General features: G+C 39.8%; 1 protein-coding gene and 1 pseudogene across 1 annotated transcript; both read right to left on the bottom strand.

Moving 5' to 3' along the window:
* Nucleotides 1–17,275: 17,275 nt before the first annotated feature.
* Nucleotides 17,276–35,853, bottom strand: Fundc1 (FUN14 domain containing 1). The gene is made up of 5 exons (XM_006976871.4): nt 35,648–35,853; nt 34,823–34,979; nt 30,846–30,921; nt 19,295–19,423; nt 17,276–18,685 (listed from the first exon to the last, which is right to left on the bottom strand). The coding sequence occupies exons 1-5, from the start codon at nt 35,673–35,675 to the stop codon at nt 18,608–18,610; spliced, it is 468 nt and encodes a 155-aa protein (XP_006976933.1). The 5' UTR covers nt 35,676–35,853; the 3' UTR covers nt 17,276–18,607.
* A 28,951-nt stretch (nt 35,854–64,804) lies between these two features.
* LOC102904932 (peptidyl-prolyl cis-trans isomerase A pseudogene) lies at nt 64,805–65,564 on the bottom strand (annotated as a pseudogene).
* Nucleotides 65,565–72,089: the final 6,525 nt, after the last annotated feature.

Below are 72,089 nucleotides of genomic sequence, written 5' to 3'. Positions count from 1 at the left end.
GTGTGTTCAAGGACACAGCCAGCATGGAGACGCATGCCTTTAGTCTCAATACCAACCATAAAAGATCTGGAGGTCTGTATAGACAGACAGTGACGAGGTCATGTGGTTGGGTTTAGAACCAATGAGAAGGCAGAACAGAAAGTCAATAAAAATACAGACACACAGGAAGTAGGTCTCTTTCTCAGGGGAAGGACGGCAGTGGCTGGTAAACTAAAGGGTATTCGCTAGTGCTCTGACCTCCTGGGCTTTTAACTCTGCATTTGGCTCTGTGTTTCTTATTTAATAAGACCATTCAGAACTTCATCTACACTAAACAGCACAGAAAGCACCATATGGGAAAAGAATGAAGGAAACTTTTTTACAGATCTCTTGAACAGAGTTTTACAATGGAAATAGTTACTTTACTGACCCCAACTGATCAGAACAGTACATATAGATGTAATGAGCGTATATCTACAAGTTGCTTCCAACATTTATGGTAGATATTTATTTTCTTTAAGGTTGTTTTCAACCTGTTGGCTGTTTTGCAAAACTGATTACCACAACACACACATATATTATTCTGGGTCAGGGGCTTGGAAGTGTACATAATTTAACATTAAGGCTATGCATTCATCTTAGGTTGTAAAAGCATGGGAAATCCAAGGCATAGTAAGGTTGTTTATGTTGTTCTTTTAAAGACAGGTTAAATTTAAATGGGCTGGATACACAGTAGGACAGCAAGGTAAGGACCTCAAGGCACATGATTAACTTGGCTGCAAGGTCCAGCAAAGTTCAGTCTCTTCAGAGTCAGAAGATATTTTAAGAACAACACACACACACACAAACACACATTAGTGGTTGCTGTTAAGTTTGATAATTTTTTTCCAAATAAAGGAAATTTGTTGGAACCATTTTCTTTCTTAGTTTCCCTTAGAATTTATTTGTTGAAGAAATCATATAATGTAGAAATTCCTATATTTTGGAGGTTGGTGATTTTATCTTTGTCACCATTAACACAATAAAAATGTTTTAAAAGAACCATAAGACTAGACTGGGAATGTGGCTCAGTCATAGAGCACTTAGTATCATGAGTGAGGCCCTAGCTTTGATCTCCAGCACCATTAGCAAAATAACAACAGCAATAAATCCTAAGTGCTGGAAAACAAAGATGCCATTAACAGACCAAAATGTTTTGGAATTTGGGACATTTGAAAGTAGGTGGGATAAGTTGGAAGAGAAACCTTAGGCTAGATTCAAAACTGCAGTCCAGAGGAACAGACTGAAGATATACATTCAACACCAACACATTGGGTAGACTTAATAACAATATACTGTATACTTGAAATTTGCAAATAGAGTAGATTCCAAGTGTTCTTATCACGAAAAATGTATGTGAGATAATGCATGTTAATTAGCTCAATTTAGCTATTCCACAACGTGTAACATAGCATGAAGCAGCATCATATTATACATTTTAAATATATGTGTACATATAATCAATTTTGAAACAAAAGGGAAAAAGTAAAAAGATCCATCTGTGAGGAAAACACATCAGAGCTGCTACAAAGGAAATCTACTGTGGCTGACTATACTAGCCACAACAGTCCTTCTACAAGGATAAACAAAACCATGAACTGCTACACCTTTGCCTGCCATGCATAGAGCTTTAGTTTGGAGTCTCCATACTAAAAGAAAGTAAAGGAAATATGAAGATTCACTGAAAAAGAAACATCCCAGAGACACAGAGGGATCTTTAGAACAATAAATGAACAATTCTTGACTTAAATATAATGAGCAAGCCAAACAAGCAAGCAAAAAACAACAACAGACAAAAAACTCATAATATTTTTAATTTATGGTGGAAAAAAGACTAGGTGTTTCTATGCAGAAGATAGCCACTATCCTGGGGGAAGGAGGTGGTAATCAAAAACTGAAATGTGATTTGCTAAACACAGTGATAGGGATGTGTCAAAGGGCCCCAGGAACCAAAGAAAGAGCTCCCAGATAAAACTGAAACAATTTGAACATCAAAAGAGAGTGCTATTAGATTATAACTCAAGACACAAAGCAAGTATCTATGAGTTTGGGGCCAGCCTGGGCTACATAGTAAGTTCCAGGATAGCATGAGCTATCAGAACAGAACTCTGTCTTAGGAAAGAGAGAGAGAGAGAGAGAGAGAGAGAGAGAGAGAGAGAGAGAGAGAGAGAGAGAGAGAGAGAGAGAGAGAGAAACCAATCCCCCAAACTCTGAATACTTACTAAGAGAAATAATAAATCAGTTAATTTGGTAGAAACATCTCTCTCATACAGAATTCTGTATCATGAAGGTCTTATTTTATGCAACCTTATTGTAAGTTTATACAGATCATCCACACTAAGGTAGAGCATAATTCTACACTCCTTAAGTATGAATCATTCATACTAACTTCCTTTGGTAACTGAAAAATAGGGGTGTGCTGATTTGCTTTTGTCAACCTGACACAACTAGAGTCATATGGGAAAAGAGAACCTTAACAGAGGGATTGTCACCAACAGACTGGTCTGTAGGCAAGTTTGTGGGACATTTTTTTGATTGTTGATTGACATTGAAGGGCCCAGATCATTATGGTGGTATCATCCCTGGGCAGGTGGTCCAGATTCGATAAGAAAGCAGGCTGAGCAAGCCATAAGGAACAAGCCAGTAAACAATGGCCCTTCATGGTTCCTGCCTTAGCTTCCCTCAGTGATGAACTGTGAAGGGACCTGTAACCAAATAAACCCGTTCCTCCCCAAGTCGCTTCCTGACAGTGTCTTATCACAGCAACAGAGAACACTAGAACAAGAGTGAAGGAGTAGCCTTATGGTAGGAGCCTGACAAACTTGCCCTCAATCAGGTGATGAAGGAAAGCTAACAACCAAACATATTAAGGTGCACTTTTCATGTGATGTGAGAGAAAGGACACCTTCCTTACTTCTGGGGTTCTCTTCTCTCCAACTACAGTCTAGTTGAGGGGGCTACAAAGAGAAATTCCAGTAGAAGGGCATTCTATAATATCTAATGTCTAATCAGTACTTTCTTAATGGTCAAGGATATACATGTATGTGTGTGCATGTGTGCGTCTGAGCACTAAAATAAAATAAATAGGCATCAATATGTGGGTGGAGAACATGTCATTGAATGACAAGGCTTTTTAAACTATAATTTGATGAAGTTTGATAAACATTTCCTTTTCTATGGTGTCAAACCTAACCAAGTAGTAACTAGATTATACATAGAATGATGTTTATATGAAATCACAGACTACAGTTTGTTCCTGTAGTCTTTTGACACTATTACTGATTTCCTTTTGCTATCTTTTAAAAATATGACTTTTTATAATGTATGTGCATGAGTCTGTACACACTAATGTAGACACCTGTGGAGACCAGAAGAGAGTAGTGGCTCTCCTGGAACCAAAGTTAGACTGTAGCTGGAGTTTCCTCCAGTCCTGCCTGGCCCACAGTCAGGACAAATCTCTCTTACCCACAGCTGCTTAGACCCAACCAAGTAAACACACAGAGACTTATATTGCTTACAAACTATATGGCTGTGGCAGGCTTCTTGTTATCTAGTTCTTATATCTTAAATTAACCCATATCTACTAGTCTATAAGTTGCCACATGGCTCGTGGCTTACCAGTATCTTAACATCTTCTCATGGCGGTGGCTGGCAGCAACTCTCTGCCTCAGCCTTCCACTTCCCAGAATTCTCCTCTCTCCTTGTCCCACCTATACTTCCTGTCTGGCTACTGGCCAATCAGTGTTTTTATTTATTAACAAATCAGAGCAACACATTTAACATACAGAACATCCCACAGCACTTCCCCTTTTCTTTTTTTCAAAAAGGAAGGTTTTAACTTTCATATAGTAAAATTACAGATAACAAAACAATTATCAAGCAAGACTTACAGTTAAAATATCTAGTCTATTTATAATAACTAGTCTATTTGTATTTGGCAAAATTAAAGAAGATATCCCATTTATCTTATATTTGTGAGTCTAAGGTTTCATATCTAACTTATCTTTTATCATAACTAAAGAAAATTATAACTATCTCGTCTTCAACTACATCAAAGACCTCAGAAGGATATACTATTACCTGAGAAGTGGGAGAAAGACACAAGTAACTTTTGGGAGTCTTGCAAGAGTAGACAGAGACAGCTGGCAGCCTAGACAGTCACCTACTATTCCTTTGTAAAGTTGGGGCATCTGTCTTCAGCCCACAGGCCTAGAGTCTCTCAGTCACTTCTCTCTGTGTCTTGTAGAATGTCTGGTAGTTTCCTCTGTGAAGCAGGACTGAAGGACCATTTTGCCAAGCAAAGTTCAGTGGTCACTTTCCTATGGGTCCTGTATATCCAGTCAATGAAGCAGTCCAGGCAAGAACAGTTTCTTGCCCAAATGGCTATTTTTTGCCAAGGTGAAGATAAACTCCTCTCTGAAGTAAATCGCTACTGCCAGGAGCAGACATGTCTCATTGTACAGAAAGTCTAAATTTTTTAAAACATTTTAAATGCCATATTCTGTAGGTCTTTGAAGTATTTGAAGATTACCTATCTATCTGAAATATATCTATGTATACCTAGAAAACTTAACATGACTGTAAGTTTGACTATCATAGAAGACTAATTGTTCCATTACAATTTAAATGAGTTATATAAACATAATACCTTAAACAAGAGTAAAAATACACATACAGTATAACAAAATTAACTTTAAATTTGTATCAATAAACTAAAATCCATAGCAATGTAAAACATTTTTAAACAAGTTGTTGCTCTTTAAAAGTAGGTCCATCAATCCACCCTTTCATCCTATCACATCTATATCATATCCCCTTTTCTTCTCTAGAAAAAAACTGCACCTACAATCAACCTGTTTTAAATAAAAATATTGGTTTTTCTCTGTCCCACACCAGAGGGCTCTTCTGATATGGTGATATGAGACACAAGAATCTCTTAACCTTTTTTTTTTTTGGCAATATACTTGGGTTTAGAGAAGGAGTGAGCCAATTCCATCTCCAAGCCAGCTTGGTATATTTGGGAATTTGGGTGTAGCTTCTCATACTACTTCCTGCTGGATGGGGGTGCTGTATCTTATGGGGACACAAAGAAAAGTTTAGGATTATGGAGTAGTCCATGAGGTTGTATTGTCTAAGCCAGTGGCCTTGAAACTATTCTGGATGTTGGATCATTTGGGCCATGGTGTCATTGGAGACCTTTCAGGGGGCCTTGGCTGGTCAAACCTGATGTATCTTAATCTGGAACAAATCCATAGCCTCTGGCTTTCTGTGGAAACAAAAGCAGAGCCTCCTTTTCAAGGCAACATATCCTTACATCCAAATTTTGAAGTCAAGGTACCTTTAAAATATACGTATTGGCTCAACTCAACAGCTTTTACAATCAAATGTCTTTCTGCAGTTAAGAATATCAAAGACTACATAATCCAGATTCTCTGTGTAATATCCATCTTTACATGGCTTATTTTTTATACTACCTTTACTGTCTCTTTAAAGACTTTATTTTTAAAAACTATCTCTTTATATAACTGTATATATTTCTTTTTCTCTTTCTTCTAAGCCTACTTACATTTTTACACACATTGTAAAGCATTTAAAGTCTTGTTCCATCTGAGTCTGTCTTGTTGGGAATCTATTGTTTTAAACTGCAGCATTACCAGGGCTAAAATAGCAGCTTTGGCTGGTGGCTCCGCCCACCTCAGCTTCCCAACATGGTGATGGTACCTTTACCACCAGCTCTGGGAGCCATCAACTCTTAGAAACAGTGGTTCTATGCTTCTATCAAAGCAGCATGTAGCCCAGAAGCCTTTTTTTTTTTTTTTTTTGGTACTAGCAAAGACTAAATCCACCATAGAGGTAGCGTAATGTGCTGCTTGTAGACACCTCATTCCTGTCATACTGCCGGTCAAACATGCACACCAGGAACCTGCCATAGACAGACAACTAGGAAGCTGCTTTTAGCTCCGTTTTAGAATCTTCTTTCTCAGGTGGAAACTCTTGCCAACCCATTGGGTGCCATTTGTAGCTGGAGAGCTTCTCTCCAGGTCCCGCCAAGCCCCCATAGTCCTGCAGCCCACTTATAAAATAAACACAGAGACGCTTATATTATTTAAACTGTTTGGCCTAACGGCTCAGGCTTCTAGCTAGCTGTTCTGATATCTTTTTTTTTTTTTGAAACAGGGTTTCTCTGTGTAGCTTTGCGCCTTTCCTGGAACTTGCTTTGGAGACCAGGCTGGCCTCGAACTCACAGAGATCCACCTGCCTCTGCCTCCAGAGTGCTGGGATTAAAGGTGTGTGCCACCACCGCCAGGCCTTATATCTCAAATTAACCCATTTCTATAAATCTATACCTTGCCACATGGCTCAAGGCTTACCAGTATCTTACATGTTGGTACTCATGGTGGCTGGCAGTGTCTCCTGACTAAGCCTTCCTGTTCCCAGAATTCTCCTCTCTCCTTGTCCCATCTATACTTCCTGCCTGGCTACTGGCCAATCAGTGTTTTATTTATTAAGCAATCAGAGCAACACATTTAACATACAGAACATCCCACAGCATTAGACAATTGTGAACTACTAGATATTGGTGATGGGAACTGGACTTGGGTCCTCTGGAAGAGCAACAAGTACTTGTGACCACTGAACCCTTTCTCCAACCCCTACTGATTTTTTTAATGCTTTCTACTTACCCTGCTTTCTCTATTTTTCCATTTCTGCCTTTACTTAGGTTAGACTGTGTCATGGTTTGAATAAGAATGACCCCCACAGGCACATATATTTGAATGCTTAGTCATCAGGGAGTGTTACTATTTGAAAGGATTAGGAGGTGTGGCCTTGGAGGAAGTGTTTCAAAAGCCCATACCAGACCTAATCTCTGTCTGTCTACAGATCAGGATGTAGCTGCTCATGTTGCTGCCTCCTTCCCACAATGATAAGGAACTAAACCTCTGAAACTGTAAGCAGGGTTTCTACTGCTGTGAAGAGACACCATCACCATAGCAACCCTTAAAAAAACATTTAATTGAGGTGGCTTGTTTACAGTTTCAGAGGTTCAGTTCATTATCATCATGGTGGGAAGCATGGTGCTTTCACACTGAGTGAAGCTTAGCAGATTTCAAAACCTGCCCCCACAGTTACATACCTACTCCAACAAGGCCACACCTCTTAATAGCGCCACTCCCTTTGGGGGCCATTTTCTTTCAAACAACTACAAGGTCCCAATTAAATGCTTTCTTTTATAAGTGTTTTCTTGGTCATAGCAATATAACAGTACCTGAGACAGAAGTTGATACCAGGGACTAGGGTATTGCTGTCACAGGTCTGACAATGGTATTTATTGGAGGAATATGGAAGACTTTGGGACTTTGGACTAGAAAACCAACTGGGCACTTAAGTGGGGCTTGATGGGCTATCCTACTAGGGGCATGGAAGACAGTGGACCTGAGGGTGATCTGAACTCTGGGGGCCCAGCTCAAGAAGTTTCAGAGAGGAAATATATTAGTATATGGCCTAGAGACCATTCTTGTGATATTTCAGAAAAATTGTGGCTGTTTCTTGTTCTTGTTCTAAAAATCTGCCTGAGGCTAAATTGAAAATTTTTAGATTAATGGCCTTGCCAGAAAAGATTTCAAGACAGCCTAGTATTGACTGTGTCCTGTTGTTGGGCTCCATAAGGCCCGGGAGTGAGGCCCAGTGTAACTTCCCGAGCCTAGCTCGAGTTTGGTGACCTGTCCTGGGACATGACTTCTGCATACGAGTGACTAAGCACTACCCGACCTAGAATTGCCTCTGCCTAGTACCTGCTGAGATGGCATCATCTCATTGGCCACTATCCTCACCCCATCCCCCCCCCATCAGCCCAACCTATATAAGTTCACTCCTGGTGCAATAAAGTGAGTTCCTGCCTCGACAAGACTCCCAGCCCAGTGTGCTTCTCTCCAGTGGAATGGGGGGTCTGGGCTGTCTGATACTCACCATTCTGCTCAGCTCCAGGGAGAGACTGGACCTGTCCTGCCTCCACCCTACCTGTCGGTCTGACTGACATCCTGTGATTATTAGTGGTCACTCTTATGCTGGTCTATAATAGAAAGGAACAAGCAGAGCAAGGAAAAATACAAAATGTACAGATTGAGGAAAAGAGGGGCACCAGGAAGTGTAATGGAGCTAAGTCACATGCTCAAGGAGATAATAGACTAAGAAAAGCCTGATGCTAAATGGAATCAAGAGAGTGGTGGCCTCAGGGCAAGGCCTCTCCCAACTAAGCTTCAACTTGTGGAAAGGAATTAAAGAACAGCTTAAGTAGTAAAGGAACCCATGAAAAACAGAAAACTAATGAAACTGTATTTGAATGGAAGAACCAAGTTGCAGCCCCTACAAGCAGAAAACCTTGGCAGCTTTGGCCACGTGATTCTGGCTTTGGAGTCAAGGATACAAGAAAGGTATTGTGAGATCTTTCTAAGTGACTAAGGAAAGCCATTGAGGCCAGATGTGTATCAGGAGTGTCCCTGAATGGAAAGCCCAGAGAGGCCATTGTGTGAAGCTGAGAAAGTGAAACCTGGATTGCCTTGGAGACCCCAAGATGTTGGAGATGCCAGAGCCATGGGATACCTGCCAAGGAGAGCTGCTAACAGGGAGTGGAACCAGCCCAAGAGAAAGAAGTGCGTTGCACTCAACAAAGCTGAAAGGAGTTGGAGATCTGAAGAGTGCTTTGACATCAGACATGAAGATTCAGAGTTTGGAGTTTGCCCAGCCAGTTTTCAGTCTTGCTTTGGTCCAGTATTTCCTCATTATCCTCCCTTTCCTCCATTTTGGAATGGTAATTTATACCCTGTGCTATTATTATATTTGTGAAGTATATGATCTCCTTTTTTATTCTGATTTTATAGAAAATTACAGTTAAGAGATGCATGAATCTCAGAAGAGACTTTAAATCTTGGACTTTTAAACAAGGTTGAGACTGTGATAAACTATGGGGACTTTTAAAGTTGGACTGAATACATTTTTGCATTATGATATGGCTACCAGGGAGTATAAAATGGTGGTTTGCATAAGAATGCCCTCTACAGGCTCATAGATTTGAATACTTAGTTATAAGGGAGTAGAACTATTTGAAAAAGTTTAGGAGGTGTGGCCACATTGGGGGAAGTGTGTCACTAAGGGTGGGCTTTGGGGATTCAAAAGCCCACACCATGCCGGGCAGTGGTGGTGCAAAACTTTAATCCCAGCACTTGGGAGGCAGAGCCAGGCGGATCTCTGTGAGTTCAAGGCCAAGCCAGGCTACAGAGTGAATTCCAGAAAAGGCACCAAAGCTACACAGAGAAACTCTGTCTTGAAAAACAACAAAAACAAACAAACAAACAAACAAACAACCCAAAACTTAAAGCATGTTTACACTGAAACTCTTCAAAGTATATAAGACCTTCTTCCATAAAGGTGGGTTCTATTACCTTGGAAACAATGATCAAGATAAAGGTCTAAGGAGAATGACTGAGATCAACATGAAAGTCTGAGGGAGTCAGGCGTGGCCTAGTCCTAGACACCACAGAGGTCACCTAGACTCTGCTCCATTTTTAAAGTACATGTTACATCTCCCATATGGATGGGTTCTATTGACTGAGAAATAATGCTCAAGATAGCACAGGTCACCAGGCTATTAATTATGTCCATTCCCAGCATTCTGGGTGGAAAACAGATTCTACATCTCTTCCCCTGAACAGACAACGCTGCATGTTTAACATTCCTGGTTTCCCTAGTGCTTATCTGTGAGCACAAGGACCTCACGCCCTCTACACAGTCCTATTTGACTTCTTGAACTATCTTCAATGTCTTGGTAAAAACAATTTAAAAACTAAATTCAGAGCCGGGCAGTGGTGGTGCACGCCTTTAATGCCAGCACTTGAGAGGCAGAGGCAGGCAGATCTTTGTGAGTTCGAGGCCAGCCTGGTCTACAGAGTGAGATCCAGGAAAGGCACAAAGCTACACAGAGAAACCCTGTCTCGAAAAACCAAAAAAAAAAAAAAGAAAGAAAGAAATCCTGTGCCTCAACCTCTCAGTAACAACCAAAATGAACATGAGTATCTGTGTGTTCACTCAGGAGGGCATTTAAAAGATCAGATCACATTGTAACTTAGTTTTATAACTAACATGAGAGTATCGTTCTAGGTCAATTGCTATAACTCTATATTGTTCTTAATAATCATGTATAATTTTGTCATCTGAAAATATCATTAGCTCTAATAATAATTTTAACAAATATCAGGAGGGAAAAGATTCTATTGTATTCATCTTTCATTATAAGGAATCAAGTGATATTACCTGAAGTCAGTAAAAATGAAATATTAAAGTATAATATTTAAATAAATAAAAGTTTATCCTGATTTAGTCTTCTATAAAGAATACATTTCATTCAAATTGTATCTGAAATAAAAAAACATATTAAAAGTCAGCTATTCTTGAAGAACTATATATACATTTTTAAAAAATTAGTCAAAATATCTCTATATATCTTTCAAAGCCTAAGCCACAAAACAGCAATATTCTATATAGTCATGTTATATTAAACCTTCTAAACAGCTTCTCTGCCTTAAAAATATAAAAATTCCCATTTCAGACAAAACAGGCTATTTAGGCTTTTCATTGCAAACAAGCTCTGCCAAGTAATTATTTCTGATGGTGCCTTTATTTTACCGGATTGCTACAAAGAACAGTTTCCTATAGGTTGATGCTAAATCTAACATAAGTAATAGCTTTTTGTATACTCACTCACTCATTCTCAATTATTATCTGAATACCTACTGTGATAGCTAAGGAAACTCCATTCTGTACCAGGCACCCTCCTTAGTAGTCACTGGCCTCTGCCATAAATTCCTGAAAGATGAGCTTCTAAAAAACCCCACCCTCCCCAGAATGATGTAACTGCTGTAAGATAATTAACCGCTTGCTCTGGCTTCTGTAACTCTTTTAACATGTTAATCCCAAAGATGTGAGGAGAAAGACCACTGAGCCAAATCAGCATGGTCAAACTAATTAAAGCAAGTAATTAATTAAAGCAAGCTATTTTTATTCATGTACACAGGCTGCCTCCCCCTGAAGGCAGATTGGAAAGGTCATCCTTGGATATGAGGAAGTCAATGCTTTTATAGCTCAAGGGTAGGGGGTTTCCAAATGGGAGATTTTGAAGGCAAAATAGGGGGTGTCTTAGGGTTTCTGTTGCTTCGACAAAACACCATGACCCAAAAGCAAGTTGGGGAGGAAAGGGTTTACTTGGCTTACACTTCTACATTGCTGTTCATCACTTAAGGAAATGAGGACAGGAACTCAAACAGGGCAGGATCCCAGAGGCAGGAGCTGATGCAGAGGCCATGGAGGGTACTGTTTACTGAATTGCTTCGCTTGGCTTGCTCAGTCTGCTTGCTTACAGAACCAAACCACCAGCCCTGGATTGGCACCCACCATGGGCTAGACCCTCCCCCATTGATCACTGAGAAAATGCCTTACAGTTGGATCTCAAGGAGGCATTCCCTCAACTGAGGCTCCTTACTCTGATGACTCTAGCTTGTGTCAAGTTGATAGACAATATACTAGCCATGCTATCTTATCTATCCTTAACTCCCCCTGGAAGCTGCTTGCTGTCTCTGCCCCCATTGTTGGCTCTCTGGAGCCAGCTGTTTAAGTCCTTGCAAAATCTTTTACCTCTGAGCTTTCTGTGCTCTCTGCTTATTCTGATCCCTTCCTCTGGACACTGGATTCAGTTTTCTAGGATATGTAGGTGGCTTTTGTGTAGATAATATTGAAATCTCATTTCAGGTTGGCTCTGGAGTTGGTTTATGCTCTCCCCTCTTCTGACCAAAGGATACTTGTTTAAATTTTTTCTCCATATCTCTGTTCTAAGTCCAAAGACACCTGACTCTATAATAGGGATATGGAGATCAAAACAAAACAGCCCAGGAAAAGACACTATTTGTTGGAATTCCTGGCCACTCCCCCAGCTACATGACCACACATGCATTGGCAAAATGATTAGTCATTCCAGGGCTTTACATCCTGCGTAATCCCTGTGCTGCATGATCCTGTAATTTGCATGCAGCGTGATCATGCAATCTATGTGCATGCATGGTGTAGCTCCATAAGCCCATATGCACATGTGCAGGGGAATCCATAAGAAGCAGGTCACAGACTCCTCCCCACTTCTTCTTCCTCTTCTTCTCCCCCTCCCTGCACATGTCTTCCACAGGCCTAAGCACATTCTCTTCTGTACCTCCTTCCCTAATAAATAGTGGGTTTTGTCATGCCTCGTGGCTTTTCTCACATGGTAACAGCACTGCTTAACACCACCGCATAAAACCAACACTATGTGCTTTAAAACAGCTAAAAAGTAGAGTATTTCTCATAGGGATTATTGCTACACATTTCAACCGCTTTTTGGTTTTATTTAACTCTCTAAAAAGTATAAACTTTATCTCAAGATTTGCAAGACTACTGTGTAAACTTCCCGTAACTCAAGATTTTTAAGTTTGTTGAGAAAGTTTTTAAAAATCTGTAAAATCTGTAACAAAAAGTTACCTTAAAACCTGTAACCAAAGTGTTAAAAGTTAAAAATCTATACATAGGTAATCTTAAAGGGATATGTGCCTAATGGGCACACCTTGGAGTAAAGAGCAACCATGTGGCTTGCTGCAATTTTGGCTGATGACCCCATCAGGATGGAAGCAATCATGTGGCTGGCAACCATCTTTACTAAGGTTAAAGTGAGGACATGCCTTGTGACTTCACCATCTTAATTAAGATGACCATCTAGTATAAACTAATTAAGGCAGTGCCCATAAAATTTCTTAGTCCTATTGAGCCCTCTGCTTATCATTGAATCTCCTTTTTAAAATAAGGAGGAAACAATATGTCTCCAAGATATTTTGGATTAGGATGGATTTCTGTATGATAATTTTTGTCCTGGGAGTAAAAATTTTAAATTAAAAAAATATGTTTAATAAGGTATACTTACTTAAGGTTTATAAATTCTTAAGGTTATAAAGGTCTACTCAGGTTAACATAAATTGACTTAGAGATGAACTTTACCCTCTGTACCTAGTCTATATCTGTCCCTCATTTCCAACCAACTGAAGACTGCAAACTGCTTCAACCATGCCAACCTCAGGTGGTCCTTGAGAACCAGGGAGCCCTAGACTTGCTGAAAGCTGATGTAAACCAGCACTCCAGACTGCTCCAAAGCTGCCTGCACTTCTCTAGCCTTAGGTGGCCCAGCAAAACCTGAGCAGTGAAACTGAAGAACCAAAGCTCCTCCATTTTTAAAATAAGGCCTAAATGTTCTTCATCTTAGGTATATGGTCTTGAGTTACTGGAACCAGTTGACCCAGATTCCAGGAATTAGAAAGTGCAATGTACAGAGTATCCCAACCCTAGTCTCCATGGTGATTGCTTAACCACAGAAATGTCCCCACCTGAGGGCAGCCAATGAGGAATGGTGACAGGCACCCCCCCCCAGATGTAAGATAAAGATAAGGTTTCTGGAAAGTCCCTAGAAGCGAGCCAATCAGAATTGCACTCATACTAGCATCCCTAACTGATGTAACCTTGTGGTTTTTGCCTTTAAAAAGTGAGCTTGCAGAGGGGCGGGCACCTCCTCCAGCCTCCACTGTGTTAGAAGGCTTGATGGGGTCCATGCCTAGACTTGAATTGCTCCCCAATAAAAACTTGCTTTTGCATTCTGGTAAGCTCATCTTTGGTGGTCTCTCTGGAGGTCGTGATCTAGGCACAACAAAACAGATGTATCCTGCTCCTTTTGAATGGCAGTCCCACCTTCCTGGGTCCTGACAATGACTTTCTAGTTGAGAAGCAGGTATAGAAGAGAGTACATTGCCCCTTTGTCAAAAAAGCCTGGCATGTCTAAAGTTTAAAGTTCCTTGTAGTAGTACTTTTTTGTAGGACTGCCAGTCTACAAATAATGACACAGAGACTTATCAATTATGAAAGTTTGACCTTTAGCTTAGGCTTCTCTCGACTAGCTCTTATAAGTTAAATTAGCCCGTTTATATTATTCTACGTTCTGCCATGTGGTGCTACCTCTCTTCCATCTTGCACCTGTTTCCTCTCTTTGTCTCACTGGTGACTCTCTCTTCTTCTTCCCAGAGTTCTCTCCCCAGAAGTCCCACCTTTTACCTCCTGCCTAGCTATTGATGGTTCAGCTTATGACACCAATCACAGCAATACATCTTCACATAGTGTACAAATAGCCCACACAGTTCCCCTCTACCAAAATGAGTTGCTTCCCTTCTCCCAGGCAAAAGGGACAAATGGTTACCTCTGGTGCCTATTGACATACCAGGGCCCATGCTGGTTTCCAAACTCCCTCAGTATCTCAAATAACTGTTTAAAAAAAAAAGCAAAAGGGATACTCAAGATGTGGGGCTGGGATCTGATTGAATTGCTTACTCCATGGTTATCAAATTTTACCTGGATAAAGCTGATATTTATTTCCCCTGTCTTGCTGCTTTCTTTATATATCCTAATGCTAATTTGTGAATATCAGTGTCAAACACTATAAATATCAGGGATCTTAAAACTATATTCCTCAGATACAATGTATTCTCCAAGAGTAGTGGTTCTCAACACCTTGGTCGCAACCCCTTTGGGGGATGAATGATCCTTTCACAAGGATTACCTAAAACCACCAGAAAACACACATATTTACATTACAACTCATAACAGTAGCAAATTACAGTAATGAAGTAGCAATAAAAACAATTTTATGGTTGGGGGTCACCACAACATGAGGAACTGTATTAAAGGGTTGGAGTATTAGGAAGGTTGCGAACCACTGTCCTAGAGCTGGTGGGGAATGTAATGGACTACTAACCCATAATTATGCCATCTTATAAAAAAAATCAATTGTTAAAACATTAGCCCTATAGGCTTGGTATCAACCTGAACCATATGAATCAATGATTCATGTGATCTAGAGCCAGTGGGGAATGTGATGACTAAGGAAACTACATTCTGTACCAGGTACCCTCTATAGTAGCCACTAGCCTCTCCCCAAAATTCCTGAAAGATGAGCTTCTAATACCCCCCACCCTCCCCAGAATGGTATAACTACTGTGAGATAATTAATCACTTGCTCTGCCTTCTGTAAAACCTACTCAACACTGTATATAGGGGAGAAAGTTTCTCAGGTAGCTGAGGGGAGTGAAGCCATTTCTCACGGAGCTACAAATTCCATAGTAAAGATAACTGTGGTGTCCACCTTTAAAAACCCTTTCCTTAGACCCTTCTGGGCAGCACATATTCGATTTGGTTTTATGGTTGACTCTCACTCTACTACTAGGTTTTTTGTTTTTTGTTTTGGTTTTTCGAGACAGGGTTTCTGCGTGTAGCTTTGCACCTTTCCTGGAACTCACTCTGTAGGCCAGGCTGTCCTGGAACTCACAGAGATCCACCTGGCTCTGCTTCCCAAGTGCTGGGACTAAAGGCGTGCGCCACCACCGCCCGGCTACTACCAGTTTTTAATAAATTCAAATAATTATAATTTGAATAGAGTCTGTGCCCCTCCCCCCAGTGGTCTTGAACTCCATAACACCCACCACATGCAAAGCACTATACAGTTTTTATATAACCAAAATGAAATCCAAAATCCCAAACATTCACCAAATAGGTAATTTGTCGGTGTCCACATGATACATCGAAATAACTTAGCTCATGGGATAGGTCACAATCAAAATGCAGGCACAAAAGTTTATGAAGCAACCCCAAGAGAAACTCCCCAGCCTCCTAACTGCAGTATTAAAAGGTATTATATAAAATTACCATTTCTGTTAGGCTACATGTAGACAATGTAAGTGAAAGATAAGTGAATTTTGTGTTTAGACTTTCTGTCTTAGACTGCACAAAGGAGGAAGCTAGCTGATCGGAGCATTCATCTTTCTTCCTGACTACAGATGTGATGTAACCAGTAGCTTCATGCTCCTGCAGCCTTGACTTTCCCACTATGATGGATTATAGTATAATGATTCTCAACCTTCCTAATGCTGCAACTCTTTAATACAGTTCCTCATGTTGTGGTGACCCCCAACCATAAAATCATTTTAGTTATTACTTCATAACTGTAATTTTGCTACTGTTATGAATCACAATATAAATATCTGATATACAGGATTACATTGCAAAGGGGTTGTGACCCACAGGTTGAGAACCACTGGATATTCTTGACCTCTGAGCCAAAATAACCTTTCCATCCTTAAGTTGCTTTTATCTGGTTATTTTGTCACAGGAACAGGAAAAATAAAAACAAAACAAAACAAAAAACCTAAGACAGGAAATATTCCAAAACACAAAATACGAAATACTTCAGACCCCAATGGTTCAGATAAGAAAAACTTAGCCAGTACCATATGTCACACAAGCTAAGCAACTGATTAACACAGTTGCTTCAGGTAACGGTCAACCTAGAGGGAGAAACAGCATAGCCTGAAGGAGAGAGAGAACAGTATGACAGAGTACAAGTTAATAACATATTTCCATACAAATATTTTCAAACATGTCTCAAGAGATTTAGAAATGTACAACAGAAGTGTTACCTTCTGTTGGCTGGCTTTATTTTGTTGTTTTGTTAGGTTTTTAGACACAGGGTCTCTCTATTATATATCCCTGGCTATCCCAGAATTCAACGTGTAGACTAAGCTAACTCACAGAGACCTGCCTGCCTCTGTCTACCAAGTGCTGAGATTAAAGGTCAACACCACCACACACACCTGCTGTTGTTTCTTGAGACAGAAGCTTACTATGTAGCCTAGGCTGGCCTCCAGACCCTGTGATCCTCTTGCACCAGCCTCCTGTAGGCCGGAATTATTGCAGTGTACCACCATTTCTAACTCTTGTTTTCATTTGTATATTTGGACTCTCTACTCACTGTCCTATTCAAACAGTCCCCATATTAGTATACAACTCTTCATACTGAAATATGTTAATGCCTCTAACTGAAAGCTTGAGAGCAGACAGATTGTGTTTCCCCTACTCTCCTAACATATCACCCCCAAAACAGACTATAAACATCTTCAAAATGAAAACTGAGACTGGAGTTCCCTGAAGTAGACTGCCTTGCTGCACAGGACCACCCAGGTGTGGTGCTCAGAAGCAGGGCCATGGTTCCCATGGTTCTACCAACATGACTTGACCACAATCAAGATATTAGCTTAGTCAGTTAAAAATGGAGAAAAATTCAAAACAAAGAACAAGTACTTATAAGCACAATCACTTCATATTAAGAAACTGAGTTTTATTTAGCATTCTATGAGACACTAATGAGAATAAAAGGAATTAAAAATCAATCCCACATTCAATTTTAAAGAACTTCAAGACAGTAAAAGCACACAGCTTGTAACCAATACCAGAAATATGAAACGACACATTTACAGTACAAAGAATATACTATGGGTGCTTCCTATCACAAGGAGATAGTCTGAATAGCTGCAATCTTTCCAATCTGAAGACTCCAACCTATACTCTTCTGCCGTTTTCCCCAACGCCAGCATAGAACTCTTGGCAAGACAACAATACTGAAAGTTGTTCTTGGACAAGGGGGGCTCTGAACAAGTGTGATGCTGGCCCTGAGAAACAAGTGAACTGGCCTAGTATTCAAGCAACATAATGCTGCCAATGCGTGAGAGCCACACAATCAAGGAAGCAATTATATTTAAGCTATAAGTTTATGACTACACAGAAAATCACAGTTCTTCAGACAATAAATTCATATTACACCATTAAGCATTTTAAAGCAATCTGTACCTTTTGGTAAAGAGGCCAAAATTATAATTAGGATTTTTAGAAATAAAAAATGAGATGCATTTGAAGTTCATAAAATGTATCAATGACCCAAGTAATAACATACTCCCAAATTAGTTCTGTCTACACTATCAGGGATAAATAAATCAAACAAACTGCCAAACTAGAACATACAATGAAACATTTTAAAAACTGCAGACATTACAGAAGAAAAAATGTTTTAGGCATGTAGTATTTCCTTACAAAAGCCTTTAATGAAAAGATACTACATAAGCAAAGTAAGAAACAGGAGGGGAAAAAAGATTGATACACCAGAAGAGTTTAATATCATAATTATTCTATTGTTTCTAAATCATTCTACAAAGGGGTAATACAATTCTTTTGTTTACTGCAAACACATTTTTTTAAAAAGTCAGCCATAAGACAGTTTTTAATCATTGGCATTATACAGTAAAACACAAAAAACTTTTAAAATGCAACAGGGTAATATTTCATTGGACAGTACACATAACAGCTTTTTTCTGTCTCCATATATCCAATGATTATATTCATAGGCAAGTTTCTAAATAAATGTAAATTGAAAAAAACTGACAAAAGCCAAGAATACTATTGTTTACATAGCACATAGGTTGTCTTACAGCAGATTCTAGCTTGTCAAGCTTCAGGTGGCAAAAGGCTAAGCTGTTGCATTCGCAATTGTCCAGCTCATTCTGGAGATTCTGGGGCATGTGCTGTTCAGAGATCGCCCGGCTGCCACCAGTTCTCTTCTCACTGGGGGATCCACTAAGATAGAGCCTTCGAGTCCTTAAGATGCAAGGCCTAGTAAAAAGCCTCCCACAAAGCCACTGGATATCACAATGTTCTGCTTGATAAATTCTGTTGCCTAAAAATCAAAGGGTCAATAAAAATACTCTTAATTATGTTACAAAGTAGATGAACCCTGAAACATTCCTTTGAATGAAATAAGACAGACAACAAAAGGACAAATGCACAATTCTACTTATGTACACTTTAACTGTGAGTCCCAAAGGAGACTGGAGGACTAAGGGGAGGGGAAACTTGGGGAAATAAGACTTACTAAAATCACTTTTTACAATTTGCAAATGGATAGAGGTAATGATTGTAGAGAAGCATAATGCCTCCGAATTGTATACTTAAGCATGGTAAACTTTATGATATATTTAACAACAATAAAAAATGCACAAATTACAAAAAAAACCTATTAATTACTGAACTCAATATAAGTGATATTCTCGACTTTTTTCTTTTGTTGTTTTTCTTTCTTGAAATGGGTTTTTATTCTGTAGCTCAGGCTGGCAGGCTGGTCTACAATTCATGGCAATCCTCCTCACTCAGTCTCTCAAGTGCTGGGATTATAAGTATAAGCAACCACACCTAGCTAAAACATCATTAAAACAATGCAATCCTCAGTCATATTTTCTACTGAAACATATTACCAAACAACAGAAAGCAAAATTGCTCATTGTCTTACTTCTTCAATTATATTGTTGATTTCGGGTGCTGCTTTATTGGCTCGTTTCTTAATCTGTCTTTTTGCTTTGTTTACATCTTTTTCAACTCTCTTCCAGTCGATCTGCACATAGCCACTGTGACTGGCAACCTGTAAATATGCAATAAAAATGACTATCATCCCAGAAGTAGAAGGCCATTTAGATTTCCCGGAATTCACGGAGCTTCGAAGTAAGAAACTGCTATTGACTCACCAGTTTACTCATTCAAGAGGCACTGAACAGAGAAGACCTAAGTCTCCACTCTTCTTAAGAGTGCTCCTTAGATGCATTGAACACTGGGTTAAGAAAAGTATAGTACAGGCTGGGAAAGATTAAAAAAGCTGTATTATACCTATTATAACTGTTTTCATCCTACCTTTTAGAATAGGAAATCAGCTAAAAAGACATATTATCCAAAGTATATGAATAAAAAAGACCTTTTAATTAAATAGATGTGAAATAGTAGGCAGCTGACAGGTCATTAAGGAAATTTAAAATACCCTGATAACGGCTCTTCACTAGTTCTGAATCTACTTAATTTAAGAAGATAATGTGGAGAAAAGGGAACCTCCATTCACTCTTGGTGGGACTGCAAGTTGATGTAGCCTTTCTGGAAATCAGTATGGAGAATTCTTTAAAAAAAAAAACTGAAAATAATTCTACCAAATAACTCAGCTACACCATTCCTTGGCACATGCCCAAAGTACTTGACATCCTACTTACTGTACAGATACTTGCTCAGCCATCCATGTTCATTGCTACTCTGATCACAATAGTAGGAAACAGAAACAACCTAAAAGTCCTACAACTGACAAATGGATAACAAATACTATTCAGCTGTAAAGAAAAATGAAACAGGGCTGGAGAGATGGCTCAATGGTTAAGAGCACTGACTGATCTTCCAGAGGACCCGGGTTCAATTCCCAGCATTCAAATGGCAGCTCACAACTGTCTGCAACTCCTCTTCCAGGGGATCCAATGCTCTCATACAGACATACATGCAGGCAAAGCACCATGTTCTCTCTCATCTGTGGTTCCTAACTCCAAATCTTTAGGTATGAGTATATGCCCTGGAGTCAATACAGAAACCAGAAAAGGTAAAAAGGGACTATAGACATGGGGTATCCTAGATATAGGAATAGTAGGATAGAAATATGAAAGAGGGAAATGGGGGATGAGGCTTAATTGATTGGCAGGGGGTGAGGTGTTATGGAGTAATCTTTTTGTACACTGTGAAGATGTGTCTTTGCCAAGGTGTCTTTTGATTGGTTTAAGAGCTAACTGGCAATAGCTAGGCAGTAAGAGATTAGGTGGGAGAGTCAAACTGAGAGGACACTGGGAAGAAGGGTGGAGTTACAGGAGTCTGATGAGTCAGAGGAGATGCTGTGAGATGCAGAGCTAGCAGGATGGGAAGTAGGTACATGAGGTAAATGAGTGTCAGGGCAGCATATAGATTAATAGAAATGGGTTAATTTAAGTTACAAGAGCTAACTGAAAATAAGTCTAAGCTATTGAGCAAGCATTTATCATTAATATTAAGTCTCTGTGTGGTTATTTGGGAACCAGCTGCCAAGACACAGAAAAACTCTGCCTACAGCAGGGGCGGGGGGGGGGGCGGGGAGGGGGCAATACAGAATGAGGGGCATGAGGAGAGGGGAAAATAGCACTAAAGATGTTTGAAAAAGCCATAAGGAATCATATTAATTTTTCTTCTTACCAAAAATTACATATAAACCAAATTAATGTCTATATATACATATATATACACACATATATGTGTACACACACACACACACACACACACACACACACACACACACACACAGAGTTATGCCACTTGGGCTGACAATACTACCCCAAGAGCCATTGACAGTTAAACAAAAATCTCCAGTACTAGCCATCTTGAGTTGGTCCAGGGAGTCCAATAGATTCCCAAAATAAATAATACACTATTGCTATTGCCTTTGGTTGTCTTCCAGAGATTGAAAGTAAGTATGTATTGCTGAACACACCATGCACTTTAGACAGAGGACTTGGATGATCCAAGCTAGATCTAATCTGAAGTCTCCTCCCTGAGGACTCTAGCTCTCATAGTACCAGAAAAGTACTATACAAAATGCCAAGGGAGGAAAGCAATCAATAGTCCTACCTATCCATTATGCATATGAACCACAACAACAAACAGCATGAGAAGATATCCCCAAAGGCATAATAGTGACACTCATATCTAGGTATTAACCAACAACTATCTATTTGGACTTAAGGCTTCCTCAACAGGAGGGAAAGTATGCCTGGTACTTACTGGAAATCTAGCCAACCACCCAGAATTAGTGAGATCATGGATCTTAGAGGTGAACCTACTATTGCTACTTTCCTTAATCAGCATAATTCTTAACTGCATTCTAAATACTTACCTTGATAATCAGGTAAGTACAGCTTTTAACCCTCATCAAAGCAGCTTTGCTTTGCAGCAGTTGGATATGATTACAAAACAGCCAGACCTGACAGATATATCTCTAACACAACTCCTGCACCTAAGGCTCAGGGGACATCTCAGAATAAAAGGAGAGAGTCTAAGAGCCAGAGAACCAGGAAGTCTGCTGTGAGATCTTGTCTCCTAGAAATAGCAGGGAAGCTACACCCATGAAGTCTCACCAATATGGCTGCTTAAAAAAGGACCACCAACAGTCATGCTACAATGGAGGGGGAACGTCTCACAGAACCCCACCCTAGACATAGAACTACAGGCAACGAATGACCGCTGAAATGGGGAGAATTAGTCAACCCCAGGGAAGAGCCTCTAATTGGTTATCCAGTTCCAAGTTGTCATCCCTGAAACTATATACATACAAGCAACACTAAATGTCTCAGCAGGATGTATTTATATATGTATTCATTTATACATATATGTAATAATAACAGAGAAAAGGAGGCCATGAATTTTGAGAGAGGGGTATACAGAGACAGAGCTGGAGGTAGGAAAGGGAAGGGGAGTAATGATGTAATTATATTTTAATTAAAAAACTTTATAGTAATTGCTTTCCATAATAAATTTCATACTATAAATCCTTTTTATAAAACTATAGCTAAATGCTTATTCATCTTAAGAACCCTAATATGAAATTACTGAGCCACTGCAAAACTAGAACAAGAACAATAACAAGATGTAACTAGTATAATGAAAATATAAATATAAATAAGCAAATAATTGAACTATATATATACTATTATAAACCACTTCTATCAATTTCACGCATTCTTTGTAAATTTTTGTCTATCAATCTCACACATTTTTTGTAGGATTTTAACCACATATAAAATACTTGAAATAACAAAAATATCTGATTTCATATAAAGATTATGACTGGAATCTTAGGTTCTATTTTCTCTGTGACTAACTCCACAACACAATTGGTTTATCTGCAGCTCTTCCTATACTCACTCACCGGCGATCCCATCAGATTCCAGCCTTAAAAAGAGCTGATCAAACTGAGTGGGATATGAAAGCTTTTCCGGTAGAACCTGACACAGTGATGTGGATCCTAGGCATGGCAGTAACAATGAACTTCAGAGAAAGGAGCCTAAGCAATCACACTAGTTGATTACTTTGAAACTTTTGTAGTATTTAACCTTAGGTTGAATTTCAACATATCTTCTTACTGAAATACAAAGATTTCATGCATGTGCATGGATTCTGATGTTGGTTAGAACAGCCAAGATGTTATCCACATTACCACACTCTGACAACGGTCATTTTTCAAGATTCACCATTGTAAGTTACTTTTTTTTTTTTTAAAGTAATAAAACCTTTGTACCATGACTTACGTTGGTGATAAAATAACAAAAAAACAAACAAACAAACCTTAAATTATCTCCTGGAGTTGACTGCTTATCTACTCCAACCCCATAACTGAAAAATGGAGGCCATCTAATCAGACAGATGAAATAAATTCTCACAAATATAATTCTATGTATAAATTTAAAAAACAAAATGTAGGTGCTACCAAAGTCAGTAAATCTAACTAATTTGAGAAAAAAGATTTTGTAGATACTCTGAAAGTAAAGTATCATACAGTTGCAGGGGAAATAAGAAACCTTAAGATACGTAGGACATAAATGTTTCTCTAGGTTTCCCTTCTCCAACACCTCCAAGCAATTCAAGCCTCCTGCACTCTGTCCATACCACAGGTACCCATCCAGTGAGGCCTTGACCACCACAGGTATCCATCCTGCTAGGCCTTGACCACCACAGGTACCCATCCAGCTAGGCCTTAACCACCACAGGTATCCATCCAGCTAGGTCTTGACCACCACAGGTATCCATCCAACTTGGCTTCAAACAGTTGATTTGTTTGCCACTATCTATCTCTCCCAGTGAACTGTGAATCTCTGTGTCCCTAGTCACAAATAGTGTCATGCAAAAAGATGAATGAGAAACACTGAATGAATGATTGTAAAGACAATGAATAAATACTAAATCTCCAAAATTGTATTAATCAACCTGGTTCAAAGAATACTCTAACAAAGAAACTGGGCTAGATTAACCCAAAGGGTCCTATCATGTTTACTAGTGAGAGGATGATTTCCACCTGACATGGATGTGACCTACTACCACTGAAGGAATTTCCTTGAGAAGTTCATCACTCTCTTCTTCCCTTAGAGAGATACCTGTCAAACGGAAGGGGAACAGTCTAAACTGAGCAGCATGCCGCAGTACAATCATCAAGAATGAAGTATCTGTTCCCAGTGAGATTGAAGTACATCTAACCTAATAAGCAAGTGCATCCTCAGAACTGACCATACAGGACCCAGTTTAGTCTTGTTCACATCTAACTTATCCATATAAAGAAATTCAAACCAGCAGACTGGAGAGGAGGTGGAACAATGATGACCACATTTTGAACTACACTCGACTTTCCTACAGCATTTCAATATTTAATGAAATTACATAAAGAAGCTTTATTAGAATAAAAGCTTCCCAGTTAAAAATAAGGAGCTGAGGGTACAGCTCAGTGGTAGACTGCTTGTCTGACGTGTAGGAAGGACATCTTGGATTAGATCCCCAGAACCACAATAATAAAAAATAATTACATGTTAAAAATAGCACCAAGCTTTCATTACAAAGATTCATTGCTACTTGAAAGCTGTAAGGAGGTAGATGGGGCTTCCCACTTGTGAACCTCACCATTAGGGATCCAACTGGCTATTTCATTAGGAAGATTCTCCAACTCCTAATTTCAGGACTTCAGATAATTCTTCTTAGACTGGCTAGATTTCTGGAAATGGACAGTTCCATCAAGGATTTAGAGTTTCATTAAATTTTAGTGCCTAGTTCTTAAATATGAACAATCAAGGATCATCAGGCACGGAGGAAGGAAGGCTTTTAACATGAAAATAGGAGATCAAAATAAACAAGCAAGGAAAGGGGGTACACATTTAGACAAGGGGTTGGGGGTGCAGTTCAGTGTTTGACCACTTGTCTAGTATGTTTTATTCTAACACTGAAAAACAAAACAACAGAAACAGTAACTAAATGCGAAAATTAGGGGAGCAAAAACTGTAGGGAGAGGTTTTAAAACAAGAGCTGAAGCTGTAGTTCAGTGGTAAAGTATGTACAAGGCCCTGGGTTTGACCCCTAATATCATAATATAAAACAAAACCAGTAAGAAGAGAAGGAGGAAGGGAGCGAAGCAAGGAAAGAAGGAAATAAACCAAGAAAGGCAGGCAAGCAGGCTGGGGAAATGGCTCCAGGGGTAAAGGTCTGCTATATAAGCATGAAAATCTGAATTTGATCACTAGTACTAACATGAAAGCTAGATGAGACTACATACATATGCAGTCCTAGTATTAGGGGGAGACAGGTGGGTCCCCAGGACTCAATAGCCAGCCAGTCTAGCAGAAACATCAAGTTCCACATTCAGTGAGAAATTCAATCTCAGAAAAGAAGGTAGCAAGAGCTAGAGGAAGACACCTCACATCAACCTCTAGCTGCACAGACATAGGTAAGTGAACCTACACACATGCATACACCACAGACATACAGATGCACAAATAAATATATGAGTAAATAAATGAATAAAATGAACACTGATGATCAGAGGAAATAATGCACAATTGAAAGAGCTTCCCATGGCTAAATCTAACAATTTGATCAAGAAAATGGTATTTATATTTTTAACCCAAAATATAAAATAAAATATTAAGTCCATACTGATATAATTTAATAAAAATTAATAAATGAAGAAGAAACAAGTCTTCAGAATTTTTTTTCCTCCTTCTGAGACAAGGTTTCACCATGTTGCCTAGGCTAGCCTTGAACCCCTGGGCTCAAGTAATCCTTCTGCCTCAGCTTCCCTAATAGCTGGAACTATGCAGACTATACAAACCACTACCCCTGACTAGAAATTTTTAAAAACAACTTATGTAGACACTTGTCCTCAGGGAGGTCACACCTTTTCTTCAAGTGAGGGCTGCCCTAGTGATTCCCTTCTAAAGAATATAGACTGGAAAGAAGGAAAATTGGTATGTACTTTCATAAAGGGACAGTGGAAATGCAATGGATGTATACTTACTAGAAGCACTTGCTAATCAAAAGGCTTTGTGTGAGAGGAATGTGAAAAATGAAAATGAACGGTTAATTAAAGATCTGGGATGTAGCTCAGTGGTACAGGGCTTGCCTGGCACACATGAGGCCCTGGCTTCAATCTCCAGTACTGCAAATAGACAGCTATCACTACAATGTTATCTGTAACGCTGAAAAAATCAACTGGTAGATAAACATTTTGTGTAGATGCTAAGAACTTCATGCACGACAGACCATTTGAACCAACACTCAAGGCCTATAACGTATAAAGGCAGTTACTTCAAACTACCACCTGGCAATTAAAAAATTTTTCAGACCCTGTCACTTTTAAGAACCTTTTATTTTCAATTCAAATCAGAGATGGGGTGATGGGATCAAATGGGATATAGGAGACTCAATTTCATATAAACACAGTCTACCTCCTTAATTTCTTTTAAAAAATAATCATAAATAGCTTGGAGGAATTAAAATATAAGCACAAGGGCTGGGGCTACATGTAGCTCAGTGCTAGAATGCTTGCCTACTATGCACAAGGATTGAGTTTAATCCTCAATACCAATAAATTAACAAACAAAGCAGAAATGGAAAAACTCAGCTAGGAGATTAAGGTGAAAATATCTCCCAGAAAAATAAACCAAAAAGACAGAACTAAAAATCAGGAAGACGGGCTATGAAAATTAGACAGCCAGTCCAGGAGATGTATATCACAGGAAATATAGGGACGGGACAGCAATGACAATAAACACGAAGTAGGAACTCGTTCACTAATATAAAAAAAATTCCTGAACTGAAAGGGACCACAGTGGGTAAGAATAGACCCACAGTAATAACTATCAATGTGACAAATCAGAACACTGGAGACACACACACACAAAATCTAAGCATTTACTAGGAGGTAGGGAGAGGGAGGTATGCATACAAATGGTCAGGTATTCGAACGGCTTTAGACTTTTAACAGTAACATTGAATTTGGAAGACAACACAGAAATATTTAAACCCAGCTGAACTATTACTCAAATGTGAGAGAAAATGAAATTTTCAGACATGCAAAAATCTCAAAATTGTACCACCCATGCTTATTTTCTCCACAAGTTACTTGATGTGTGGTTTGAATAGGTATGGCCACTGTAGACCCATGTGTTTGAATCCTTGGCCCATAGGGTGTGGCACTATTAGGAAGTATAGCCTTGCTGGAGTAGGTGTGGCCTTGTTGAAGGAAGTGTGTCCCTGTGGAGGCTTTGAGGTCTCATGATCAAGCTAGGCCTAGTGTGGCAGTCTCCTTCGGATCAAGATGTAGGAATTTCAGCTCCTTCTCCAGCACCATGTCTATCTCAATGTCACCATGCTTTCTGCCATAATGATAATGAAGTAAACCTATGAAACTGTAAGCCAGCCCCAATTAAATGTTTTCCTTTATAAGAGTTGTGGTCACAGTGTCTCTTCACAGCAATAGAAACCCTAAGATACTTGAAGATATAATAATGGGAAGATGTGTCCCTTGAAAATAGGAAACAAGATAACATGAGATATAGGAAACAAGCCAAGACAGAGGAAAGGAAATATTCAGAATGGTACTGAAAGGGAAATCCCCTGCTAACGGGCATAGGCTAGGCCTAGAAAACAAGCAGGACAGAGGAGCCTGGGACAGCCTTCTCCAGAAGACTAAACTAGCTGGCTGATGCATATTCCCACAAGAGAAGATTTAGATAATGAGAAAACACCAAAAAAGAAAAATCCCAATCTTCTTACTGGAAACAAGGGTCCAAACCTTCCCAAACAGTGTTTTTTGCGCTTTTTTTGTTTTATAAAGAAAATTCATAATTTTTTTATTCTGGCTTATTTGCTATTTTATTTGCCTGTTTGTTGTCTAGAGAGAAAGAAGGTTTGGAGTTGGATGAGTGTGGAGGTGGGAAGTATCCAGGAGGATATGGGAGAGGGGAAACCATGATCAGAATATATTGTATGAATTTTCAATAAAAAAAAAAAACCAAGAATTCGAGCAGCTCACTTAATCATACATACTTATCTTACACAATTATGAAATAATACTCAAGATGGGGCCAGAGGGCATAGGGGAGGGACAGAAAGTATTCAGGTGTATAACATAGGGGGAGGTGGGGTCAGAACAGAACAACTCAAAAAGGAACAGTGACTATTCCATAATGTGAAGCCAACAGTGAAAATCTGCTGCTGAAAGATCAAAAAACTGGTCAGTCAACTCAGGGAAAAGAAGGCTCTGTGAGAAGTTAAAATGGTTGCTTCAAGGGAGGGGAAAACTGGGGTAAGAGGCAGAGGATTAATCTGTAACAAGCCCTATACAAGCATCTGTCCCTCTTATATAAACATATATCACTTTAAAAAAAGCTGAAATACTCATATGTCATTGTCTACTTTTTTAACTTAAGCAGGGGGAGTGGAAATATCTGTAATTGGTTACGATTCATTAGTTGTAAATAGTCTGTACTCAGACCTGCTCCGATGTCTATTTTAAGAAGGCAATATGATAAATATCTACTGAAAAACATTTAGTAATGTTAGTAGAAAAGCTTTAAGTCTAACCTAAACTAATACTTATCTTTAATTATAAGCAAAGGTTATGAAATATGGAATCAGGCCTAAGAATATGAAGCAATTAGCTTAAAAGCCATTTCTTTATCTAGTTTCTCTTTCAGGTTCCTCCTACTGCGTTTTCAAGGCTAATTATATCTGTGGGTGAAAGTGGTTTGATGCAGACAAGACCTGTGCCCTTCTGCCTTTGACACTTGAAAAAATACCAGGCTTGGAAAAGTAGGAAGTAGCAATGATAAAAATGTGGGTTTGAACAGTGAATACTGAATGGACTGAAATAGACAGAGAGGCTAACATGCAGAAATAGATAAAAACAAACACACAATTCAATTCTGTTAACAGTTTTAGTATACTCTGCTTTAGTCTAGTTCCCTTTGCACTGAACAGAAATGACAACTCAGTTTTCAAAATACCAATAGATTCAAATATGCCCTTGATTCTATACAAATGCAAGTCAAAATCAGCTTAAATAAAATTTTCTTCCATGTAAACACTAGCATACATCCAAAGGACCAATTTTAATTAGAAATTAATCACATTCTTTTACCTCTACCACAAGAAATATTGCTCTTAATATTGTTATTAATATAAAATACATCTTTAAAACAGCTGGCTAGTACACTACTTAAATTAGTGCTCAGTTCATATAAGTACTATCTCTTTGCACTTAAGGTGACTACATTGGTTATTACAGGATCAATGGCTTAGGTACTAAACCCAGATTTTGGTTGCTATGAACAGTAATCATTTCTTAAATCTCATATAACTGACAGTTCTCCCATCTTTAAGACTGTTGCTAACGTTCATTCTCAGAGATTTTCAATTCTGAGATTTACTATATTTGATCTTCTTCAGGAAATACTATTTTGAGGAAAATACATACCAGTCAGACATGAATGGTAGATAATATCCTCATAAACACTCTCTAATAGCAAAGCATTTTTAACCCCTAAAAGAGGATGAACAAAATTAAAATTTTAATCCACCTGTCTTGGAAATAGGATTATGGATAGGATTATGGATATTTTTAAACTTAATTTTCTACTTTCTGCTTCCTTCCTTCCTTCCTTCCTTCCTTCCTTCCTTCCTTCCTTCCTTCCTTCCTTCCTTCCTTCCTTCCTTCCTTCCTTCCTTCCTTCCTTCCTTCCTTCTCTTCTTTCCTTTCTCTTCTTTTCCCCCTAAAGTCTCAGTATATATCTAAGTAGGCCAAGGCTGGCCTGGATCTCTAGATCCTTCTGTCTTAGCCTCTCAGCCTCTTGAGTGCTGGAATTCCAGGCCTATATTGTTAGAAATTGGCACTCCTCCACCCACAGCCTGCCTTCAGCAACTCAGGGCCAGCAGCCACTTCACCACCAGCCATTAAATGCTACCCTTTAAATGTACCCTTTAAAACATCCCCACAATCACAGATAGCTCTCTGGCCATCACAGATCTCTCGCTCTCTATATGTCTCTATTTCTCTCACTGTCTCTGTCTCTGTCTCACTCATCCCCACTCCAAGGCAGCATTTTGCTCCCCCACAAAAAAAATCTCTTGCCTGAGATCTGTTACATGATATGATCTCTGAGGCATTCCATTCTTTGGCCCCAATCGATCCACCAAAGTACTCTTCCACAGAAACCCTACCATATACCACCATACCTGCCTCTAGTTCTTCAGTTTAAAAACAAATATTAGAAAATGTTAATAGTTGCTCAGCTTTTGACATAAGTAGGCATCAGTTTATGGAAAAAATATAATGAATGCACAGTGTGATCTACGAACCAGGTATGGTTGTATACACCCATAATCCCAATTTACCAGTAAAATTCAAAGGTTCAAATACTAAACTACAGTCCCAGCTGTTTGGTTTGATTTGATTTGAGGACTAAGTTTTGCTTTGGACTTGTAGTCCTCCTGTCTCAGCCTCTTGAGTATCTGGGATTATAGATGTATGCAACCATATCTAGTTCAAAGTTATCTTTTTATTATTTATTTATTTATTTCTTTGGTTTTTCAAGACAGGGTTCCTCTGTTGTAGCCCTGGCTGTCCTGGAACTTATTTTGTAGACCAGGCTGGCCTTGAACTCAGAGATCTGCCTGCTTCTGCCTCCCAAGTCCTGGAATTAAAGGTGTGCGCCACCATCGCCCAGCTAAAATTATCTTTTTAATACTTGATACCACATCATGCTGTGCATATATTAGAGAATCTAGAAATATTTAATTTGTTTACTTTTATGACAGATGCAAGCTTTCAAAACTCATTATAGTTTTTCATGAACTAATACCTAAAAGAAAATTCTACCTCCTACTGAAATGAACAGGAATGAAATGAGTTAACATTCTCTGTTTCCACTGGCTACCTGTATAAGTAGAAGCAAGTACATAAAGGCCCAGCATACCTGTAGGAGAAGAAAGCCTCCGCCTACTGCAGTTGCTGCAAGCTTTCCAACCTTCTGGAATAAAAATCCTGCACACCTTTAATGACAGAAATAACAAAAAATGAGAACAATCAGTGATGCACTAAATTTCTTCTACATTTTATTGCATTGCTAATAAAAGCTTAATGTCCTCCCATTTCTCCTGATAATGTCCTTTGCCTGGTCAGAAACCTTCAGTGTTTTCCTTCAGTCATACAGGATGGTTAAAAATGCACACTAAAATGTCTGAGATTTGCTGCAAAATGAGGAAAGAAGGGAAGAGGGAGACTTAAAAGGAAAATAAAAAGAGCAACTACTGAAACCAATTGTGAGTATCTGAGTTCATGATACTCCTTCTCCATTTGTGTAAGCTGAAATTTCCCACAGTAAATCATTTGCTTCTTTTGCTTAATGCAGTCAAGGTGTTCCATACATCTGGCCAACACATACTCCACCCAAAGCAGCTCCAATCCAGTTAGCTTCAAATGCATCATCATCTTTATTTGAGCTATTAATCTTCCCAATTCTATAGATTCCTGCCTAGCTCTGCCTATGAAAAGCCTTCCTGTCCTGTGTGTCATTCCACTTTTACGATTACATTGCCCACATTTCTCAGAGCCCCCTTATCTAGCATTGATTTTCTGTATAAAGCTTGCTTTGTCTCATCTAACTGTAGAGTGTCACCCCATACCTCTTGCATGAACTCACAGTTCCCCCTCACTATTCCAGATCAAAATAGCACAAAGAATCCCAGATTTCTAACCCTAGCCTTATGCACTGAATTGGTGTCTCCCCCAAATTACTGTCCTTCATGAGACTTTACTTGGAAATAAGGTCACTGTTGATGTAATTAGGTAAGATGAGGTCATACTGGAACTGGTAGGTCCTTAATTCAATGAGTCATGTCACAGGGACACAAACACAGCCAAAACAACTGCTGTAGTGGGTAGCCATTCCAGCTTTGTCCTGGAAGTTCCAACCCCCATTGAGGCTTCGGCAACTGTCACGTCTACAAGGTGGGGCTGAGAGAGGACCCTGAGGACCCGAGATCCGGATGCGCTGGCTCTCTTGGTTCCTGGACCCTGGACACTGGAGGTAGACCGAGCAGAGTTCTCCAGAGAACACTGCCTGACTACGCTACACCTTTCCCAGACCCTGTAACCTATCCCTTCACTTGTAAGTTACCCCACAAAATAAACCTCCCTTTTAACTACGTGGAGTGGCCTTAATAATTTCACCAATAAACTGCTACTAAGGTTCCGATTTCTATGTACCATTCTGCATTTGCCACTTAACATTCATTTCAGATTTCCTCATCTTCAACTGAAAGTTGTCTATACCCTGTCTCTAAAACTGCTTTTTCCTTTCTATTCTTTTGTTAATATTGTGTGTGTGTGTGTATGTGTGTGTGTGTGTGTGTGTTTTTTTTTTGTGTGTGTGTGTGTGTGCGCGCGCGCGCGCTGTGCGCGCACGCATTTACACACAGGGATGTCCAAGCACAGCGTACATGAGTTGATTCTCTCTACCATGTGGGTCCTATGGTCCTATGGATAGACTTCAAGTCACCAAGCTTGGCAACAAGCCTACTTGCTGAGCCATCTTGCCAGCCCTCCTTTGCACTCTTAAGGGCATCATTACCTTGGTAATGTTATGTTGGGATTCCAGAACTGTGCTTCTAGACCATGCTCTAACGGCACCAGAATCAGTCTTGAAGGCCTCCAGGTCTCCTAGCAACCACCCATTATCACACTAGTTTTCATTTCTTATGATCAAAAACTCACAGCTAACTACCTACTACAGCTAAATACAATCTCCTCAGGCTATCCTTCATGTCTTGAATAGGTCTGAAATGTTAAGTTAGGTTCATGCCTATTAACTGTTCCTCTTTTTTTTTTTTTTTTTTGGTTTTTCGAGACAGGGTTTCTCTGTGTAGCTTTGCGCCTTTCCTGGAACTCACTTGGTAGCCCAGGCTGGCCTCGAACTCACAAAGATCCGCCTGCCTCTGCCTCCCGAGTGCTGGGATTAAAGGCGTGCGCCACCACCGCCCGGCTAACTGTTCCTCTTTTATGCCACAATATCACACCAATGTTATATCCTAAGAATATTTCAAAACGTTACTACATTGAATCTACACTACAGTCCAAGTCATTACAGCAAATCACCTATGTAGCTGCCGATGTCACTCAGAGGTAGAGTGCTTGCCTGCCATATGCAAGGCCACAGATGTCACTCAGAGGTAGAGTCCTTGCCTGCTATATGCAAGACCCTGAATTTACTCCCACACTAGTTAAAAATAAAAAACAAGCCACCTATGTATTAGTGTTCTATTATACAGTTCAGGCCATAGGATGGCTCAGCAGGTAAAGGCACTTGCCACCAAGCCTGAAGACCTGAGTTTGATCCTCAAAACCCACATGGTAGAGTGATCTGATTCCTATAAGCTGTCCTCTGACCTCCACACATACAAATAGATCAGTGTCAAAACAAAAACAAAAACAAAAAACCACAAACCATTACATAGCTCCTGTTTTGAACACTTGGCAGATACTGATAATCCAAACGTATGCATTACTATTATCAAGAATATGTTCCTCATACAGGAGTCGATAAAGTCTTAGAAAGAGAAAAAAAAGTAGGCAAGTATCTTCAATATCCCAAGTCGGATGTTCCATAAGCTGTATACCACTGCTAGCAAGCATCAGTCACTAAGATGACCCTACTAACTTTTGCTCTGCCTTTAGGCTTTTCAAGAAAACCTGGCAATCATGGGCCTTCTTACCAGGTTTGGTCTACAAGAAGAAAATGTGCAGTAATCTTATAATTCTATTTCTCAATTATTTTTAAAATATCTTTTAACATTGGGCTTTTGGCCATGACTCCATTTAACCAATCACCTCTGGCACCAAATTATGAATTGATTTAAGGGGGACAGAGGTGTAATCATTCTACAGTGAATCATCGAAGTGACCAAGGTCCTCAGCAGAAATTTCTGCTCTAACGGCATGCTTTTTCAATAAAGCAGTATTAATACCATGCCTGTGTGCCATGGAATCTTCACAATAGTTGGTTTTTGACTGTTTTACATTATAAAAGGGCTTTTATAAGCAGGCATAGGAAACCATCACTATTCCAAGGTCCATGTAAAACACACATGAAGAAATGTTATTTACCCATGCCACATGGAAGCATGTATTTTAATTAACACAAGATGAATTTACCTTAGAATGTAAAGGGAAAAAATGCTTACACTTTAAGCACTGTCACTTCAAAAGAGTCATCAACATTTTTCAAAATGTTGAACTGGTTCTGTCCCTTATTATCTGGTTAATCTTTTATTCCAAAAATAACAAAACTAAAATACATGGTAACAACAGTGTAATCATGTGGTCTGAGTTGCTGCCTAGTTAATGGTCATTAAGCACTCCTTATTGTACTCCACATTATTGCAGAATAAGCAATCGGTCCATTAATTTTAACACAGAAGCAATGCTGTCAGATCTTCAAAGCACTATCATAATCTGAACTAGCACCCAAAAAAATCGAATCCGCTGCATCATCATGAATAATTTTTACTGACCATTAATGCTTCTATGTACAGAGCTGAAACTCCTAGAGGCCAGTTCTGCAGTGGGAGTTCTCATGGGTTTTTCCAATTGTTGGCACTGAATAGCAAATAACAATTAACTTGCTGAATTTGGAAATTTGATAACGAATCAAAGGAAGGGTAACGGGGGAAGAGTGGAACTATGGTGGGCCTGTGATAGAGGGAAATCATCAAAATCCAACAAGGAGTGTCTAAACGTTGATCTAACCAATTACATCAGGGAAAAGCCCCCAAGTTGTGCTCTTCTGGAATTAACAGTGGAGAGCCATCGAAGATGTATGGTGACTGACCCATTTACAAAAGGACAATAAATAGCTAGGTTCCCATTGAAATTCAATGAAAAAGATGTTCTCACCAGCCAGTCACACCACCCATTACAATCTGGGTAGCTACGGAGTATTTTTCTACCATAGGTCCCGAACTGTGGCCAAATACTCGATTCCACCAGTGGTGTCTTCTTGCATACTCAGTTAAATCCAACACTTCATAAGACTCATCATCGCTTTCATAGTCTTTAAAAAACACAAAATGAAAACATAAATCAATCTATACTCGGAAACATCTAACAAATTGTTTTCATAAAACCTGTGACTGTCATGTCTGGCCTATAACTAAAAATGGCCAGATGGAAACGAATGAGCAATATTAACTCAATCCCTGAGATTAGGGCCTCAAGAGAAAAGGGCTTAGCAATAGCATCCCCATTTCCTTTTCAAAGACATAGGGACATGCAGCCAGGAGCCAAGTGAGTTACAAAGCAGTGAGTGGTTACCCGCCCAATCAGAATAAGGTCAAGGCAGGGTCCATTTCCATCAGTGGGTAAAGGGGGAGAAGGGATGTTCCTCCCCTGAAAGAACAGGTTAGGAAGCCAGCCAAGGAAATCAGGACAGGCCTGAAACGGAACCAACCAATCAACCCACCAACCCCCCTACTGTAGCAAGATGGAGAAGGGCTAGAGGTGGGGGCAGGGCAGGGTCCGGCACTGGTAAGTGTAGGGGAGCATGGTGAGTTCCGCAAAGAGGGGAAGGTGACGTCTGGTTTGGAGGGGGGTTGCTCAAAGGGGCTGTGTAGCGACCGAGCCCCACAAACACTGGAGGAGGGGAAGGGAGAAGCACCATGGGAGCAAGGTCGAGAGCTGTGGGCCGCGTCCCAGAGACTACTTCGGGTCCTGGCTGCTCACCTTGGGGAGGGGGGTTCCGGGACGCCATGATACCGCCGGCGGCCAGTTCGGGGTGGTCCCCGCCCGCCCTCCTCTCCCCAACACTTTAAAGGACGCTCTAGGCCGAAGTGGAAGTCTATGGTCTCTCTTTTTCCTCAGCCTCCACCTCCTCCTACTCCTCCTCCTCCAGACTCAGTCTTGTCACCGCCCACTCTTCCCAGCACAGCGCCATCAGCACTTTGTGCGCAGCCGCAAGACTAGGGATTGGGGCGGACTGTTTGGGGCCTCGCCCTACGAGGGCTTATGGGAATTGTAGTTCCGTGCTCTTCTTCCCGGGTGACCTGGGCATCTCCCAACCCCCACTAGAGTTTCCAAGAGAAAATTTCGTTATTCTTTTTTTCTTTAAGCTGAAGGGATGGGTGGAGGAACGGCGCTGGGCAATAGAACAGGGCAACCAGTTTGGCTCGACGGACTGTCCTTAGCCAGTCGTCAGTCAGGTGGCTCTTCTGAAGCTGTCTTTCTGATTAGATGTCCTCGTTAGGTCCTATCTTTGGTCTCCAGTTGTTGCAAAAATTCTGTTGACTTTAACAAAAATTCCACCCCTGCTCCTTGCTTGATATCTAATAACTCAGACCTTTCTTCAGTAACCCTATTAAGTTGGCTTAGTAATTAACTCCCCTGCCCTGATGTCTCCTCTTTGTAGGACTCCACAACTTGACCCTCTCCCTCAGATTATGCACTATAAATCACCGGCATTTTTCTGTATTCCAAATTGAAATGGATCCATTGCCCATTTTAACTAGTGTCAAGATAATTTTTAAAGGATGTTTTGTAAAAAACGTGTCTTAAGCACCATACCAGCAAAAGATATGAAACTCCCTGTTTCAAGCCATGTATTTCACAAACTTCCACAGGCTCACCAAGAGACAGAAAATTTTTTTAGTGCCCTATTGCTAAGAAGTATAGGACTGCTTTGATGGAATTGTTTGATAGTCAAGCAGACATAATTCTTTAGCTTGTATTTTTGTTTGGTTAGTTATTTTTATTTTTTATTTTAATTTATTATTATTATTATTATTATTATTATTATTATTATTTTTTTGGTTTTTCAAGACAGGGTTTCTGCGTGTAGTTTTGCACCTTTCCTGGAACTCACTCTGTAGACCAGGCTGGCCTCAAACTCATAGAGATCCGCCTGCCTCTGCCTCCTGAGTGCTGGGAATAAAGGCGTGCGCCACCACTGTCCGGCTTTTTTTTTTTTTTTTTTTTTTTTCCGAGACAGGTTTCTCTGTGTAGCTTTGGAGCCTGGAACTTGCTCTGTAGAGCAGGCTGGCCTCGAACTCTCAGGAGATCCGCCTGCCTCTGCCTCCAGAGTGCTGGAACTAAAGGTGTGAATCACCACTGCCTAGCAAAACCAGCAAATTAAGAACTTTAAGTTCTTTTCTTTCTTTCGTTTTTTTTTTTTTTTTTTTGCTTGTTTTTTTGTTTTTGTTTTTCGAGACAAGGTTTCTCTGTGTAACAGTCCTTGCTATCCTGGAACTCACTGAGATCCATCTGCCTCTACCTCCTAAATGCTGGGATTAAAGGCATGGGCCACCACCTCCCTCATTGGTTATTTTTAGACAACATCTCACAGAACCCAGGATTCACTATAACTCCCTGTGTAGACCAGGCTGGCCCGGGACTTGCACAGATCCATCTCTGTCTCTCCAGTACTGAGATTAAGGCTTGTATCACTAAGCCCTACTTGCTTGTTTGTTTTTACATGTCCTCACTGTGTGAGCTCCAACGCTCGATTCCTCTGTCTCACTCTCTCTGGTGCTGTGATTACAGACATTCACCGCCATGCTGAGATTTTTAGAATCATTGTTATTATTTAAATATGACATAGGGATAAAGTCAAATTTTTTATCATGAAAATCCATGGAATTCTATAGGATGTAAAAACATGTTGTGTACCAAACAGCTAACCCAAGTTCACATAAATTAGCACCAAACTTATTTAAAACATGAATTCTATCTGAATTAGCTGTATAGTTAAAATGAATAGCCTGATTTGTATTAACATTACTGGAAAGTTAAGACATTCTAGTTTAAAGTACATTATTTAAGAATATTAGCTTTGCAGTTGATATTTCAAATCTTGGCAGTTTTTAAACCTCTTGCTTATTAATTTTTTCATTTATATAGCTTGCAAATGTCTTTCAATTATTTGTTGATTGGGATAGAATACTTCTAAGCAGGTAATATCCCTACAAATTGAATTACTTACCTTCATTACCCTTCATATTATAATACTAATTTGTAATAACTATTAAGTAACTTGTGTTTCTTAGTTCTTACCTTATCTATGCAAATAATTATTAGCCTTTAGCTTCAACTCTGCTTTCCTTTAAGGATGTTTAGTAAAGCAAATTTTCTCTGCTATGGTCTAATGGGATTCCCATATCTACAGAACTAGCAAGACATAAAGACATGTAGACAATAATGACAAGCATTCATTTCATGTCCATGAAGGGGTTTGCAGAGCTGGGAATAAAGGAGAAAGAGAATGAAGGTAAAGACTTCAAACATGGGGCAGAAAGAGAATATAAGGCAAAAGTGAGGCACCTCAAGGAAGGAGAGGATATTGGAAATTTTTAACATTGATATAAAATAAGATAGTCTAATCAATGCTGAAATAATGTACCTATTCTAAGGTGACTAAGTTTGTGGTGATATTTTGTGTATGCTCTAACAAATAAAGCTTGCCTGAAGATCAGAGGGCAAAGCCAGCCACTAGTTAGCCATAGAGGCCAGGCAGTGGTGGCGCACACCTTTAATCCTAGCAAGAGGCAGACAGATGTCTGTGAGTTCAAGTCCACCCTGGGCTACATGAGGTTAATCCAGTCTAAAAGAAAAACAGAGCCAGGCAGTGATGGCTTATACCTTTAATACCAGTACTTGGGAGCCACACCTTTAATCCCAACACTAGGGAGGTGGAGACAGGAAGTAATATGGTTGGGCAGAGAGAGGAATATAAGGCAGGAGGAGACAGGAACTGGGCCCCTTTTGGTTGAGGATTTGGAAGATGTAAGAATTAGTGGCTGGCTGCTCTGCTTCGCTGATCTTTCAGCTTTCACTCTGGGTTTTTATTATTAAGATCAATTAGGATTCATACTACATAAGTTCATCACACTGCTGGTTCCCCCACCAAAAGAAAAAAAGCAGGTTTTTTAATCCGCATATAATGACTAGATAAACCTTTATGGCTAGGGCTCTAGCTCAGTTGTAGCCCATTCACCTAGCATCTATAAGGCCATGGTTTGAATCTTCATGCCATAAAAAAATCAGAATAATTTTTTAAATATTTAAGTATTTATTTATGTATGTGTACGTGTGCACGCACACGCATGAATGAGAGAGAGAGAGAGAGAGAGAGAGAGAGAGAGAGAGAGAGAGAGAGAGAGAGAGAGAGAGAGCCAGAAGAGGACATTGAATCCTCTGTAGCTGGAGTTACAGGTAGTTGTAAATTGCCTGATATGGGTTGGGTGCTGGGAACTGAACTCAGGTCCTTTGCCAGAGCTTGCATCACAACTTCAAGATCAGACTAGGCTATACACTGAGTTCAAGACCACCCTGGAAAACATTGAGACTCCGTGATGGTTATTGTTAATTGTCAAATCCACACCTTGGAGGTAGGCCTCTGGGCACACCCATGAGGGATTATCTAATAACCTCTGGGAGTGTCTGTGAGGGATTTTTGCTTTGTACTGACTGATGTAGTAGGACCCATCTTGATTGTGGGCAGGACCATTTACCTTGTCAGTGGGGCCTTGATCATATAAAATGAAGAGGGCAAGCTGAGCACTGGCACAGAAATATGTATTGTTCTCTGTTGTTGACTGTGTTGCTGTTGATGTAATGTGACCAGTTCTCTCAAGCTCCTGCTGCTATGACTTCCCTGCCATGATGGGCTGTAACCTGGAATTGGGAGCCAAACAAACCCTTTCAACCCTTTCTCATTAAGTTAATTTTCTCAGTATATTTTTTTTATCACAACAACAGGAGAAGAAACAATGACAGACCTGGTCTCGAAACAAAGAGTCAAAAAATGTGCTGGGAATATGCCTCAGTGTTATAGTGCAAATGGCCCAAATTCCTATTCTGTCCCCAACCCAGGTACTTCTTAAAAGTCACTATTTTAAAATGTGTCAGACAGACTCAGGCCAGGATGCAGGTAGGCTAACTGCAGACCTTCACCTCTTCCTCTGCTCCTCTAAGTCCAATCACCCAGTCTCATCCCAGTTCTGCAGCTGACTACCTGCTGAAACCTCCCTTCCCTCATTAAAAGTCTCCCAACCCAAAACAGTCCAGGGCTAGATGGTTCAGTACAGAATTCTACCAGACTTTCAAAGAATAGTTACTGCCAATACCCCTCAAATTATTCTACAAAATAGAAACAGAGGAACATTGCCCAATTCATTTTACAAGGCCACAGTTACCCTGATACCAAAACTACATAAAGACCCAACAAAGATGGAGTGGAGGGGAAGGAAAGGAGGAGGGAGGTGAGGGAGAGAGAACTACAAACTAATTTCCCCTTTAAATATAGATGGAAAAATTCTTGATAAAACACTCACAAGCCGAATCCAAGAACACATCAGAAAGATCATCCACCATGATCAATTAGGCTTCATCCCAGAGATACAAGGATGGTTCAACATACAAAAATTTGTCAATGTACTATACCATATATACAAACTGGAAGAAAAAAACCCACATGATCATCTCAATAGATGCAGAAAAGACCTTTGACAAAATCCAACACCCCTTCATGAATAAAAGTATTGGAGAAGTTAGGGATACAAGGGACATACCTAAACATAATAAAGGCAATTTACAGCAAGCTGACAGCCAACATCAAATTAAATGGAGAGAAACTCAAAGCTATTCCACTAAAAACAGGAACAAGACAAGTCTATCCACTCTCTTCATACCTATTCAATACAGTACTTGAAGTTCTAGCTAAAGCAATAAGACAACTATGATGGGAATGTCTTTCTGTATGCTGTGAAAATGTGTTGCTCTGATTGGTTGATAAATAAAGCAATTTGGCCTATTGCAAGGTAGCTTAGATGCAGGCGGAAAATCTAAACAGTGAGGAAGGAGAAAGACAGAACAGATGAGATGCTGCCAGCCCACTGCCATGAGAAGCAAGATGTAAAAGTACTGGTAAGCCACAAGCCACATGGCAAAATACAGATTCATAGAAATGGATTAATTTAAGATATAAGCACTAGCTGGCAAAAAGCCTGCCATGGCCATATTTTAAAAATAATATAAGCCTGTGTGTGTTTATTTGGGTCCGAGAGGCTGCAGGACCAGTGGATAAGAGAGATTTGTCCTGACTGCAGGCCAGGCAGGACACAGGAAAACTTTTAGCAACACAACTGAAGGAGATAAAGGACATAAACTTCTAAAGAAAGAGGTCAAAGTATCGTGTTTGCAGATGGCATGATAGTATACATAAGTGTACCCTAAAAGTTCCTCTGGGAAACTTCTACAGTTGATAAACACTTTCAGCAAAGTAGCTGGGTAACAAAATTAACCCACAAAAATCATAGCCCTCCTATATACAAATGGCAAATGTTCTCAGAAAGAAATCAGGGAAACAATATCTTTCACAATAGCCTCAAATAATATCAAGTATTCTGGGGCATCTGTAACTATGGAACTGAAATATTTGTATGATAAAAAAAAAACTCTTTTGACTATTGTACACCACTCTGAAATGAACACTAATATACAAGTATCCTGAACTGTTCAAGTCCCTGGCCAGTATATCACTCTTGTAATTTAGTCACAACAAATACATATTTGTTTATAGCAAGCATGTATTTGTCTACAGAAATGTTGGAAGAACACACAATACATGAACAAAAGTGGCCAAGAGATGGAAAGTTAAGATAATTCCTTTGGGCCAGGGAGATGACTCAGTGGCTAGATACCTGTTGTATAATCTGGATGACCAGAGTTTGGTGGAAGAAAAGGGCTGACTCCTAAAAGTCCTCTATTGATGAAATTATTAAGGCCACTCTACATAGTTAAAAGGGAGGTTTATTTTGTGGGGTAACTTACAAGTGAAGGGATAGGCTACAGGGTCTGGGAAAGGTGTGGTACAGTCCAGCGGTATTCTCTGGAGAACTCTGCTCAGTCTAGCTCCAGCATCCAGGGTCCAGGAACCAAGAGAGCCCGCATATCCGGATCCTCTCTCAGCCCTGCCTTGTAGGCGTGACCATTACCAAAGCTTCAATGAGGGTTGGAACTTCCAGGTCAAAGCTGGAATGGCTACCCACTACAGTCCTCCTCTGTAGCATGTAGCTAGAGTTTTCCTGCTTTGCTCACAGTCAGGACAAATCTCTGTCACCCGCCAGTCCCACAGCCACTCAGACCCAATGAAGTAAACACAGAGACTTATATTGCTTACAAACTGTATGGCCGTGACAGGCTTCTTGCTATCTGTTCTTATAGCTTAAATTAATCCATTTCCATAAGTCTATACCTTGCCACGTGGCTTGTGGCTTACCGGCGTCTTCACATGTTGCTTATCATGGTGGCGGCTGGCAGTGACTCCTTCCACATTCCTGTTCTTTCTTTTCTCCTCTCTGTTAGTCCCGCCTATACTTCCTGCCTAGCCACTGGCCAATCAGTGTTTTATTTATTGACCAATCAGAGCAATTTGACATACAGACCATCCCACAGCATTTCCCCTTTTCTTTTTTTTTAAAGGAAGGTTTTAACCTTAACGTAGTAAAATTACATATAATTTGGGAATTTGGGTGTAGCTTCTCTTACTACTTTTTGCTGGAGGGGGGTGCTGTGTCTTATGGGGACACAAAGAAAATTTTAGGATCATGGAGTAGTCTGTGAGACTGTATCGTCTGAGCAAGTTGCTTTGAAACGATGCTGGATGTTGGATCATCTGGGCCATGGTGTCATTGGAGACCTTTCAGGGGGTCTTGGTTGGTCAAACCTGATGTATCTTAATCTGGAACAAATCCATAGCCTCTGGCTTTCTGTGGAAACAAAAGCAGAGCCTCCTTTCCAAAGCAACATATCTTTACATCCAACACAGCAGTGGTATATGTGCATTTCACCCACAATAATAATTATAAATATAACCAAGTTTGTTGGAGTCCAGCTCCCACCTGTTGAAGGGTTCTTGGGGGGAGGAGAGAGGAAATGAGGAAGTATTAGATAGAAATATAGACAGAGACGACGAGAAAGACAGAGACACAAGATAGCTTTGAGAGGGCCCTGGGTCAATAAATACCTGGTTGCCTTGAGTTTTATTTTAATGGGCTTTTTGTACAATGCCAAGGGGAGAGGCCAAAGACCTCCCGCTTCAAGATCAAAGCACAATGTACAGCCAAGTGTAGACCCTTCAAAACACCTGGGAACCATGCCTCTGGCCAAATCATCCCATTATGCAGCCTTGCTGGGCAAAGTAAGCTCAAACTTTCTGACCTTGAGTAAAGCGTTACTAGGGAGCATTTGTGGGCTTCCACACAAATTGAAAAACTTCTTAAGTATACCTTTTCATGGTTTTAGTATTCGATATTGTTAAATGTATTGTGTGAGCTAAAATTTAATTTTCCACTCTTGAGTTTCCATCAAAGGATCTATTAATGAAGTTGAGAGCTGAGTATGGGGAAGGGTAGAGAAGCAAAGAAGACATGACTCTCAAGTTATCCACTGTGAGGTTAGTAAAGTATTTACAAGTTCAAAGTGTGGAAAGAATACTTTCAGAGCCAGGTGTGGTGGCACACACCTATAATCCTAGCACTCGGAAGGCTGGGGCAGAAAAATCTCAAGTCCCAGACTAACCTGGTCTATATAGCAAGATCCTCTCTCAAAACACTAGAAAAAAAGTTGCTTAATTAACTCATTGAACAATGTTTACTTTTTTCCTATATGTGAAAATGCCACATTTTATTGCTGATTTTTATCCCTAATAGTTCTGACAGTTCTTGTTCATCTAAATATTGCATAGCTGTGCCAATAATGTTATCTTGTTTTACAGGTTATAATCTCCATAGGAGCGGAATGGTGCTTGTAAAAGTCAGTATCCCAATGACATAAAGGAAAAATTTAAACAGAATTTTCTTAGTTCTGTCAAAAATAAATAATATTGCTGCGGAAATTGAACTTATACTGCCTCATACCTCCAAAAAAAAAAAAACTAGGGTTCTAATGCCCCATGATCTCAGAGAGAGGCAGGGAGGGAAGCAAGGAAGGGAAAGAAGGAGAAAGAGAAGCCACAGTCTCTTATTATGACCCCCACATCCCAGATTGTGAGGGGGGGCAATTCATTTTTCAAAGAAAGGCCCAGGAGTAAGACGAGGTTAGTAATAATGTCATCCAATTATGTAACAAAAGGAAAAAGAAAGCAGTCCCCATCTCAGATCAGTGAACATGCTCTTACTAAAGAGTACACAGAGAGAAAATTGTTCACATTAGTCAGATGGCAGAGTACAGGAAATAAACCCCATCAGATGCAAGCCCTTAAAGTCACATGCAAAATTTGCTGCAGCACCTGGCTTATCAGAGGGTATCCAAAGCTTGTTGGCTGGTCCATGGAAAAATCCTTCTGTGGCTTTCTCTTTTCTGGCTATTTTTTAAAATAACTCAGCACACTTCCTTAGGGGGACCGAAAAGCAAACACGTGGCCAGTGCAGCCAGCCCCGAGGGTGTCAGGAGACTGGAAGGCAGCCAACAGCCCCATTCCCTGATGCAAGCCTTCCTGCTCATAAGCAGATTTCAAAATAACATTTCTCACTCCAAAACATCTAGTGCAGGCTGACAGTTCTTGGATGGATGGAAATGGGCCGGTTCTTTGAGGGTACTTTAACAGCTCATCTTTTGAAAATGTTTTGAGTCCTACATTCAACAGAGAAGCATCCAGAACATCAAGCCCATTAACAACAAGACAGAACAAATAAATGCGAACAATCTCAATGGCTTTTTACTGTTCCTTCAACTTACCTTGTGATAACTTACCTTGTGCTAACTTACCAAGATCCCAGTGGATAACACATTAGTTCATCATTCCTCTGCTCCTCTCACTGTGCCTCTCAGCTGTGCTCTCCTGCTTTGGGCAAATGTTTGATTATGACTTTGGGTTACTGAGGAAAAAATTTAAAATATCCAACACTGCTGATTTTCAATTCAATTCCCAGCCACAGAGTTTCAGTTAAATATTTTGAATTAACTCTTAGAATTGCAAACAGGACCTCGACAGGAAGCTAAGGGGAGGCTCCAGAGGCAGCTCCCCAAAGGCTCTAGCATGGCTACCAGGTTTGGAACTATAGGGAAGGTTGCTCAGAGTTCAACCCTTCCCCAAACTGTCCTGTCTGTTAAGCTTGTCAGTTCCACTAGGAAAAGTAGACGATGCAGAGTTCACCGACTGATTGGTATAACCTAGGGTCTCTGTTTCACTTGGAAAATGGGATCCAAACACTGTACAAATGCGATGTGGCGAGCTGAGTTGGTGGGAAGAAAGAGGTGAGCAATGCAGACTTTATTCTCTCAGCTGGAAGGGTAGCTTCAAGAAAATGTCCACCTCTCAATTCCAGGAGGTACAATGAGTGGAGTCCATGTATATCCTGTTATGCTCAAGGAATTAAAAAAAAAATCACTGCAGGCATTAAAACGAATCCTAGTATCTAATTATCTTTTACTGGCACATAAGAGTATAGTTACCTTATTTTTTAAATCAGATATTCTGCTTTGATAGAAAAAGAAGGAACAGTAATAAAACAAATACTAGTTCTTTTTGCCAGGAAAATATTTCATATATTGATATACAAAGTGTCTATGATGGTTAATCTCAGTCAATTCAATGAGCTCCAGAATCACCTTGGAGATGAGCTTCTGGCTGTGCCTCTTGGGAATTATCTTGATTAGGTTAGTTAAAGTGTGGAGAAGCAATACTGTGGGTGGCACCATTCCCTGGGCTGGATCCCGGACTGAACAAAAAGGAGAAAAGGAAGTGAGTACAAGCATTCCTTGATCTCTGTTTGTTTACTGCAAATGCAATGTGATCAGCTAGCTTAAGCTCCTCTCCATAGTAATAGACCTGGAGCTGTGAGCCAGAATAAATGTGCAAGTTGCTTTGTCAAGGTATTTTATCATAGTAGCAAGAAAAGTAACAAAAACAGTATTTTTTTCCTCTTTTTTTCTTTTTCTTTGAGACAGGCTCTTAGTTAGGTCAGGTTATCCTCAAACTTACTACATAGTCAACAATGCCCTTGATCTTCTGACTTTCCCGACTCTGCCTTTAACTCCACCCCCCGATATTTGGAGTATGGGCATGTACCACCACAATTTGTTTTTATCTACTGGCTTTATATAGCCATTTACTGTTGGTTAGGGCTCTTCTGTGGAGTTTTTCACTGCTTTCCAAATTTCCTATAATGATTTTTTTTAACTTAAAAAAATTATAATGGCATAGTACATAACAGGATTGTTGCAAAAAAATAGTAGTCCCCCAAACCCACAAGTTGATTTCACTATAAGGGACAACTTGCAACACTTTTAATGAGTTATTTAGGTATCCACCACCACTAGACTTCCAAATATTCTTGATTTGTGGTTCCATGTCCTCTGACATGACTTTCCTTTATAGCAGAAGAGGTTAGATACTGTTGCCCATTAAGCAATGGTTCATATGTGTTCCTAATACACAGAAAAAATGATGATGCTGGTTAATCTTATTGGCTTGACTGGAGTGAGAGACACCTAGGAAATTAGGAAAGCACACCTCTGAGTACATCTGTGGGGATTCTTCCAGAGATTACTGAGGGCAAAAGACCCGATCTGAGTGTACATGGTGCCATCCAAGATGATAGGAGCCCAATGGAATAAAAACTGGAAAAGGGAGGAAGCCCCAGCAAGTGTTATAGTTCTATAAAGTTCTGTTGGTTCTGTTTCTCTAGAGAACCCTGACCAATTCAATGATATACTTTGTTTCACAGTTTGGGAGAAAAAAACAGTGACAGATTTTATAGTCACTGCTTTGAGAATATAAGCCACCCATCTGCATACAGTGTTCCTCAAAGACTAAGAATTTAAGAGAGATTTTGTATTGGACATCCATCCAGATCATTCCTGGCACTCAGTAACCCATTGCAGAATGATTAAACATAGTGACAGTTTGAGTTTGAAGTTTAAGTTCTTCATCTGTCAAGTGAAGGGATGGATCTGGGTACTCTGAGGTCTTGCTGTCACTTGTGATTGAGAAATAGAGAGAATGAACTCTGGAAGGCTTCCTTCTGCCAACCACATCTTCCTGTCTCTACATATCTTATAGCCACTTCATATTTGTCTGCCAGTGTCTTCCATTCCTCCAAAGAATCTTTCTGAGTCTCAACCAGGAGAAAGGACAACATGTCTGTCAATGGTGAGGTGGCTTCAGAAGGAAAATGAATGAAACAATTTTATTCATATGGTATTTTTGGTCAAATTTGAAATATGAAACTGTTGTTTTCATAGAGCTCTTATGTATTTTGTCTCTCTCTCTTTTGGGGTGGAACTCAGGGCCTCATACATCCTAGTCAAGTCTGGTGAATGATCTAACATTAATCTACACTCCCAATCTCCTTCCGTGCCCATGATCATGTTAATGAGCATTATTTGATTATTTGCTTCATGTACAGGGTTGGAAAGAGTGAGAGGGAGGATACAAACCTGATTCTTTCAGGAGTTAACTTCTTGGCAATATTTAAGGTACCTTCTTGGCTTGACAGTTGTTGATAATTGTATTAAAAGCAATTAGACACAGCAAAAAGAGAAGCTATAACTCAGCATTGTAGAGCACTTGCTAGCATGCACAAGATCCTATATTCCATTCCTGGTACCACAGCAAGGGTTAGACAGAAGAGAAGTTATTTGGCTCTGCATCCTGGTAATTCAAGAGCATGATGTTATAACCTGTTTGGCCTTTGGTCTTCTAGCTACATTACAACATGGCTATTACCATCATAGTGTGATCATGCACAAGTAGGAACCATCACATGCTCAGACTGGAAGTCAGAGAAATTCAGGAGCCAGGCTTGTTCTTTCTTTTGTCACTTTTTTTTTTTTACTAATTTAATCTTTAGAGGTTATAATTATAAAATTTCCCCTTTCCTTTCCTCCCTTCAAACCCTCCCACATACCCTCCTCTTCAAATTCATTGCCTCTTTTATGGTGATGTACCCTAATAAAATTTGCCTGAAGATCAGAGAACAGAACAAGCCACTAGATTAAACCTAGAGGCCAGGCAGTGGTGGCACACACCTTTAATCCTAGTACTCAGGAGGCAGAGATCCATCTGGATCTCTGTGAGTTCAAAGCCACCCTGGACTACATGAGATTGACTCAGTCTAGAAAAGAAAAGAAGCAGAGCCAGACACTAGTGGCACATGCCTTTAATCCCAGTACTTGGGAAGCACACATGCCTTTAATGGCTGGGTGGAGAAAGGTATATAAGACATGAGGAGATAGGAACTAGAAGCCTTTCAGCTGAGGCTTTTCAGGCTGAGTCGTCCTAGAGGTAAGAGGTGGCTTGTTCCTTTGTCTCTCTGATCTTTCAGCATTTACACCAATCTGGCTCCAGGTTTTTATTAAAAGACCATTTTAAGATTCACATAATGCTCTTTCTCTTTTATTGTTGTTGTTGTTGTGTGTATGTACTCCTAATTATATATAATTACAATGTGCTCAATCTGTACAATGTTACTTGTATCTATATGTTTTCAGGACTCACCATTAGGTATTGGATAAACAGTTGGTGTGCTCTTTGTGTACCCATAAAATCTCACCAACATTGGTGCCTAACCATGACCTGAACAAGAATGATATCAATAAACATGCTAATGTGGAAGAAGGAAATCTCACTGGGCCTCAATCCTAGACAAAGAACTACAGGCAACCGAGGAATGCTGAGAGTGGGAAAAATAGTATTTTGTTATAATTTTTACCAATATTTTATTGGTACACACATGTTTTACATATTTGTGGGATACTATGTGATGTTTATATATATATATAGTGTAGGCTTGCTCTCAACTTGCTTTCATAGGAACTAGAAAAGGTCCCATAAGAACTACACTAATCTCTTCTAAGAGTTTGTTCCTCCATCCTCCAATAATCCTATTACTTCCTACTTTGTCCCACTTCTTGAGTTCCAGGACCTCTCAACATTTCTACACTGAGGACCCAGTTTACAGTACATGAAGTTTGGGGGTCGGTGGTCAAATCACATCCAAACAACAGTTCAGAGAGATTGGTCCAAACTCCTCTCACTTCAGCCATGCTTCCCTTCAAGCTCTGAACTGTATGTCTTTGAATCCCCTTATCCTGTAATTTACCAATTCATCCCTGTTAACATTAAGTTAACAATGTCATTGGGTTCCACTAATATTATCTCACATTGTGTCCAAGCTATTGAGCACACTGGTTTAATTTACCGTTTTCAGTTACTGTTGCATTGTTTTGTTGAATATGTACTTCATGAAAGTGGGCAAATTACTCACAAGTGGTTTATTGAAACATAGTGATGAGAATAGTGACATGCAAGTTCCAATGTAAAATAATATACAATCAACAGGGTCCCAGTCTAATTTTTACTATGAGTCTATAAATATAAGTAGGAGCCAATCTATCTGTGAAGATACCTGAAAAGTCTCTAAAGCAGAAAAGCTTAAACTGGGAATAATATGACTGATATTTGAAAATCAGATTTTTATTAGACCTGTGATTTATTTAAAACTCTCCAGGGTATAGTCTGTTATATAATTTTATTAAATAAGAGAATGAAGGCACTGAGATTTCTGCTATCTAAAGCCAGAATGACCTCTCAGATATCTTTGGTGTGTTTACTGAAAATTATCATAAAATAATACCTTTGATTATGAAAATTATTATCTAAAATTAGAGAACAACCTAAGGAGTGCAACTTTAAACTGTCATTCTTTTGGCAAACACCATATCAGTCTTGTTCCTTCTGGAAGCTTGCGAAAAAACATTCAAAACTAATGATCAATATTGTGCTCAAAGGCAAACACAGTTAGCTACTGGTAAAAAAAATATCATGTGCTGGTTGATGTGTTATTCTCCAGTAAGGTAAAATTACCAAAGTAGCAAGCATGAATCAGCACTTAGCAAATATGCCCCACATATATGAAGAGGAAGGGCTGGGTGACACCCTTTTCTGATTATAACTGAGAAATCATGCTATCGGAGACACGTTTTATTCACTACTGGTTATTTTAGGAGCCATGATATAGCCTGGCCAAGAACGAAATTTTACATGGGACAGCATGTGGATTAGTCTTCAGCTACAACAGCCTTTCCTTATAGAGCAGATTCAGCTTGATGCCAATCCACACCCTATTCAAATCCCAGAAAAGAATCCTCAGGAAATGAACCCCTTGACTTTGATTGATGGTTGCAAGAAAAGTGAAAAGCTTTGCATATAATTAAATTGTGTGCTTTTCAGAGGCACATGTGAAGAAATGAGTAGCAGAGCAGTCTCCTCCGATCCATGGGGAGGCCCCAGCCCAAGTCTGAAACCACCAGTAACACTAAACCCTAAGAAATCTATGCTATCTTTTTTTTTCTTTTTACTACAAATCATACCTATAGTGAAGTTTAATTGATAAATTACAGATAGTAAGGGATTACCAACAATAATAGAGAATTATAACTGTAATCTGTAAGAAAGATATATGCATGTGGTCTTTTTCAAACCATATTGTATTCACACTTCTTGTTTTGTTTTGTTTTGTTTTCCAAGACAGGGTTTCTCTGTGTAGTTTTGGTGCCTGTCCTGGATCTCGCTCTGTAGAGCAGGCTGACCTCAAACTCACAGCAATCCACCTGCCCTCTGCCTCCTGAATGCTGGGATTAAAGGTGTGTGCCACCACTGTCTGTCATATTTACACTTCTTGTGATGCTTTGAGGCAATGAAATGGTGAGACCAGGTAAAGCACATGATGTAGGCATCATGAAGCATCGTCCAGAAGCTATTGAATTTCTGATTGTACATCGTAGGGATGATCATATGCTTTGGGTGATACTGATTGTTAAACTCTATTGAACTGCTCTGAAATTGAGGAGAGTAAAACTTAGGATAGGAGAGACTGCTGTATATAAAAAGATAGAAGTCTGCTTTCCCACACAGGAACAGGAAAAAGAAAAATTGCCTAGTGTTTGGAAAATGAGGAAGGAACAAATAAATTCTTTCACACATTGGCAATGTCAGTTGGGCTATTTGAATGATTTAAGATGGGTTGTTTTTGCTTTTTTAAAATAATTTAACTTTTTGAGGACTTCATACATGAGCCCTACATCGTCATCATTCCCACCCTTTCTTCACTGCCCAACTCCTTCCATGTCCATTCTCTCCAAAATTCTTAATTTCTTCTTTATTATTGTTATATGTATAGAACACATGTTTATGTATAACTTACAGAGTCCATTTAGCATTGTTCATATGTACATGTGTCCTGGGCTTACCCCTTGCTATTTGATAACCTACTGGAGGTTTGTCTCTGGAGAAGACTGATTCTTTCTCTCTCAGCAGTCAGTGATTGCCTGTAGCCTTCATCTAGTGGTGGGGCCTTGTGGTATATTCCCCCATCCCCATTGGCATGTCAGCTGATGTTGTCATTGTGCCGGTCTTACCTGGGCAACCATACTGCTGAGATTTCATGGGTGCCTCTTCCTGTCATATGTAGAAGACATAGCCTCTCAAAAGTGTTGTGGTCCTCTGGCTCTTATAATCTTTGCATACCTGTCTTCCTCAGTGTTGCCTAAGCCTTAAGTATCGAGATTGCATTGTGGGTGTAGCAGTTGAGATTGGGTACCCCACTGTTATTTGCTTTCTGCCTTCTTTACATAGTACATCCTCAGTCAAATAATCACATTTTGTTTGTTTGTTTGTTTGTTTGTTTGTATTTCAAGACAGGGTTTCTCTGTGTAGCTTTGGTGCCTGTCCTGGAACTTGCTCTGTAGACCAGGCTGACCTCGAAATCACAGAGATCCACCTGCCTCTGCCTCCCAAGTGCTGGGATTAAAGGTATGAGCCACCACCTGTGGTAGTATTGTGTTCCCCAAAATATTGTGCACACTAATAAACTTATCTGGGATCAGAGAACAGACAGCCACTAGATACAGAGGCTAGAAAATGGTGGCACTCACGCCTTTAATCCTAGCATTCCAGAGGTAGAAATCCCTCTGGATCTCTGTGAGTTCAAGGCTACATTGGAAACAGCCAGGCATGGTGACACATGCCTTTAATCCCAGGGAGTGGTAGTAGAAGGCAGAACGGTATATAAGGTATGAGGACCAGAAACTAGAAGCATTTGGCTGGTTAAGCTTTTAGGTTTTGAGCAGCACAGTTCAGCTGAGAACCATTCGGATATGAGGATACAGAGGCTTCCAGTCTGAGGAAACAAGATCAGATGAGAAGTTGGCCAGGTGAGGTTAGCTGTGGCTTGTTCTGTCTCTCTGACCTTCCAGCATTCACCCCAATAACTGGCCCCAGGTTCGTTCTTATTAATAAGACTCTTTAAGATTCATGCTACAACCACTACCTGGCCAAATAATCACATTCTTAAGATGACTCAATTTATCACTTGAGGGCCAGTCTGACTGCCACATGTGCAGTATGCCTGAGGAATTGTAAGCCAGAAAGCTTTCTAAAGTTTCCAGTCTTGGTAACACACTTATAAGCTAAGGTTTTTACATTTCCCAAGTACTCAATGCAAATTCTCTTTTTTTCCCAATTGTTAAGCAAAGAATATACTATTTCTTTATATCAAGGAATACATGAATGGCATGGCTTGGGGGCCAACAGGATTTACCAATCATAAATAAGTACTTGATTGATGTCACCACAATGTGGCAGGAACAACCTTAAATGAACAGCTGCCGTGAGGAGGGAGGAGTGTCTCTGTGAAACATCCTCTTGGACACACTCCAAATACCTGAGGACTTTAGCAGCACAAGTGAGGCAGACAATGTCAAGAGAAGGACTGGCCAGCAAACCCACTGACAGGAGAAATCGAAAGTTCTAATCCACTGAGTTTGAGAGTGGTTTGCTTTCCAGTTAATAAATAATCAAAACAGCAAATTAATGCCACAATGAGAAGAAACAGAACCACTTCAGAACTCACAAGCTTTGAATTCTGATGGATCTCACCTCAACTCAATTCATCAACTTACTATCTACATGGTTTGGGATGTATTTTTAAACTTTCCTGAGCCCCAGTTTTCTGCCATAGAAGGAAGATTATTGTGACTACTTCTTGTCATTATTATGTCAGTCAAAAGTTTGCCAGCTTACAAACAGTTGCTACGTGCTACTGGTGATAAACCTAAATAACCTAGCTTCATGTGCACTTAGCTGACTTAAAGTCATGCACTGGGAGGTCACACAGCCGTTCCCCATTAGCTTTGCTGTATCAAGCATCTCTGGCGGGTGGGTCATGGTGCTAACAGTTATGTAGGTTACTCTCCAGAGACTTAAAGCTTACTTTTACTAAAGACACAGACTCATCTCTTGGGCCTGCAGATGTCCATTATGGGCCTGGAACAAGATGACCAGGCTTTACATCTCTGTTTTCATGTCTCCTTCTTTTACCACCTTCTATTTTGGCTCTAATAGCCACCATGACTGGAACCATCACAATGTGAAAGAGGTGAAAGAGGTGGCATCTGAATTCCTGGAAAATGTCTCTCTGTTCCCAGAAAAGACAAACATCCCTTCACTTAATTAGCCTGGAGTTGAGTTTTCCTTTCCTGTTGCTCTATCTCTTGATTTATTGTCTTGATAAAGTAATGTAGTGGCTAGTTTTATGTCAACTTGATATAAGCAAGAGCCATTTGGGAAGAGGGAACCTCAATTGAGAAAATGCTCCTACCAGATTGGCCTATGGGAAAGCCTGTGGTACATTTTCAAAATTAGTGATTGATATGAGAGGGCCCAACACATGGCAGGTGGTGTTGCCCCTCGGCAGGTGGTCCCGGGGTATATAACAAAGCAGGCTGAGCAAGCCTTGAGGAGCAAGCCAGTAAATAGCATCCCTCCATGCCCTCTGCTTCAGTTTTTGCCTCCCAGTTCCTGCCTTGAGTTCCTGCCTTGACCTCTTTTAATGATGGACTACAAATGTAAGATGAAATAAACCCTTTCCTCCTCAAGTCACTTTTGTTATGGTGTTTTATCATAGCAATAGAAACTCTAAGACAGGTGGCATCAGAAGTGAACCTCATTTTAAACTGATTTTTTTTTCAGATTATGTGGATATGTGCACTGAGTACAGGTATCCACAGAGGCCAGATGCATTGGATTCCCCTGGAACTGGAAGTACAAGGAGTTGTGAGCTGCCTGACATGGGTTCTGGGAATTGAACTCTGGTCCACTGAAGGAGCAATATGTGCTGTTATTAGTTGAACCATATCTCAAGCCCCTAGAATTCAACTTTTATGTTCATTTTATAAGCATACTACTCAGCACATAGTAAGGATCTAAATCATATTTTTCTTTCTTTTTTCTGTTGTTTTGTTTTGAAACAGGGTTCCATATAGCCCAAGACACTTTACAGACTGAGCAGCCAGCCCCGAGTGTGTCAGGAGACTGGAAGGCTGCCAACAACTCCATTCCCTGATGCAAGCCTTCCCAAGACAATTTATGTGAGAACTAGTTCAAATTTGGATAGGTGAAAATTATTTCTCTTTTCTCTAAAAAGCATTAAACATACTAATAAAGAAAACTGGGCAACAATAGAATTTTAACTCAGAATTGATATTATATGCCATGCTATTTCACTTTTGCTACAAGTTATTTGTTGTTTTCAGTAAATGCAGATTGCATCATAATAGCAGAAGCAATAAACAAAATACAAAGATCCATTTTGTCACTGGGAGTTTTAAATGGTAAACAAATTAAAAGAATTTGTCTTCAGAGAAGGCAATAGTAACACAATTATTTACTTGGGTAAAGAATTGCATTTACATTAAAAGGAAAAATGAAACTAAAACACAAAAACAAAATTGATTCTACACTTTAGGCCAATATAACATGCACATGTAGATTTATCTATGCTTGGCCCACAAAACAGATGGGGGATTTGGGAGTCAAGAGGCTGGAAAGAATTGTAGAAAGTCATCCAAAATATGGTTGCTTTATGGCTTTGCCTACTGAAAGGTTGCTAGTGGAATAGTATAGCAATGAAGAACATAGAGAGTCCCTAAATCAAAGGGGTTAGAATCTAAAAGCACACATAAAAGATGTCTCACATTAATAAACTACATTAGGAAACTTAGACCTTGAATTGCTACAAGATCTCACTTCCTAAATAGTAGATCCACTCACAGATGCACTCCCTTTCTTTCATTCCTGTGATGTTTGATTATATTTGTACAGTATATGTTGATTTTCCAGTTTTCTTATGTTGGAGATGTTTTAAAGAAAAATATACAGCTCTTTATAGACTAAGTTTAATGTCTTTTGGTTTCTCACTGTAATTATGACAGTCTTAGAGAGACATCCACCCCCTCACCTACTCTCCTTACTTTGTACCTGCTCATCTCCTTGAGAATGCATGGGGCCTCTGATGTCTGTCTAATTAACAGACTATGGTTAAGGTGACAAGAGGTCACTGCTGTGATTATGTTTCATTATATAACTCATTTTGCTAGCAGATTTTTCTTGAGACTAGAATTGCACTCTCTCCTTTTGCTTGCTTTCAAAAAGCAAGTTGCTGTGACTCCTATAATCACCACTCAGAATTGAATGCTGCCAACCAGCACAGAAAGGTAGAAGAAAATGAGTCTCTGGTTAAAAGCCTTGTGAACCTCGTAATTGCCGCTTGTGGGACCCTCGGCAGAACATCTAGGTAAGCAATGCCCAGATTTCCAGCCCACAGAATTGAAGGACAATAAATGTGTGCTGATTTGTTGGACAGCAATAGAAAACTAGTGCTGATTTTTGTGCCTGGAAGTGGGTACAGTTGTCATAGGTACCTGTGAACACTGTGAAAATAGCATTGGAATTAGGTAGTACGGTTGGAAGAATTTTAAGGTTCATGGCAGAGAATGCCTCAATCAGCTTGAACGGATTGTTAGGAATCTGGACTTTGAAGAAACTAACTTATAACAGCTCCAAAGGAAGCAAGACACATGTTATTGGAAATTGGAGGGAGTTATGGCATGGCAGAGATTTAGTAAAAATTTGTCCTGAAGTTATGAGGACAGAACTCACAAATGATAGACTTGGATGTAGTCATGCACTCCATGATCACTCTTTGGTCAGCGATAGACCACCTATATGATGGCAGTTCTCTAGGAATGTAATGAAGCTGAAATTTTCCTGGAGTTTAAGTTGTCATAGCTGTCCTAATGTCTCATGCATTTAAGACACTGCTCATGTACACAAACCTACTATGCTGCCAGATATGCAATTATGCATATATGCAAATATGCAATTATGTATCTTCCATAATTCTCGATAGTAATAGGTAACTGTTTCTGGCTTGTATATTTACTACTTTGGTCATTATTTTAAAGTTACTACTTGTTAACAGTTTAGTATAAATTAGTATACTCTGGCAGCAGGCTTATACTTCATGATTACCATAGTTCTCCATTACAGCATTTTCTCTTGTGCTTAATTTAATCTCATTCTGTTTGATCTGTCATAGCTGCTAAGTATACAAAATCTACTGGGAATATTGCTAGAAAGAGGCCATGTTGAAAGAGAGACCTGAACATAAAATTAAAGGCAATCAAACATTACATGACTCATCCCACCACAAGCTGCTAAAGAATGGCCTTCATTGAAGGCTATGAAACTAAGAAAAATTTAAGAAGGGCCTTTACCAGATAAGGAAAAACTTCTAAGGCTCTTTTCTTTTTAATTAATTAGTTAATTAATTTTATGAGGATTGCACAAGTCTAAGCAAGATGAGGTCCCAGTACTGAGAGGGAAAGTGAACACAAACCATCAGCCCCAACCCAGAAGCTCTCTTCAATTGATAACCACTTGCAAAGGACAATTTACTTTTCTCCAACAGAGTCTCACTGGGTATATAAACCACATGTAAGGGAAGGCCCCATGTTTAAAAATAAATGACCAACACAAAGAAAATTTAAATGGCATTTTTGGAGGATTTTTTTTGTCTCATAATGTCTGGGCAATTTTTAAAATATTATTGGTTATTGCTTAAATATTATGTTTTCTAATTTTATGTTTTTATGAGATTCTTGTGTGTACAAGTCTGTGTGGTTGTTTATGTCTGTGTGTGTTTCTTGTGCTTTTTCTTTGACTCATAATTTTTTCTGCTTGTTTTGTTGTATTCTGCCTTTTTTAATTGTTTTTTAGTTATCTGTTTTCTAATGAGAGAAGGAAAGGGCTTGGATTTGGGTGGGTGGGGAGTTAGGGAGAATCTGGGAGGAGGTAGGGGAGGGAAAACCATGATCAGAATATATTTAATGGGAAAAATCTATTTTCAATAAAAATTAAAATTATAAAGAAAAAGAATTATTTTAATTTTTTCATACAATGTATTCTGATCATGCTTTTCCCTTCCCCCAACTCCTCCTTCCCAATCCTCCCTACCGCCCCATGTACCCAACTCCATGCCATTTCTTTCTCTTTCTTTTTAGAAAACACTGAAGGAGAAACTTCTAATCGTTTTAACTGAAAACTGAAGGATATCCTTCTCAGTTCGATGACTATCATGGCAAAAAAAAAATTGCCATGTTGAAAGAAAAGGCTGTATTCAATGATCATATTGAATTTATCGTTAGGTCTGAGTAGATTTTTGTTTCTTTGTTTGCAATTTTGCTTTGTTTTGTTTACCTACAAGTGCTAGGATTACAGGCACCATACTTTTTTTTTTAATTATTCTATCTACTGCTCTGTTTGTTCACAGAGAAATCCAAACAAACTTTTATTTACAGTCATAGCAATTGAACTCAGGGCCTTGTGTATACTCTGCCACTGAACTGTACATCCAGCACATGAAACTAGCTAGTTGAAATGATTTAAGAATTGCTGTTCAGTACATGTAGGAGTGTGTGGTGACTACAAATGTTGATGTCAAGGCAGCCAAAAAAGTTTTGCAAACCATAGATAACAAATTGTGGAGGAAAATGACTTACCAGAGCAAATCTTCAGTAAGAATAAGACAACTCTACTCTTGATACAAATGTCTGAAAGACATTTTATCCACAAAGAAACCAACTCAGTGCCAGGGTTCAAGGCTTTTGAAGACATCTTGGTTGGGGGCAGTGTTGCAAGGTGCAAATTAAAACCTGTTATGATCTGGCACAGTTGAGGACCCTTGGGTCTTCAAGCATATGGACAAAGAGTGCCCTTCTTGTTCACCACAGGAATATTAAGAAGTCAGGGGTGATTCAACATCTCTTCCAAGATATCCTGCTGAACTGTGCCACTGAGATAGGAAATACTGTTTAGAGAATAGCATGCTTTCAATATGTTGCATATTGTTCATAATGTTCCCATTTGCTCTCCTTTTATTGTGATTTTTCACCTCAATATCAAAGCTACATTTATCTCTCCAAACACCACCAGTGGATGAGGTAGTTGCAGTAGCTTTTAAGGCTGGCTACCTGAGTGGCCCTTACCCAGGCTTGTACAGCCATGGAGGAAGACCCTGAGAAGATATGAATATAGTTCTGGAAGGGTTGCAGCATCTGTGACTTCATAAGCTCCTTGCTTGGGCTTGGACTTGTGTAGCAATTTCCACTTGAGATGAAACATTCCCTCCAGGAAGGAACATGAATGCGCATGAGACTCAGGAAGTAAACAAACATCATATGTCTGGGAAAGCTGGACCTTATAAGACTCAGGAAGGCCCCTCCCCCAAGGATACAGAAACAGTAAACAACTGCCGGGTAGAAGAGAGGAGGCTAATCTGCCTATAAGAGATTGTCCAACCTGTCAAGATGCTTTGTACGTCAAGCAGAGAGCTCTAGGGTTGCAGTTTTAATGAGCCATCACCTTTTGGGGTGGGCTTTTCTGTCATGCATCTGCCTTTGAGTTATCCTTGGTCTTGTTAGTAACCCAAACAAATTCATCCGTTTGCCAAGTTGGACTATGGTGGGATAGTTACTTTGGTTCGACATTAGTGCCCTATTTGGGGTGAACAGACAGAAAAGTCTCACACAACACACTTGCAGTGATGCATTAGAGTGCCTGAGTGCCAAGTAGGAGAGGTTGCAAGAGTCAACAAGGTTGTCTCTGATATTGAGGAGCATGACACAGAGGAACTCCTACATGTGAATTCTAAAGACATGACCAATGAGGAGTTGCAGCTTTTGCAGACCTCAACCAGCTCCTTAAAATGTTTGAGGAAATGGCCCCTGTGATGGTTACTGTTAATTGTACACTTAATAGAATCTAGAATCGCTTGGAAAATGGGTTTCTGGGGGATTTTTCTTTATTTAATGAGTTGAAGTGAGAAGACCCACCCATTGTGGGTGGTGTCATTGCCTGGCTGGGATACTGGACTATAAAAGTGAAGAAAGGGAGTTGGTCAACAGCATGAATTCGTTGCTCTCCGTTCCCCATTGTGGTTGCAATGTAATCACCTCCTCAAGCTCCTGCTGTGTTGACTTGCCTGCTGTGATGAACTGTGTCCTGGGACTGTGAGCCAGATAAAACATTTTTCCCTTAGGTTGCTTTTATCAGAGTATTTTATCACAACAACAGGAAAAGAGACTAAAATCCCACATTTAGAGCTTTTCATCACTATAGAGGAATGTGTATGATTCATTAGCTGCTTTGATGAAAAAACAAGAAAACAAGGAAAGCACCGTACACATAATCCTGAATAGATTACCACCTCTGTAGGAGGAGCCCCATGCAGGCTCGTCAGGAGGGATCTGGAAGAAGACATTGTTTTTTTCAGGAGATAAAGCTTCTCTTGCATGCATGTGTTACTGACTATGAAGATATTCCACTAGGACAAGATGTAGAGGTGGAAGATAGTGGAATTGGTGATTCTGACCCTGGGTGGACTTGGACTATTGTGCTGGGGGTTTTGTTGTTATTGTTGTTTTAAGAAACAACAATAACAACAAAATTCTTTAAAAGTAAAAATAAATAATAGTAATAAAACTTACAGAATAAGGATATTATGTTAGACTTTTTGTTGCTGTGGAAAAAAATGCCTGAGAAAACACAGAATAAAGGTTTATTCTGGTCACAGTTTCAGAGATTTAATTCCATCATGACCAGGGGAACATGACAGAATACTTTACCTCTCAGAGTACCCAGGAAGCAGGGAGGGAGGAAGAGTGGGGGAAAAGGGCAGGCAGCCAAAAGACATTCCCAAGGACCTATCCCCAGTGATCCACATCCTCCAGCTGAGCCCCACCTCCTAGAATTTCCAAAATCTCCCAGATTCCCTAAATCAAATTAGATGCCTCTAGCAAACTTGATGATTCGGTCCTTGCTGTTTGAGCAAGATTTCAAGATGGAGAAGGGAATCCAAATGGTTGAGCCCAGATATGTGTGCCCATAGAGGATGAACTCTGCTTCAGTCACTGTCTCAAAACCTTCTTAAGGAAATGACTTTAGAAACACCAAACACCTGGACTAAAAGGGATGAAGAGGACAGAACACAAAGTTCCTTTTGGATGCCTAACACTCTTCCGGCAGGAAGGGCACTGATAAAGCAACCCAGCTTGGAAATGGTGCTGCCTTTCCTGGAAAAGGAAGGATGACTCTAGAGGCAAATAAAGACCTTCAGGGCACAACCTAAAGGGACAAGGAATTATTCCAAGGCCTTGAAGTAAGTCAATAACTAAGTAACATTTGCTCCGATTCCCAACTGATGGAACCTGTGAGGTAATAAATGTGTGTAGTACTAAGTAATTTGTTGGTGGCTTTTTTTTTGGGGGGGGGGTAGTGGGTGTTCTATAGCAACAAACAGCTAACACACTATCTTCTACCTGCTTTCTCTTATCCAAGTCTACGCACTACCATGTCTTTGGTCATATCGTGCTCCTCTGTTTAAATAGCTTTCCTGAACATATAAGTATATATGTTCAGGAAATATATATAAATACCAATATATTAACATATGTCACTTTTTAGACGAGATCGGGCGCGTTCAGGGTGGTATGGCCGTAGACCATATGTCACTTTTTAAAAGACTTTTTAGATTTACACAAATGATATCACACTGCACATATTATACACCTGGGATTTTTCTCTCAACATTTTGTTTTTGAGATGCATCCATGTGCTCCATTGAACAAATACTACATTGGTTTATCCGTTCCAGTACTGATGGACCTTGACTTGGTATATGTATAGTGGTGTCTCTTTTCCCAGTTTCTTCCCAACACAGGATTAGAGTCACCCTGTTGCCTGGTGCATCTATGTTGTACTCTGTCTGCCTATGAAGGACTAAGCAGCCTTCTCAGTTATAAGATTGGCTGTTGTACTATTGCAGAGCTCATCCTCAAAGAAGCCTTATTTTATTCCATAATGGTCCCCAATTACAAGAGTAGTGATGCTGGAAATTTGGATAGTTCCAAGAAAATCCCCAAACTGCTTCCTTTAACTGAAAAGGTAAATGCTCTTAATATAATAAAGAAAATAAATTATATGCTATGGTTGCTAAGATCTATAATAATAGGTTATTATTATTCTCTTACTATGACTAATTACCATGCCTAACTGACAAGTTTGTGGGAAAATCCATAGTATCTATAGGATTTGGTGTTACCTATGGTTTGGGGCTTCCACTGAGGTTCTCTTCTGCACAGGTAAGGAGGGACTACTGTGTCTCTTCTTAGCTGTACACTTGTTTGTTCATTTTTTAAATTATTTTTCAAGACAGGGTTTCTCTGTGTAGCTTTTGCTGTCCTGAATCTCACTCTGTAGACCAGGTTGGCCACAAACTCACAGAGATCCACCAGCCTCTACCTCCCAGTGCTGGGATTAAAGGCATGTGCCACCACTGCCCAGCTTAGCTCTATGTTTGTTGGTGTCAATAATTAGAGAGGTTAGTCATAGTGGGAATATTTATGACAAAAATATTTTTGTCCAAGGCTTAAAATAGTACCTTTATCTCCCCTGAAAGTTAGTGTTTACATATTTACCAGCATATCATCATAGAGTATGATGCTTGTTTCAATAATTTCTCTGGGTTACAGTCATAGAGGTAAGATTTTTTTTCATATTGTGTTTGCTAACTTTCCATTACTATAACACAATATCTGAGATAACAAACACAGAAGAGAAAAAACTTTATTTGGGGTTATAGTTTTGGAGGTTTGAGTCCATGGTCAGGTAGATGAGTTGCTTTGGGATCTGTGACAAGACATCACATCACAAGACTTCCACATCACTGTGGGACTACATAGTGGAACAAACCTGTCCATCTCGTGGCAGCTGGGACAAAGAGAATGTAGAGGACACCAGGGTCCCATACTTCTCTTTGAGGGCCCTAATGACCCAAGATCTTCCCCTCTCTCCTAACTTTAAAGTTTCTACCACTTCAACAGTGCCATCTTAGAGAACAACTAATACATGGGCCTCAGAGAGACATGCTAACTGTAAAATATAGTAGATATCAACAATTTTTTAAAAATTATTTTATTCTTACTTTATGTATACAGGTGCTTTGCCTTCATGTATTTCTGTACAGCACTTGAGTGCCTAGTACCTGCAGAGGCCAGAAGAAGGCACCAGACACCCTGGGATTATAGTTACTGATGGCCATGTGGGTACTGGCACTCAAAGCCAGGTCCTCTGGAAGAGCAGCCAGTGCCCTTAACTACTGAGCCATCTCTTCAGCCTCTGACACTTTTTTTTTATTTTACTGTATATAACTGTTCTAGAAGTGTTTGTGCTATTTTATATTCCCATCGTCAGTGTGGAAGGTCATTTCACCAATGCCTATTATTTAAATTTGTTACACTAGGGGTTTGAAATGGTAATAGTGTTTGGGTTTTCTTTGTTAGTAACAGACTTATTGGGACATATTTGACATATAATAGATTGTCCACACTTACCATGCACAAACTAGGTAAATTACAGCATACATATTCATAACCATCACCATACTATGACAAGTAACAATGAACACATCTGTCACTCCTGACAGATCCCTTATGTCCCTTAGCATCCCTTTGTCTTAATCTATGGGGATGCTGTAATAAAAATGCTGTAAACTTGGCTAGCAAGATGGCTCAGCAGGATCTCGCTACCAAGCCTTACAGAGTTCAGTGCATAGAACCCACATGTGCAGAAAAGCCAACTTCCACAAGTTCTCTGACCTCTATTTGCACACTGTGGCACATGCCACACACATACATAAATAAACAAATAGAACAAGTGTAAATAGAATTTATGTAAATATGCATATACATACATAATACATAGTAAACTATGTGGCTTATAAACTATATATATATTTATTTCTCACAGTCTGAAAAATGGGATGTCCAAGATGAAGACACTGGAAGAGGCCATGTCTGGTTAGGGGTACATTCCTTATGGAGCCTTCTTATTTTGGTTGTACGAGGCCACAGGGATTCAGTCATTTTTGGTTATATACAAGACAATTGTGTCATGTTAGGTGGAGTTATATTCACTTGAAGATCACATATGGACTAAGGAAATGTATATTGGCACCAAGCTGACAAGAAGTGGACTTGTTGCAGCCAGGTTTTGATTTGAAGCATTTATGTATTTATTTATATATTTGCAGTGATAGGGATCAAACCTAAGGCCTGACACATGCCAAGCAGGCACTCTACTACGGAGGTATATGCCCAGGAGAGAGTAGTTTTTAGTTGACTGGGTTAAGGTATACTGGGAGCTGGTAAAATATTGCATCTTGGTGTGTCTGTGAGGATGATAATCATAGAAAGAGCTGCCATGTGGATCAGTAAATTTAATTAGGAGGAGCCATGTCAACCAGTGTCAACCAACCACTCCAGACCTGAATGAAACATAAAGGCAAATTGACCTCCTCTGGGTCTGGGACATCCAGTTTCTCTTGCCATCAGGTACTAGCACTGGTCTCAGACATTCAGACTTTAGAGCCTTTAACCTGCCACAGATCCTAAAGACTTTAGTCTCCAACTGAAAACCACATTATTGACTCCCCTGGTTCTCAGGCAAAAACTCAGGCTGAGTTAAGTTTCCTGGTTTTCCAGTTTACTGCTCTGGTAGATCATGAGGCTTCTTGGTCTCCATAGTCACGAGTCAATTTTTGTAACATATCTTTTATATATCTATATATGCATCTTGTTGGTTCTGTTTTTCTGGAGAATACTGATTAGTATACTCTCCAACCCTCTACACCCCACCCTTGGCCCCACTATTCTGTCTGCTTTCATACAGAATCATTCGCATTTTCTGAAAAGTTACCAAAATGAAGTTATGCAATACGTACTTTTGTATTTTATTCAGTATAACTATTATGAGGTTCATTTGCACTGCTGTTTCTAGTTCATTTCTTTTTATTGATAACTTGTAATCCATCATATTGATATACTACAATTATTTTATCCATTTACATATTCATGAATAATTGAGATTTTTCTGCCTGTGACTATTAAAAGTAAAGTTGCAATATATAAACCCTTGTATGGATGTCAGTTATCCTCTCTCTTGAGTAGATATTCAAGAATAGTGTTACTGAATCATATGGTGGGCATAAGTTTAACTTGGCAAAACATTGCTGGGACTGGCAAGATCGCTCAGAGAATAAAAGCATTTACCACAAAGCTTCACAACCAGAACCCACAAAGAGGAAGGGAGAACTGACTCCACCAAGTTGTCCTTGGACCTCCCCATTCTCACCATGACACACACACACACACACAAAATAGATAACTTTAACAGATTGCTAAGCTGTTTCCTAATGTGGTTGCATAAATCAGCATTGCTACCAGTTGTGTGTGAGGGTCCCAGTTGCTCCACAACTTGTGAACACTTGGAATGGTCAGATTTATTTTTACAATGTGTACGTTCTAATACGTATACAGGGAAGACTATTAGTTGATTTGTAGTCTCCCAATTACTAATGACTTTGAGACAAGAAGCAAGCACTAAGGACTAATAATTTAAATCTCAAACACTTATTTACCATCCAAGTATCCTTTTTTTTTTTTTAACGTTTCTTACTTAGTTTTTATTCATGATCATAAACTTAACTCTGCAATCCAGCTAGACTTGGAGGGGAATGAGGAGAATATGGAACCCAGAGAACTTCAGTGAGAGCGGAGATTACAGGGTACTGCGAGCAGATGGGGTGGGGGTGCTCTCCTGAGCTACAGAAGGAATGGTCTGGTGGGTGAGAAGCCCGCAAGTCGAAAGAATTAGAGTTGTCCGCAGTCGGAAATGGTGATCTTCTTGCTGGTCTTGCCATTCCTGGACCCAAAGCGCTCCATGGCTTCCACGATGTTCATGCCTTCTTTGACCTTCCCGAAGACCACGTGTTTGCCATCCAGCCACTCAGTCTTGGCGGTGCAGATGAAAAACTGGGAACCATTTGTGTTTGGTCCAGCATTTGCCATGGACAAGATGCCAGGACCTGTATGCTTCAGGACGAAGTTCTCATCCTCAAATTTCTCTCCGTAGATGGATCTGCCGCCAGTGCCATTATGGCGTGTGACGTCACCACCTTGGCACATAAATCCTGGGATAATCCTGTGAAAGGAAGAACCCTTATATCCAAATCCTTTCTCTCCAGTGCTCAGGGCGCGGAAGTTTTCTGCTGTCTTTGGAACTTTGTCTGCAAATAACTCGAAGGAGACGCGGCCCAAGGGCTCGCCATCGGCCGTGATGTCGAAGAACACGGTGGGGTTGACCATGGTGGCTGCAGCAAGCGGCGACAAGGGGACAGCGGCGTCTGCAAAGCACCCAAGTATCCTTTTTGACAAAGTGTATGTTCTAACCTTTTGCCATTTCTTCTTTCCTTTATTTCCAATGCTAGAGGTTGATTAAAACCTAGTGCTTGTACATGCTAGGCAAACACTCCATCAAGTGAGCTACGTCTCAATCCTTTTTCTGTTATTGTTTTTACAGAGCCTGACTATATAGTCCAGGTTGGTCTCAAACTCAATGGTTCCCTAGGCCCTCAGCCTCTGAGGTGCTGGGATTACAGTTAGGCCTAACTTTCTGCTTGTTCTTTTTTTTTTTTTTTTTTAAGAAACCATAAATTAAAAAAATAATTTAATTGTTAACACTTACATGGTGTTTCCTCCTGCTAGGCTTTGTTTTGAGCACTTCACATACAGTAACGAATTTAATTGCCATGACAATCCTATGAACCTGATGCTATTAGCACATTTTTTACAGAGCTGGATATTGGCACAGAGTTGTACTCAAGATGATTCAGTTTGAAAAATTGTTGGGTTTTTTTAAATTTATTTATTCATTTTACATCCCAACTGCAGTTTCCCCTCCCTCCTCTCTTTCTATTCCCTCTCCCCCTCCCATTCCCCTCCACCCTCCCCCAAATCCACTCCTCCTCTGTTTCTGTTCAGAAAGGGTCAGGTCTCCCATGGGTGTCAACAAAGCATGGCATATCAAGTTGCCTTAAGACTACTGCTTGTTCTTTTTTAAATAATATTTTTATTAATTTCTTTTGAGAATTTCATACAATGCATTTTGATTATATTCACTCCTCCCAGATCCAACCCTACCTCACTATCCACCCAACTTTGTAATCTCTTTATTGGTTTTTTCTTATTTATTCTTTTATTGGTTTGTTATTGGGTAGCTTGTTCCTTATTATTGAGGTTAGCTCTTTATACATACAAAATACAAATCATTATCAGATACATGACTGCTAATTTTTCTCTCCCAGTTTAAAGTGTATCTTTTTACTTTCTTAATTGCACTTCCCCATTTTTAGTATTTATTTTTATTACTGTACATGCATATGATATATATGCAGGCATGTTGATGCCATAGCATGGGCTGTGGGCTCTAAGGATCAAATTTACACAAGTGTCTTTACACACTTGAGCCATCTCATTGGCCCCTGACAATGCCTTTTAAGAATAGAAATTCTTTTTTTTAAAACTTTTTATTGATTGGTTGTGGATTTCACATTATGCATCCTAATCCCATTCATCTCCCATCCCTTTGTAACCACCTTCTACCCTTGCAACATCCCCCAACAAATAAAATAAAATAAAATAAAATTTAAAAGAAAAAAATCTTGTCATGGAAGGCTCAGTGTGACACAGTGACTCACACAGTGTGACACAGTGATTCACACAGTGTACCCTTTAGCCCATACATCTTTGCTTGCAAATGTTCATTGCCATGAGTCATTGGTCTGGTTCAAGGCCTCTGGCTTCTGCTACACTATCAATACTGGGCCCTCACTAGAACTCCTCTTGGATATCCTCTTGTTGCCCTGTGTTATGGAGATCCTGTAGTTTGGAGTCTGCAGGACCAGCCCCTTCACATGCTCTAGCAGTTCATAATTGGGGTGGATGTTGGGGTGGGCCAACTCATAACCCTGGTTCTGGGCCTGAGTGGTAACTGGGTTGGTCAGCCTGCCTGCTCTCCCTCATCCTCACTACTAGGGTGAGCTTTCCAGCACTGTCCTGGTTAACTTACCCAATGCATCAGGCAGCAAGGACAGGACCAGTTCTCCTGCTCTTGCAACCCTGGGACCGACTCACCCACACTCACACCACCAGGGCCAGCTCTACTATATTGCCCAGGCGAGGTGCAGGGCCCACTCTCCTGAGTGCTGCTGCTAGATGAGGGGCAGGACCAGCTCTTCTGCTCTCATGACCCGAGGTCAGCTCTCCCACCTGCTGCAGATGGCAAGGGCTGATGTGGGGGAGGGCATCTTTCCCCCACTCAGGCCACCACAGGGCAGGTGAGGGGGGAGCAGGCTCAGCTGTCCTGCTCTCATGTCCTCAGGGATAGTTCTCCTGTGCCCCGCCAACAGGGTCAGCTGTAGTGTGCTGCCCAGACAAGGTGCAGGGCCTGCTTTCCCAAATGCTGCAGCTGGTGAGGGGCAGAGGCAGCTCTCCAGCTTTTATAACCTCAGGGACAGCTCTCCCACCTGCAAGAACAGAAATTCTTAATTCAAATGAAGTACATACATCAGTGGGGGTGATGATTGTGCCTTTGGTGTAACATAAAAAATTGCTTAACTGGGCATGATACCATACACCTATGAAACCAGTACTCAGAGGCAGAATGATTGCAAAGGCAAGACAACTGCATAGGGAGAACTTTTCTCAAATAATAAGAATAATCTTGCCCTAACCCAAGATAAGCAAATATTTTCTCTTATTTATGTGTCAGAGCAGGAAAAGGCTATATTAGATATAAGACAGCCAAAGGATACCTTTAAAGCACTGGAATTCCCTATCTAGTGAAGATTTCAAATTCAGACAGAATATAATATTTTTTGTACATTCAAAACATGAAAAAAGGTATTACTAGCAGCTCTGTACCACAAGAAATGTTAAAATCCTCAAGGCAGGAAGGAAATTACATTGGATGAAATTTTGGATTTTTACAGAGGAAATTTAAATGAAAAATTACATATATGTGCACATTAGCTTATTATTATTACTGTAACAGCTCTGTAGATTAGAAGTCTGACAGACACCTCCCTAAGCCAAATCATGTTATCAGAGCTGTAGTCTTCTCTGGAAGATTTAAAAATAAAGCCCACTTCCTTGCTGTCTGTCAGTCTAAGGTTGTCCTTAACTGTAAAAGTTAAGTTTATCAAAATTCATTTCTACCACCCACTCCATTCTTCCTCTCTTTTGCTTTTGACTCAGATTGTTTGACTGAACCCACCTAACACTCTAGTCTATCACCTCCTTAACCTGGGCCAGAAAGATGCTTCAGCTAGTGAAGGCACTTGCCACTAAGCCTGAGAGTCTAAGTTTGATTTCTTGAGACCAACGTGGTGGAAGGAGAGAACAGACTCCTCTGACCGTTACATGCAAGCCACAACACACTTTAAATAAGTAAATAAATAAATAGAATGTAATACACATTTTGAAGTTTTTAATCTTAATCATCATGCCACCAAGGTCTCTTCTGACAAATAAGCTGACATTTTCTCAGGCTCTAGGAACTAGGACATGGTTATCTATGGAAGGCCTTTGGATTATTATTATTATTATTATTATTATTATTATTATTGTACCTACCACAATGATAAACATTTAAAAAACCCTATTTTCTTATTATTTAAATAACTTGAAAAGGTAATTGACTAAAAGAAAACCAGTATGTTATATTGTTCATAAGATGTGAAGGTAAAATGTCTGACAACAGACAATGTCCAGAGAGGGAAAATGGAAGCATAAATGCAAAGTTCAAGTGGTAAACATGAAGGGCCAGCCTATCATCGTTCCTCAGCTTTCATTAGCATAACTATGGCAATCAACTTAGAAAGAGAAAAGGGTTGTTTTAGCTCACAGTTTTGAAGGTTCCAGTCTATGGTCAGTTAGCCCTGTTGTCCAGGGCATGCTGTAGCTCATCATGGAAGATCACTAGGTGGAACAAAGCTATTCATCTGAATGCTGGACATCTCGTGCAGTGATAGAGGATTGGCCTAGCAAACGTAAAGCCATGGATTTGAGCTCTAGCACCTAAAAAGAAACATAAAGGGAAATAAAAATATAAATGCTCATCAGCTCTTGGCTGGGATGTGGAAAGAGAGAAAAGGGTGCCACAATAACCTAAAATCACCCACTAGGCTCTCCTACTTTTTATTTCTTTTATGTGCATGCCTGCATGCATGTGTGTGTGAGTGTGTGTGTCTGTGTATCTGTCTCTGTGTGTGTTTGTGTGAGTGAATGTCACAAGAGTGTGAGTGCCTGAGGAGGCGAGAAGTGAGTGTTGGATCCACTGGAGCTGGAGTTAGAGGCTGTTGTGAGGCAATAAATATGGCTGATGGACACTGAACTCTGGTTCTTAGCAAGAGCAGCAACCACTGAACCATCTCTCCAGCACCTGAGCTCTGTCTATTAAAATATCTGCTACCTTTCAGTGGTACTAAAGACTGAGGGCAAACCCTTTAACACATGAACCTTTAGTGGCCAGTCTCAATTCAAACCATAGCAAGGGTAGGCCTTAATAATTTAAACATGTTTCCAGTTTAATTAACGCAAGAAATGTACATCCTTGTCCATTTTTCCTTAGATACATAAATCAAAACTGTTTTCTTCATGACAGGGTCACACCATGTGGTCCTGGCTAGCCTAGAACAAGAGGCCTTCCTGCCCTGCCTCCTAAATTCTGGGATTATAGGAACCTGGCACCATGCTGGGCTTGACTGAAGAACTTTAGCTTCCTGTTGATGAAGGGAATTTGGAAGGTCAGAGAGCACATTCTTATTCTGTTTGACCAGAAATTGCAAACATGCTTGTTTGCATTACATTTGATTAGTAAAGAATAACAAGTCTTGTCATAACTATACTTTCTATTACTGCATTGCTTAACTCTTGTCAGCCTAGGAAAATTATTATTTCTTGCTTTATTTTATGTGTTTTCTGACTTTTCATGCCCTTTCATGTGTTTATTGATCATCCACGTTTCCTATTGTTGTTGCCACCCCCCACCTCTTTTCCTGGGATTTATAGATATTCTTTAGAATTCTGTGTACTAACCCCAGCAATTATGTAGATTGGATCTTTTCTGTAGGCTCTGACTTGTTTTTGTTTTTGTTTTTTTACTCTCCTTATGGTTTCTTCTTTTGTATAGAAATTTTGCAGTTTTTCTTCTGGTGAGGCATTAGACTCGGGCCTTGTGCATGCTAAGCAGGTGCACTAGCTGAGCTCCACTCCCAGCCCCTTTGAAATATTTTCCTTCAGTTATACTTACTGATTTTTCCTTTGATGATCTGCATTTCTCTGTTTTGCCAAAGAAGCTCTACATTTTCTTACAGAAGTTGAAAAGCTTATCTTCTCACACAGACATTTCCTATTCATCTGGAGGGATTTTGAAGTTGAAGGATAGAATTGGCTAGCCATTTGCCTCAGTTGCCCTACTTTCAGGCCAGTCTTTCCCTGGAGATTAATAATGCCATCTCTGCTCTCTATAAAATATACAGAATTGTCTCAGTCTGATCCTGAATTTTTATATTTGATCAGTCTAATTATCTCTGATTGATTAGTGCACTGGTTTATTATAGTATAGCTTTTTTTTCCTTTGAAACTGAGTCTCACATATCTCAGGCTGGCCTCACACTTGCTATATAGTCGAAGATGATCTTGAACTACTGACCCTCCTGCTTTCATCCCCAAGTACTAGGATTACAAGCATATGGCATCATACTTGCCTTTATGTGGTGCTGGGAATGGACCCCAGAGCTGTGTGCAAGTTAGGACACACGGTACAGCTGAAGAGTTCCTCCTGGGGAAAGGCCTTGGATCTGGTGAGTTTCAAAAAGGCCATTTGATTGCTTTCTTACCCCCTTGGATTGTGTTTTACATTTACTGAATGTGTTTCTTTATATTTATATAGATGTGTACATTGGACTTCTTTTTTTCTCATGTGTTTATAAAAACAAAAATATGCCGGGTGGTAATGGTGCATGCCTTTAATCCCAGCACTTGGGAGGCAGAGGCAGGCGGATCTCTGGGAGTTCGAGGCCAGCCTGGTCTACAGAGTGAGTTCCAGGACAGTTAGGACTGCTTCACAGAGAAACCCTGTCTCGAAAAACCAAAAATAAACAAACAAACAAACAAACAAGCAAACGAATAAATAAATAAATAATAAAAATACATTTAAAACTGATGAAAAGATTCTTAAAAACATCTTAACATTCAGGCTCTTACTTCTCTAAACCACTATAAACTTCAGAATCTGTTTCCTCCCAATAATGGGCTCTGTGTCATAAAAAAAAAAAATTGGTAACACAGCATCTATTGTCACGGCAGCCCACTGCTGTGCTGAAATGCACTGCTACTGCTCAAATGATCTTCTGGGCCACAGAATCCACTCTGGACACCTTCCTGACCTAGGTTCCTTGAAGTGCTTTTCTGATATTTGTAAGAAAACATGCAATTTCAGTAATGGTCCTAATAAGAGGGATTTGTGTCTTTGACATCAAATTTATTTCTGCTGCTCTGTCTTGATGCTCATTTCATTTTAATGCTAAATCAGTGTTATGATTTTAAGACATTTATAACAGCCACTAAATATGTAGCCCCTAAATGTACATGACCTAATTGAAGTAACAGTAAGAGAACTGTTTTGACCAAAAGTTTACCCCATTCCAGGCAATAACAGCTCCATTATCAATTATCTAGGAGGAAAAGATGAGAGAAATCAGTGGTTGCATGCCACATTCTAGTTTTAGAGCCTTTTGAAATAAAAAGTAAGCTGATAATTGATGATTGATGGTATTTGTAGCAGATTTACTACGTTTTTAAATATAGTCATGCA

This window comes from Peromyscus maniculatus, chromosome X, assembly GCF_049852395.1.
Source record: "Peromyscus maniculatus bairdii isolate BWxNUB_F1_BW_parent chromosome X, HU_Pman_BW_mat_3.1, whole genome shotgun sequence".
Lineage (NCBI taxonomy): Eukaryota > Metazoa > Chordata > Mammalia > Rodentia > Cricetidae > Peromyscus > Peromyscus maniculatus.
This window is presented reverse-complemented; position numbering and strand designations above follow the sequence as displayed.

Coding starts and splice junctions, on each gene's coding strand:
- Fundc1 (XM_006976871.4), bottom strand. CDS start 35,675: ATGGCGTCCCGGAACCCCCCTCCCCAAG. Junction 34,980..35,647: donor CCGGAACCCCCCTCCCCAAG/GTGAGCAGCCAG, acceptor TGTTTTTTAAAG/ACTATGAAAGCGATGATGAG. Junction 30,922..34,822: donor ATGGGTGGTGTGACTGGCTG/GTGAGAACATCT, acceptor CTGTCATTAAAG/GTGTGCAGGATTTTTATTCC.